Source organism: Vespa crabro, chromosome 3 (genome assembly GCF_910589235.1).
Source record: "Vespa crabro chromosome 3, iyVesCrab1.2, whole genome shotgun sequence".
NCBI classification, from domain to species: domain Eukaryota; kingdom Metazoa; phylum Arthropoda; class Insecta; order Hymenoptera; family Vespidae; genus Vespa; species Vespa crabro.
Genome location: NC_060957.1, coordinates 2,062,990 through 2,135,078, shown reverse-complemented (window position 1 = coordinate 2,135,078; position 72,089 = coordinate 2,062,990). Strand labels below are relative to the sequence as shown.

Sequence of the window (72,089 nt, the reverse complement as noted above, 5' to 3'; positions counted from 1 at the left end):
TGCTTCACATAAGAATCAGGTATTGTGACAAACGTTTCGTTATTTAACGAGAGAGAGAGAGAGAGAGAAGGAAGAATTTGCTTGCAATAATTAGACATAAGAAAAAGCAATGCTCATGGGAAAGTACGGTTAATTGCTTTCATATTTTAGAATCTATGTGTTCTCTCTCTTTCTCTCTCTCTCTCTCTCTCTTTTTAGTAGCTGTTAGTTCGTAGTACAAGCAATAATTTTTCATTCTCCTTCATTTTTAAAAGCTAGAAACTCTCATATAGGGCTTCTCTATGTGAATAGAAAACACGGCTACAGCATAACTTGAAGTTCTGTGGTTTAATAATTTGATGTTCTAGGAAAATTTAGTAATTAAATAATTGTTCGAATTATTTAGAAAATACGTTATATGCGAAGATGTAGAAGTTAATTTAATGATGTTTAGGTAATATCAAAGTTTAAGATTAGAATTTATAGATCGTTAAGATATATATATATATATATATATATATATATATATATATATATATATATATATATATATACTTTTTGCATTGATTTAATTAACTTTCAATATGAATTTATAATTGTTGTAATAGTTTGTTCTCCAAATAGGATTAATAGTTCGATTTTATAAGTAAATTCTGTCTTTTAATCATTCTTATTTTCTTAAGATTAAGAAAATGAAATGAAAGAAAATTAATTGAATAGTTTGTAAATAATTTTAATTCATATTATGTAGATAAAAAATTTCGTTTTTATTTATTTATTTTTTTTTTTTAATAAATTTATTTACTTCCTTATAAGAAATTTAAATTTGATTATCAGTAATGTATCACATAAGTAAAGTAATAATTTTATTTTGTAGAAAAAATTTCTTTTTTAATTATTCGCATTGTCTGAAGAGAAAAGCGAAAGGAATGTAATTAAATAATTTTAAGATATTCTTAATTAGTAAAATATGTACGAGAACTTACTACATATGTATATATATATATGTATGATGTGCATTAAAGATAGAAGATCACTTACGTCCAATTCTCTACGGGTAATATTTCTAGTTTTTTTCCAATCTCTTCTCTTTTCTTCTTTCTTTGTGTTCTGTTTCTCTCTGTCTCTCTCTCTCTCTCTCTCTCTCTCTCTCTCTTTCTCTCTTTCTCTCTCTTTCTTTCTTTTTTCCTTCTCTTTTCTTCATCCTCTTTTTATTATTCCTCTTCTTCTTCCTTTTTTCATTTTTTCTTTTTTTCTACCGCACTGCTCGCTCTTTTCTTTCTCGTCGTATCTACCTAGAGATATTTCTTTACTGTAGAAAAAATTTTTCACACAAAATAAAGGAAACCGATTACTCTCTCTGCCAGCCAGCCAGCTATCTAAGGCTTTCTCTGCTTCCACTTTTAAGAAGTGAGCTTTTCAGCAATTCTTGTAAATGTTCACGAGTAATGTAGATACATGTCAACACCACCAACAATATTACAAATTTTTCTTACTGGAAACAAATATTATTGCATGCATACAAAACAAAATTGTGTATTACTAAACGAGATACGTGCGTATGACAAAAGAAAAAAAAAGAAGAAAGAAAGAAAAAAAAGTTGGATGAACAAAGCCGAAATTTCTATTGATGCATTTGTTATTAGAATTAATCGTAATCATACAATTCTATAGAGAATTAAAAATCTTATTATCTTGAGATATCTATAGTTAATAATATTTGAGTAAACATCCATCGAGTTATCCATAGAGCTTTTTTTCTTTCTCTCCTTTTACGTATTATCGTGAATTTTAAGATGTGTGTAGCCGTGACGAAGAAGAGTCCCTCGTTAGGAAATTTACTATATTGGAAGCCCGTTATCGCGAAACAACTGGGAGAAAAAGTGCATATCAGCTTTGTGATAAGAAAAGTGTTATATTTTACGAGTTGGAGAAAGAGAAAGATAGAAAGATAAATAGAGAAAGGATACATTGCGGAGTACAGTCAAGAAAATTATACGAACAACGTCAAATAATATGGCTCATATACAAACGACCTATTCTCCGAGCGCACTCTCACCCTTGCCGAAGCAAAGCTGGAGGGAGGTAGTTTAGAGTCTGCTTCAGAGGTAAAAATATGGGCTAAAGCGCTCACAAGGGTTCTTCAGTCAACGTGTTCCGAATCAATACCTTGCAAAAAAGCATAATTCAATTCTTGGTAGTCAATCGCGTTGACGAATCAGAAAAGGCGCACGTATCATGTCAAAGAATAACATAGGTATCCTAAGGCCAGCTCAGCAAGGAACCTCGCTTAGAGCAAAATGGCAAAAGCCGGTTTGATCTCGACGTTTAGTACGCATAGAGACTGCGAAAGCACGGTATATCGATGCTTTTGGGTTGAAAAGTTTTCAGCAAGAGATGTCAGAAAAATTATCACAGGGATAACTGTCTTGTGGCGGCGAAGCGTTCATAGCGATGTCGCTTTTTGATTCTTCGATATCGACTCTTCTTATCATTGCAAAGCAGAATTCACCAAGTGTCGGATTGTTCACCCGCCAATAGGAAACGCGAGCTGGGTTTAGACCGTCATGAGACAGATTAGTTTTATCCTACTGATGACTAAATTCCTATTGAACTAGTCGTTGCGATAGTAATCCTGCTTAGTAAGAGAACCACAGGTTTAAACGTTGGTTCTCGCACTCGGTCAAGCAGCCGGTGGTGCGAAGCTACTATTCGTGGGATTATGCCTAAACGCCTCTAAGGCCGTATCCTTTCTAGTCAAAGAAGGCAACGATATCTCTAGGAGTCTCGTGAGTCGAAAGACTCAAAACAATGTGACACTACTAGATGATTCGTCCTCGGGCCGCTCATTGCATGAGCCCCGTTTGCCGTACAGGCAACGTTGAGCCAAGTTCGCCATACCAAGCAACGGTGCATTCTCTAACGATCAATCTTGAGTCTCACAGTTCGCTCGAGACTCGGAACCATCTATAAACGACTTAGGTACCTGGCGGGGTGTTGTACTACGATCTGTTGAGACTCAAGCCTTGGCTTGGAAATGCCGAATAGACGAGATCCCGTGGTATACGTATATGCAATATAAATATATATAATATTTCTATATATAAAAGATACGATGAAAATGCTCGTTTCGAAATATGAACGTAATGCGACTACGATACTTAGAAAACAAATCATAAAACAAATCATGTTGTGCCACAGATCAGAAAATGTTAGCAAACTACTCAACGGACAGTGTTACATAAGAATCAAGTCTCGTTTTTTACAGATTCGAGGCTTACGAAATCATTTCTTTACGTTATACGCCTCTCCTCCAATATACGAATGGTCTTTCTTTGCTTTTCCGTATTAATTACAAAAAAATGAAGTTCTTTTGAGTGATCAAAAATAATTCAATACCGCTTCTAGGTTACTCTTTTTCCGTTGGCGGGACGTCTCTGTCCTTGTACGCGATAAATACGCGTATCTTATTACTTTTACTCTTCTTTTGGTAGAGATCTTTTTTCTATCTCTGGCAAAGACGATGAAAAAGAATTCATTGAAACATCTTCGTAAAAGATAAATAAAGAGGGCTTAATAGAAAGAGAAAAAAAACGCTGGTAGTATATATATACGTATATTCGGAGATATTCGAGAAATAGCAATGGGACACGTCAGGAGCTATCCTATAGGATGATGCCGGAGGAAGCCAAAGGCAAGGAAAAAAGAAAGAGGGCAGGTACTACGGGAAATAGTAATAACGTACCGACGGCGAGAGGAGAGAGAAAGAGAGGAGGAAGTTGAACGGAAAAAGCGAGAGAGAGCAATCGAGAGAGGGAGAGAGAGAGAGAGAAAGACAGAACTAGAATAGAAGCAAGCAGGAGGAGCCAGCATAGAAATAGAAAGAACACTTCGAAACAAATATTCGAGCGTTGTTGTTACTGTTGCTGCTGCTGCTGCTGACTACAGAGCCGATCTACTCTACACGATATACATAGTGAGAATGAGTGAGCCAGTGTATGAGAGAGCGAAAGAAAAAGAGAGAAAGAGAGAAAGAGAGAGGATAAAGGAAGAGTAGCCCTTCGAGAAAAGTGTTTGCATCTCGACAACCTGAATTAGCTATGAAAAATGACGAGCATCATTCTTTCATGACTCCTTCTTAGAGAAACGCTAATTAAGTTCTTCCTTAATTTTTTGTCCCCTCCTCAACCCCACCCCGTCACCCGTCACATGTCCTATTGCAACCACAGCGAAATGTTAGTTAATTGATAATGGAACGCAAATGCAGCAGGACGATATCTCATCCATTTAGCATTATGAAATTTCGTTATAGTATTATTACACTCCAAAATGCGCGCCTGCAATTCGCACCTTCGCGAGAGGAAAATCGCGCAATGAAATTGGCAGATGATAACACTGGAGAAGAAGATATAAATAATAATTCTTTATAATAATAAATAAATAATAATAATTTTAATAAATTCGTAGCGATTTTTATATTAATTAAAGTGCGATTAATTCGAAAATAATATTTTATGAAACATTATCAGAAACCGCGAAAGGGGTTTATTAATGCGCTAATTGCTCGCGTGCAAGAACGCGTTGGAAGGTATTTATTGACATGCAAATAAGGCCACAACGCGGTTCTCACATTAAAGCCGTTGCTCTTTCCATGTGTGTACCATTTCTCACTCTCTCTCTTTCTCATACATACACACACACACGCATACATATACGCACACATACAAATACACACATACGCGCATATGAGCCCATGCACACATCCACACGCCTACCTAGGAATATACTCAGAAAATTAACTTACTCGCACGAGAGCTTGCCCGCACGATAGAAAGCAAAATGGCTTGTTGGTCGAGTTACCCTACCGTTTACAATAGGTTCTCATTACAAAAGAATCGCAGTATGTCGAAGAATAGCGCATGGGGGACATTCCACCCTTCTGACTTAATTGGCATCATTAAGAGTTTGCTTCGGCTAGAACGTTTCGGTATGAATTTCTTTGTCGATTTCGAAGTGTCACTACTTTGAAGGCTTGCCCAAAACTTTCGGAAGACTCGAAATTCGATAATAGCACAAAACGCAAGGGAGATCGTTGGAGAGAGATAGACAGAAGAAGTACACGTAAAGGAATACGAAATAAGAATAGAATTGAGTGAGAGAGAGAGAGAGAGAGGAAGATACAGATAGACGAAAAGCATAGAAAGCAGAAGGATGGTGACGGTGCCATTCGTTTCTGTCTTTCCATAAATTAGATTTCTACCCACTTGTATTTCAGTATAATCAATAACTAAAAGCCTCGAAGCCAAGTTAGTAAATGTCATTTCCTTCATTTTACGGTGGTATATTAGAGATATCTAGATAAATCATTTCTGCTCGTCGCACTATCCCGTCGGTTCCACGCTTTGTTGTTAACTCGCACATGCATGCGTACGCATAAACACATTTACCGTAGCATCGAACTATTACTGAAATGGTAAGTCTCTTGGGTGTTTGCAAAACCCACGTATACCTATATATATTTATATACGCATAAACAGATACTTGCGTGCGGAAATGTATGCATACGTACGTGTGCTCGTTCGTGTATGTACGTGTCATAGCACAGCCACTCTATTATCTCGAATATCAGAAAAGTTAAGTTTACACTTTGCTCTTTCACGTACATAAAGCGAATAAAATCGAGGCCTTTTGATGCAGAATCCCAGACACCTTCGTACATGGACGCATATATATACGTCGTTGTCCTTTGACGTTTAGGTCGATTCTTCGTCTCTCTTCATATCTGGCGGAGGAAAAAATATGAAAAAAAAAAATAAAAGAAAATAAGAAAATAAAAAAAAAATTTTTTCACGTATCATACACGCACGAATATGTATTGCGGTGGCCGTATCTCTTCAGCAATTTGCCACACGAATTATAATTCAAATTCGTTATATCCAGTAATAATTTTGAAAGGAGAAAGAGGGAGAAGAAAGGAGAGAAAAAAATAAAGAGAAAGAGAAAGAGAGAGAGGAAGAGGAGAAGGAAAGAAATAGGGAAAGAGAGATAAATAGATAAAGAAATAGATATAATAATAAAGAGAGAGAGAGAGAGAAAGAGAGAGACGAAGGGATGATAACGCGATCCACTGAATTCGTTTCTTCTACTCGGCCTGACGGTATTGCAGCGTCAATAAAAATGCATTTTCATCTCCCCTTATAGACCAAGAATAACTGAATATTAGCAGGGAATTAACAACGTGGCCTTTCGGTTAACAGGTTTAATTGGTTTTCTCATTGTATCTTTTATAAATTTTACGTAATTTGAAAAAGGATTTTGACCACAACATGCTGTATATAAAAAATCCTATTCTTCCGTGATTACATTTAAAAGTTCATGTCCCCTTTTTTCCTCTCTCTCTCTCTCTCTCTCTCTCTCTCTCTCTCTCTCTCTCTCTCTCTGTCTCTCTCTCTATCTATCTATCTATCTATCTATCTATCTCAAATTCATAATATCGACACAGTTTATCTACCATCCAGTAAATCCGGTAACAAGAACAAATTTATTTTGATCGAAGCACATTTACGGCAGACGATTAATACATATTTATAAAGCAGTTTTCATATGCGAAACTACTGATCTGATATAATTAATTATTATTAATTAATATATAATAATTATCATAATTAATTATATTTTCAATGATTGTTCTCTTCATATTATTAATGTTCTCAAATTAGTTATTGTATATTCGTTCGGTAATTCGTTACATGTTTCGCTCAATAGTTTTATTTTGCACTCATCGATATTTCGTCTTTTCAAATTTTACACTTTTATAAATTAAATAAATATTTATAAGTAAAAAAGAGAAATACACATACATATACATATATTGATTCATAAAATTTTGTTATTTAAAGTATTTTGATTTTTTTAAAGATATTATTCCGGTCGTTAGTTACTTATCGGTAATATCTCCATATAAAAGAATCAATACATTCAGATGACAATACAAACAATCTATGTATCCTTGCTTTTTCCTGAAGAAATGTGCCCGTGTATGAAAAAAAGAAACGCATTTTGTTGCTATTATAATAAGTGATACAAAAATGCTGATACCTGGTATTTTTGTGGTACTAAGAAAACGATTGAAGATAAATTAAAGGTCTTTAAAGATACAGTTGAAAAAACACTCCATAGATTTTATGATCATTTCTAATCGTAGTAATTATATAGATAATGTAGATCCAAATGTATTTATAGATTTTTTCCAAGAGTGAACAAAGAGACACAACAAACTCAAACAAAAAAATTCGAGAACATGAGCAGGAGAATTCAAGCAAACATTTAAGGCACGACCGCGACGACGAAATATCGTCGCGAAAGAGCTAATGTTACGATTCGATTGCTCGACACGCCTCGTCATACGAACCTCACCTTTTCGAATCGTGTCAAGCAGTGGTGGACGTTTGTCCGAAAATCTCTCCCGACTTAATTGTTCGAATCCAGGGAAAAGGAGGCATACTTCGTGGACAAAATAAACCACCAGATGCACCACTCCTTTACAGGCGTTGGCGACCACGAGCGAGAGATCGACGTGATATTCGATTGTGTAATAATATTTTACACCGTAAAGGCACTACTGCGAATAACTTTGAGATCGCTTTCTTTATATGTTCAAATTTGCATTGTTATGATTCATTTAAGGCGAGGTCGACCCAAGAAACTCTCAACAGAATCTCTCTTGCCAACAAACAACCCAATATTCGCTTTACGTCGCAGACCGAGCACCTAAGTCTCGAGCACAAATAGTGTCGTGTATTTAAACGATCCTCACCCAAGCGTAGTCCTGGAATTGTATCCGTCCACCGCAATGTATGTTCGAAATGTCGATGTTCATGTGTCCTGCAATTCACAAATTGACGCGCAAATAGTTGTATTCCTCATCGACCCATGAGCCAAGTAATCCACCATTCACGGTAATCGTACATATTTGTACGTTCTCAGGCGCACATAAATTGCTCTGGTTTAAATGCAACAACTCCAAGCGAGCAAGCACTCTGTCCACGATTATAGAGAACACGGAAGAGGACGACAGTATTAGGCACAAGCTTTGGTGCTCCACGGGCAACCCCTCTCTCTATTTCTCTCGTTCGATGTCAACCCCTTTCTATCGAAGTCTCTCCTATGATTTAATGATCTGACATACATATCTGTTACTCTCCCCTGGATACGTCAGATTATCGGATACCTGAAAGAGTGCCTCTCGTTTATGTTCGAAAAGCCAGTAATCGGGGATAGTGACGACCAGAGACTTACTCGATGTTTTTCACTGACTCACCTGAAAGTTGGTGCGTATTAGTTACCCGTTCTCTACAACTGCGAACACTTCAACGAGCACGATTACAATCATAGTAGGCCCAGAACCTACTATCGACAGTTGATAAGACAGACTTTTGAAAAACTTGTCGTCAATGCTAAGACCGTGCGATCAGCTTAAACTTATTCAGAGTCATCAAAATAAACGATAGACGAATGTAGAACATAAGCCATCGATTGATTGTAATTTAATAAAAGCGTTCCTCCCATCTCTGGTCGGAACTCTGATTTCCATGTATTAGCTCTAGAATTACCACAATTATCCAAGTAAATGTGGGTACGATCTAAGAAATCATAACTGATTTAATGAGCCATTCGCGGTTTCACTTTAGCTCGGCATACACTGAGACATGCATGGCTTAATCTTTGAGACAAGCATATGACTACTGGCAGGATCAACTAAGGAGCTGAAGAGCCTCTCTTCTGAAAGAAGAGACGAATTTCACCGATTCTTTTTGACATTTTGTCGCCGACACGTATGCCGAACGATGATACTTTGCTTTTATATATTTAAGCACAAAACCTTTCCTTTTTTTAAAAAATTCCATCTCTTGTAACATATATAAAGAGAGATTGGACCCGACTAAATTATGGTGTTGTGGCCTCAATATTATTCCGACGTTTGACTGAATTATTGTTGGAACATCGAGATTTTATACAGAAGGCGAATAATTGTGATTTAACAGAGGCACCCCCAAAAACGATTGTCTTTAGCGGTTCAAACGATTCGGTATATCATGATTGAGATTTAATGAGTTTTCAGCGCAGAGACTACAGATAGAGTTTTCTCGTCTCCGTGTGCGCTTAGAGGATACAAAAAAGTTTATTTCGTCGTTCGGAATCGAGAGAATTGATGCTCAGTAAGCAGACGTGATTTCACGTACACCCTTTCATCAAAATGGCAGACAAACCGACGAATTATTCAACGCTGAAATACGTATCATGTAAACGCCATTCGGTCAGAAACACTGACCCGTGGTAATGCTGTGTGGATGTATAATATTCTTTTAAGCACGATTCAACCAAGACGAAACGTTACGTTTCGTTATTTAATATATATAATTATACCATAATAGAAACCTTTTTGATAAATATATATATATATATATATATATATATATATATATATGCATGTCAATATATGATTTTATCTATCTAATGAAAAATATAATTGTCTTTTTTTCCAAATTAATACTTTATTTTGTATTAATTTCACATATAAATAAATAAATACAATAATACGTTATATAGATCCTTATCTATCTCCCTTTCTCCCTCTCTCTTTTTCGTCAGTAAACGCAAGTTGTATTACTAACGTTGCAGCGACCTCGTTCATACCTACAGATATAATACAATAGTGTGCAGAAAATGAAAAAGAAATGGAGAAGAAGAAGAAGAAGAAAGAAATATTTTTGATTGTTGGATTAGAAGCTTCGAATATCATTCTGTTAAGGTTAACACTTTTTCGCCTGTTTACGTTCATCGTGGAAACATAAAAACTTGAAATTTTGTCTGATATCTTTGAAAACGGAATCTATCAACGCAGAAAAAAGAAAGTAACAAAAAAATAAATTGCATACGATTTTATAATATGAAAAGCATCGGAAAATTAGTATAGAATATCAGAGAAACATGCGATTCGTGACATAAATAGTTAAAAAACGATATAAACCCAATAAAAGTAGTGCCACCTTACAGAAAATGTTACCAAAGAAATCAGCAGACTATTTTAAATAAGAATAAGGCCTCTTTTCAAGCAGATTCGTTGTTTTTGGAATTATTTCCTTACGTTTTACGCCTCTATATCCGTATACGGTTATCATCGAAGGAATCAATACTTATTCATATTGCATCCCCATGAATTTCATTTTCTTGTTAATGTCTTTAATCTGCATCGGTAGAATACGTTCTCAAAGGATTCGAACGAGATTTCTTCTTTCCATGTTCAGACGAATACAGGACCTGGATCTTGTGGCGTAAAACATTAAATAATGATTTCAAAAACGTCGATTCCATTTAAAGCGAGGATTGATTCTCATGTAGAGCAGTCTGCTGAATCATTTGGAAACATTTTCTGAACTATGGTACTACTTCTATAAGATTCATATCGTTTTATATTTATTTGTGTCGAAAAACGTAAGATTCTTAGATATTATACATTAATTCTCGGTTGCTGTTCGTATTGTATTCTCGCGTACACTTTATTTTCTTGTTTCTCTCTTTATTCTGCGTCGATAGAATCCGTTTTCAAAGGTATCGGATGAGATTTCAACCTTCCATGTTTCCACAATGGGTATATACGGGTGAAGCCTTAAAACGTAACGAAATGATATGAGAAGCTTCGAATCCATATAGAACGATGCTTGATTCTTATGTAAAGCAATCTGCTGAATTGTTTGGTAATATTTTCAGAACTTTGGCACTACTTCTATAAGATTTATATCATTTTTTACTTATTTGTGAAGAAAATTGCACATTTCTCTGATATTATACGTTAATTCTCCATTGCTGTTCGTATTTTATCTTCACATGCACTATATTTTCATGTTATTTTCTTTACTTTGCGTCAATAGAATTCATTTTCAAACGAATTGGACGAGATTTCTACTTTTCATGTTTCCACGATGCACATATGAGAACGAAGATGCTTAAAACGTAACGAAATATCAAAAGATTCGAATTCGTTCAGAATAATACTAAATTCTTTCTAAAGCAATCTACTGAATCATTTGGTAATATTTTTGTGGTACAACTTCTATAGGATTTATAACGTTTTCTAGTTACCCGTGTCAAAAATAGGCCGTTACTCTAATATTACGCGATAATTCTCCATTGATGTTCGTATTGTATCCATGCATGCACTTTATTTTCTTGTTACATTTTTTATTCTGCCTTGATAGAAACAGTTTTCAAAGGTATCAGACATGATTACCACTTTTCATGTTTTGACGATGGTCGTATACTAGCGAAGAAGCGTATAAGTAACGAAATAATTTTTAAAATCTCAGATCCGTTTAAAACGAATTAGGATTCTTATGTACTGCAGTCTAATGAAACGGTTGATAACATTATTTGAACTGTGGCAATACTTTTTTATGATTTATTGCATTTTTTACCTATTTCATCTTTCTATGTTCAGACGATGTTAGCATATGGACCGAGAGGCGTAAAATGTTAGAAAATGATTTCAAAAGCTCGAATTCGTTTCAAACAAAGCTTCTTATATTCTACTGTATCTGATGAATCGTATGGTAACATTTTTTGAACTGTAGCACAACTTCTATAGGATTTATATCATTTTTTACCTAACTGTGTTGAGAATCACAAGTTTATCTAATATTACGCGAAATTTCTCCGAAGCTATTTGTATTGCATTCTCGTATGTACTTTATTTTTTTGTTCCTTTCTTTATTCCGCATCGGTAGAATCCGTTTACAAAGAAATGTGAAGAGATTTTAACTTTTTATGTTTTCTCGGTGGACTTATACGGACGAAGAGGCGTATAATATAACGAAATTATATCAAAACCCTTGATTTCGTTTAAAACGAGGCTTCTTGATTCTTATATTATCGCCGTCTGCTGAATCGTCTGGTAACATTTTCTGAATGATGGCACAACTTCTATAGGATTTATATCGTTTTTATATATCACGTTTAACTAATATTACACGCCAATTCTCCGTTGTTGTTTGTATTATATCTACTCCTGTACTTTATTTTCTTATTACTATATTTATTCTATGTCGATAGAATCCGTTTTCGAAGGAATCGAATGAGATTTCTACTTTTCATGTTCCGACGATGTCGCTAAGTCAGTTCTTTACAATTAGCAGTTACGATACTTAAGACTTATAATCTTGTTATTCATTGTAAATTTCCATTACCGATTTTATACTAAATAAATCAATTCGTAAATGAGAAGAAAAGGGTGTCGAATACCAAGCATCGCTTCGCCCTATTATTCCTCAGCTATCGTTAACAATAGGGAACCAATTCAAGGATCAGTAGCAGAATCAGGAACTCACGAAAGAAATATAGACGCGAGGAACGATATACGGAGCCTCTCTCTTTATTTCATCGAATAAGTAAGTTAAAGTAAATCTTTCCTGGCGTAATTTGACTGCCCTATTGTGAAGAAAAAAAAGAAAAAAAGAACCTCGTTCCCGTGTAAGATTCTGAAAGGATTGACCGAAAAAAAGGCGCGTGATTAGGTTGGTGTAATTGGGAGGCTGCAGGCACTTCAGTTACTCTACAATCATTCAAGACCCAACTGTTGATGTCAGTTAACTTTGGAGTTATTTCGATTCTTATTTATTTATATCAAGAATCTTAATTTTCTCTGATATTACGTCAATTCTCCGTTGTTATTCGTATAATATTATTGTATCCACTCAAGCGTGTTATATTCTTGTTACCCTCTTTATTCTGCGTCAATAGAATTCATTTTCGGAGAAATCGTATGAGATTTTAACTTTCATGCTCAAACGATGAACGATTACGAGAGAATAAAAGTAAACTATAAAAAAATAACCATAAAGAATAAACCATAAAGAAATAATTTCAAAAAACCCGAATCCGTTAAAAACGAGACTTGATTCTTATGTAATGCAGCCTGCTGAATTGGTTGGTAACATTTTGTGAACAATGGAACGGTATATATCGGAATTATTTCGATTCGTACATACCTGTGTCAAGAATCTTATTTATCTCTGATATTACACCAATTCTCCATTCCTGTTCGTATTGTATCCTCGCAAACACCAACTATATTGTAACATGCAAGTGACGATATTAATTGTATTGTCAATGTAGTATTCGCGTATTGGAGAAAAGTGCGATTGAAAAAAATATGAGTATGTTACCAATCGATTAGGCAGACTGAATTGCATAAGAAAAAAGTCATGTTTGAAACGAATTAAAGGTTTTTAATATCCTTTCGATTCGTTTTATGCCTATTTTCGCATAAGCAGCCGTCGGCAACATACAAGAAGACATCTCGTGCAATTTCTATGAAACTGGTTTCTATCACCATAGATTAGCGAGATTAACAAGAATATAACTTCCATGCGAGGATACTATTCGAACAACGACGATGAATTGGCATAGTGTCGGAGAAATGTGCCATTCTGTACTTAAATATATAGGAATGAAAGTAACTCCGACAGAAGTTTTGACACAGTTATCAAAATGTTACCAATCGATTAAGCAGACTGAATTACACACGAAACAAGTCATGTTTGAAAAAGTCTCGAAATATTTGATATTCTTTCGTTACTTTAAACGTCTATTCACGTCTAAGCAACTGTCGAAAAAATCACGAAAAGTTGACATCTTGTCCGAAATTTGTTTTTATCAACTTGGCTTAACGAGAGTATAAAAAAATATTATGTGCAAAAGAGAATATTATTCGTACAACAACCGGGAATTTGCGTAATGTCGAAGAAACGTACCATTCTATAGAATTAGATGTACAAGAATGGAAATAATATCGAAACAAGTTGTGATACAGTTTTGAAAATATTATCAATCGGTTCGACAAATTAAATTACATAAAAAATACGTCATGATTAAAACGGATTCGAAGTTTTTGATATCTTTTCGTTACTTTTTACGTCTATTCTCGCTTAAGCTTTCGTTGGCAAAGTACGAAATGTTCGTCCGATTTCTCCAAAACCTGTTTCTATCGACGCTGTTTAGCGAAAATAATAAGAATGAAACCTGCAATCGAGAATACTAATCAAACTGCAACGAAAAAATTACATTGTGATGGAGAAATGTTCCTTTCTGCACTTAGATGAGTATGAAGGGATATAATTCGAACAGAAGTTGTGACACAGATATGAAAGCATTACCAATCGATTCAGCAGACTGAGTTACATAAGAAACAAGTAATTTTTTTAATGGATTCGATATTTTTTCATTATGTTTTACGTCTATAATTACGTGAGCGGTCGTCAGGAAATACGAAAAGTTGAAATATCTTCCGATTATTCCAAAATCTATTTTTATCGACGCGGCTAAACGAAAGTATAAAGAATATAACGTGCAAAAGAGGATACTATTCGAACTGCAACGAAGAATTTACGCATTGTGAGAGAAACGTGCCATTCTGTACTTAGATAAGTAAGAATGGATATAACTTAGACAGAAGTGACAGTTATGAAAATGTTACAAACAATTGTTGTTTGAAACAGCGTCAAGGTTTTTAATATTCTTTTCGTAAAGTTTTACGCATATTTCCGCGTAAACAGCCATCGATGAAATATGGTAATTAATGTTTCATCAAATTCTACTGAAACATGTTTCCCTCGACACGGATTAACGATAGTGATAAAATAATAACATGCATATAAAAATACTATACCAATTGTATTTGAAAATCTGTATATTGTAAAAGAAAAGTGCTATTTTTTACTTAGATGGTTAAGAAAAGGAAAAACTTCGATAGAAATTGTCATACAGTTATGAAAACGTTACAAATCGATTCAAACCGTAATTTGTGAATTTTCGTTGAGGTGTAAGACGACGCATTGTCTTGGTGAAATAAAATCTTTTTTTCTGCAAATGTAGCCGTTTATCTGTAATTTCTATCTTCAACTTGTCAAATAATGATGCGTAGTATACTCCTGTAATGATTTTACCTTTTTGAAGATAATCAATTAAGATATCTCCATGACCACCTCAAAAAACAGTTGCCATCACTTTCCCAGCCGAAAAAAAAAGTTTTTGCTTTTTTTGAAGCCGATTCCCTCTTCGTAATCTACTGACTTATTTTTGTTTCTGAGCTATAATGGTGTATCCAAGTTTCATCTACAGTAATTAATCGGCACCAAAATTCTGATTTATTGTGCTTAAATTGCGCCAATAGAACGTTGAATATGTTCATTTGAACACGTTTTTGGTCTAACGTGAGCGAACGCGGCACCTAACGCGCGGACAGCTTTCTCATGCCTAAATCTTGATTTAATATGTAACAAACACGTTCTTTTGACATATTCATATCGTCAGTGGTTGCAGTTTTTGAACGTCCCGAACGTTCATCGTCTCACAAGCTGGTACGGCCACGTTTAAATTCAGCTGCCCAAAATTTCACAGTGGTAAATAATAGTGCAGAGTCTCCGTACACAGCGTCCAACTCGTTTTCGATTTGCATATGCGTATTGCCTTTTAAAAATAAATATTTAATGACAGTTTGATACTCGATTTGTTCCATTTTCACAAAAACACTTACATCGACTCACTCAAACGATTGTCAAACAACAACTGCGCGTCCAAAATGGCTGAAATTTTAGTGAATACCTTTCACAAGATACGCAAACACATTTCCTAGCTTTTGTTGACGAGTCCTGTCTTCTTCATGTTGAGGTCGGAAAAGACCACCCTAATATATCCCTTTCTCTATTTAAATGGGAAAGAATCGAAATAATTCTAACAAAAGTTATGTCACAGTTATGAAAATGTTACCAAACGATTCGACAAACTGAATTACATAAAAAAAAGTCTTGTTTGAGATGAATTCGAGGAATTTTATATACTTTCGCAAGGTTTTAAGCATATTCAAACATAATAAGGCCCTTTGGAAATCATGAAAATTTCAAATATTGTCCGATTCCTCCGAAACCTGTTTCTCCTGAGACGGATTAACGACAGTAACAAAAAAATAACGTGCATGCAAAAATATTATTCGAACTGCAATAGAAAATTTGTGTATTATCGAAGAAAAGTGCTATTCTGTACTTAGATGAGTAAAAATGGATATAACTCCGACAGAAGTTGTGCCACAATTCTGAAAATGTTAACAAACTATACAACAGACAAAATTACATAAAAACAAGTTGTTTCAAACGTATTCGAAGTTTTTGTTAAGCAGGCGTATAATCTGACAAAAGAATATCAAAAACCACAAATACATTTAAACTAAATTTCCTTCTTCTGTTATACAGTTTGCCGAAACGATTAGTCATATTTCCAGAACTGTGGCACATCTTTTATCGGAGTTAATTTAATTCTTTGTCCAGAATCGCACGTCTCTCAAACATTACATCAATTCTCCAATACAGTTCGAATAGTATCCTCGCAAGATCGATATATTTTTGTTGTTTAAGCGCGTCGTAAAATCTGATTTCGGAGGAATCAGGCGATATTTCAACTTTTCATGTTCGTCTGACGGCCGCGTACAGGAGAATAGGCGTAAAACCTGACATAAGGATAACAGAAACCTCAAATCCCTATTAAATAAGACTTGTTTCTTTTGTACTACAATCTGCCGAATTGATTGATATAATTTCCAGATCTATGTTACAAATTCTAAAGGAGTTATTTCCATTGTTACAAATATAAATCTAGAATCGCATGTTTCTGCGTCATTACACAAATTCTCCATTACATTTCGAATAGTATCTTCACAAGCACGTAATATTCTTATTACTCTGGTTAATCCGCACCATGAGAAACGGGTTTCGGAGGAAATGGACGACATTTGAACTTTCCTGTTTTGTTGACGGAGGCTTATGCGAGAATTGGCATAAAACTTTACGGAAAAATAACAAAAACCTCGAATTCGCTTTAAACAAGATTTGTTCCTTATATTATTCAGAGTGCGTAATAGATTGGTAGCATTCCAGAACTACGTCATAACTTCTGCCGGAGTTATTTCCATTCTAATCTATTTAAATTCAAATCGGACGTTTCTCCGACATTACTTAAATTCTCTATTGAACTTCGAATAGTTCCCTCGTAAGCACGTTATATTCTTCTTACTCTCTTTAAGACACGTCGACAGATTCAGATTTCGTTAGAATCGAAAGAGAATTCAACATTTCGGGTTTTGTCAAGGAAGCTTACGAGTGGAATCTGCGTAAAACGTAACTAATGGATATAAAAAATCTTTAATCCGTTGCAAACCAAAGTTGTTTCTTATGTAATTCAATCAGTCGAATCGTTTGTTAACATTTCCAAGACTGTAGGACAACTTCTGTAGGAATTACTTCCATTCAAATCTATTTAAGTTTAAAATCGCATTTTCCCGTTGCTACGCCAATTCTCCGTTGAAGTTGGAATAGTAACCTCGCATGCACGTTATATATTTGTTGCACTCGTCAAGCCGCATCGATAGAATCATGTTACGGAAGAATCGGACGGGATTTCAACTTCGCGTGTTTCGTCGAAGGCCGTTTACGTGAGACTCGGGGTTGAACGTAACGAATGGATGTTAAAAGCTTTGAATCCGTTTTAACTTAGACCTATTTCTTATATAATTCGATTCACACAATCGATTGGTAAGCAATGGCACAACTTCTGATGAAATTTTTTCGAATATTACCTACCGAAGTCTAAAATCGCACCTTTTACCGACATTAAGCCAATTCTCGTTGCAGTTCGAATAGTATCCTCACAAACACGTTATACGAGTATTCTTCATACTCTCGTTAAGCCGCGTTGATAGAATCAAGATTCGGAGGAATCGTTAAAGATTTCAACTGTTCGTGTTCTGTCGACGGCAGTTTAAGCGAGAAACGGCGTTAAACGTAACGAATCCAAAGCCTCGAATCCGTTACAAACAAGACTTTTTTCTAATGTAATTCAGTCCGACCAATCGTTTGTTAACAGTTTCAGAACTGTAGTATGACTTCTGTCGAAATTATTTCCATTTTTACTATTTAAGTCCAGAATCACACATATCTCCGATATTATACAAATTTTCCATTGCAGATCGAATAGTATTCTCTCAAACATGTCATAAAATCAAAAATATTAAATGAAAAGATATTAAAAATCTCGAATCCATTTCAAAAAAGATCTGTTTGTTATTTAAATTAACCCGTCTAATCGATTGGTAACATTATCAAAACTGTGGCACAAATGCTATTCGCATACATGATTCATATTTAAATGTTCAAATGTTACCTATCGATTAAGAGGACTCAATTATATAAGGAATAAGTCTTGGTTGAAACGGATTCGTCATGTTGAAGATCTTTTCATTTCTCTTAATGTCTGTTTAACGTACGCTTCAAAACACGTGGAGATCATCAAAACGTGAAAAATTAAAATCTATTCCGATTCTTCCAAAACTGGTTACTATCGACTTAACGAAAGTAACAAAAATATAGCGTTATTGCGAGGATATTACTTGGATCGCAACGGAGAACTGGCGTCATTTCGCAGACAAGAGCAATTCTAAATGAAGCATTTAAGGATTGAAATAACTCCGTCCAAAGGTGTACCATAGCACTGAAAATATTATGTATCTTTTCAGCCAACCACAATACATAAAAATTAATTTATGGTGGAAACGGAATCACATACACAACCTTAACGAAACCTACATGCTACCTAAACCCGCGCGATTTTAGGAAAAGTCAAGGAAGATTGCAATAACTCCGTCAAAAATTGTGCTATGATTCTGAAAATATTATTAGTCTTCTCAGCATACTGCAAAACATAAGAATAAAGTCTGTGTGGTTACAGGTTATAAATGCCATCTAGACATAACCCAAAAATAACAATAACGCAACCAAGATTTACATTAATCTCGCCTTATAAATATCGCCTTAACTGCTTCAGAACTTGTGCTATTTTTCTGAATAGACTATCAATCGATCCAACGGACCTCATTGCATAAGAATATAGTCTTTGTTGTCACAGATTTCAGACGTAAGCCAAACATAATCCGAACGAAACCTAGACTCAACACGGACGCAACCCAAATTCGCACCATCCTTCAACGAGTCGTTAAAGATTGCAACAGATCCGTCAGAAAATCTGCCACATTTCTGAAAATATTATCAAACGCTTCAGCGAGGTAGCTATGCATAAGAATACATTCTTTGAGAACACGAATTCCAAAGACAATCAATAATTAATTTTTCATTAAAAAAAATGAAATAATTCAGATATATGAAAATATGACGTAAGAGTTATATGGGGTTATAGAAGATTAAAGAAAAGAGAGAACAATTACAAACTCGTATTTATGTATGATATTATTTAGCGTGAATTCATAAATCTTTGATTTTAATTTCACTGTTAAGATGGAAGAGAGCCAGTCGGATAGGAAAATCGATCAATCGAAGATCGATCGTGAACTCGATATACTACTACCCTGTTCTGATTTCTTAGTCTCTAATTTTCGTGAGGACACAACGATTCATCACATTGCCGTACCTGAACCTAAAAGAATTTAATCAATCACTTAAAAGAGTAATAAAACCAATCGGAAATGAAATAAACGATCTTTCTTAACGTTCTTCCTTTTTCAGTAATTAACTCTTTAAATCCTTGTCTATACATTTATAAACAAAAAATTATCATTCAATTTGAGACAACCCAGACAAACGTAGAAATCTTGTAACAATTTTATACACTAACTTCTTAATTATCTTCTTGGCTGGAATTTCGCAAAATATGATGAAACAAATCGCGATAGTTCGATCACGTAGTTGTAATGTGCAATTTTTCTATATTTCCTTCTTTTAATTAAAATTCAGGAATCTTAATCAATAAAAAAAATATTAAATCGATAAGAAAATTTTATATTTTAATTGATATTACATACAAAATATTATCTTTATTTAGACTATTCTTGAACACAATCATTTATATATCATACATACAGTGAATGTAGAAAGTATTCATACATTGATTTATTTAAAATGAGACTTCGTGAAATTGTAGTTTATTATGGCTGTTCTCTTACTTTAGTTTTTTAATGGTTTAACGCCATCAAGAAGAACAAGCGTAATTAATTTGTTAATTAATTGATTTTGACGAACAAGCTATTTTGTTAAGGTTTCCCCTGTAGGATTTCACTTCATATTATTACTATTACTACTACTATTACTATAATAATAATATATAATCTAATAATATAGTAATAAGAAGAATAATAAGAAGAAACAGAATAATATACTTATATTGAATATACTTATATATTTACACATCATGAAACATATGATGACGGTAATTTATGATAACAAAAGAAAGAAAAATGCACTATTTTACGTGGTGGTTTGACACGCGAACTCTCAACAAATCGTGTTCTTAATAATTTTAACAGATGACCGCCCATCGATAAATATGTCTAATACAAACGACATATGAAGAAAATTACGAGATGTTTCTTCTATTTTCTTCTGCTATCTTTTCTCTTTATCTTACTACCTTATGATCGTTGTGTATTTATTCCACACTGTTTCTTACTCACGAAGCTAATTGTCTTTACTATTATAAAATGTACTAATATAAAATGTATTAAATAATATTTAGATGTATATAAATAATGTTTAAGTACATTTTTATTATTATTATATTATATTATATTATATTATATTATTATTAGTAGCAGTAGTAGTAATAGTAATAATAGTAGTAGTAATAATCGAAATAGTATAGTTGATTAGTACTACAGGAAAGACCATATAAAAAAAGCGCTGTAAGTTCTACTTCATAGGTAGTGTGGAAATCATGTTTTAATTAGTGTGGAATTCATGTTTTAATTTGTATTAAAATAATATAATATATAAGTATATTCATCAATTATTTTTAAGAAAATATTCGACAAAAATTGCATACTATGCGCACACTAGTTGGTTGTCTTAAATCCGTGGCTTCTCTTTTTACAGCGTGAGTTAAAACTATATAAAAAATTACTATATAAAAATAATTTTCAAATAAAACAATAAACAAACAATATTTCAATCGTAAAATTTATAAATATTTATTAAATAAATATTTATTAAATAAATATTACTTAATATAAGAACAGAATGAGAAAAAACTGTAAGATACATTTTTACAATTAAAATAATAAAATTTTTTAAATCAGAAGATAATAAGGATAGAATTGATTCACTAAAACTTTATTACTGAATACTTAAAGAGAAAATTAAACAATGATTATAAACTTATCGATAGAAATAATTTACAAATATACAATATGAAATAAAAATACAATATAAAAAAGATTGATGAAATATTCAGCCTTTTACAAACGATTCCTGAATAACGAATCTAGATTCTGCTAATTGCTTATAAAATTTTACGTCTCTAGTATAAAAAATATGAAGGAAACTACACATTTTTCTAAAATTTAATATCAAAAACATTAAAATCCATTAGTATGAACGAATGCACACGTACTTCCTTATTTTTACCATCTGTTCAAAGCTTATTAAATTTCCTGAGTGAATTACTGCAGTTTCTCTACATTAGCATTGCAAAATACGTTTTCTTATGTTTAGAATGTATTAGAAAATTTGACCATCACTTTACGCAGAGAACAATCAAGCAATTTGTCTACTTCAAAGAAATAAAACACACATTCAAAACTGTAAATGAAAATCAATAATGGAATGAGAAGCTTCGTTTCTTTTATCGCAAATTTCAAAGAGCGTCATTATACGAAACTTACTTTTCACTAAAAATATCGAAAAATATTTAAAATAGCCAACAATAAATCCAGGTATAATTCTTGATCGATTTTGATAAAAAAAAAAGTTTCATTTTTTAAATGAAGATTTAAAAATGACTTTATAGAATTTTTGAAAAAAATCGTAAAAAATGTTTTTTTGACAACAGTTTATACATAAAAATAATGCTTTTTCAAAAATTTAAGGAAGTCATCTTCTCATTTAAGCATGCATCATTAAAATGAGACCTTATTCATTAAAATCGGCCAAGAATTATACCTGGGCTCATTGTTGGGATAAATCATAATAAAAACGAAATGATGAACAGCCTTATCAATATTTAATTTTCAGCAACTTTATTAAAGACTAATAAAAAATATTAGAATAATTAATTTAAAAATCATAATGATAAATTATTACTATGCACAGAAGATAGGAAAAAACAATTCATTTGTTAAATTGCTAAATTTAAACAAAAAAGATTAAGTGTGATTCTTTTCTTTTATTTTATAAGAATAGAAACCTATGGAAAATGTATTCTAATGCCAACTAGGTTTGTAATTTTGATAAATTATTCATTTTTAACACGTTGACTGCCGTGGGGGTCACCGGTGACCGGCACTCGACTTGACTACAGCGCCGTGAGGGCCACCGGTGACCGGCGACGCGACGAATAGTGAGAATACATAATTAGGGTAAACATCGATTCAATAAATTTTTTAAATAATATCATTGATTCCGTAGTGATTTAAAGAAATTAATACTGTACGAACATGTAATTATAATTTTATTAATACAAGGAAAATATACATATTATTTGTGCACATAACGATGAGTCACATTGAAACACGGTAGGCAAAGAAAAGGCGAACTAGGACAGTCGGCACAATATGTCGCCACTTTTTTAGTGCAATTCTTTGCTCTCATTCTTCCTAGCTGTTTTGAATTTTTTTCGTAGCATTCTTTGCAAAATCTCCTTATATTTCGCATACTTCTCGGTTCCCTTTTAAATTCATAACGACGTTTATTCTATACGCAATTTCTTGATGAAATGGAATCTTCATCATCAAAACACTTCACTAAATATATCGCTAACTTCATCCTAAAATCGGTGATTGAAATATTTTTTCGAGTTGCTTGTTTGTATAACACCATTAAATTTACAATACAAGTATTCAGCAAAAGCTCTATTGCCAATTTTCTGTACTACTTTATAGTTTTTCGCAATGGTGAACTATAAGCAGTCATTTAATCAGACAAATCAACTGAAGATTTTCCTAAATTATAATCTACTACCATTTCATACGAGCAAAATGGTCTACAGCGCCTTGGAGGCCACCAGTGATCCCCACCATGAAAATTGCATAAGGCACGTTTATACAACTCATCTTATCTGCTGTAAATAATATTTGAACATAATATGCATCGCATACTAAAAAATTTATATTGGCGCTTTGCGCAAGTTATGTAAAATTCGCGCGATAGTCAGCGTGTTAAAAGTATATCAATTTTATTACGTATTTAATCGTATGCAATTGCAGATGATTTAAGGAAAGATATGGAGGATGCAATTATAGATGATCCTCTATAATCTTATTAAATTCAATTGCATACAATATTAGAAAGAGAGTTCCTTTTAATGGAATATTAATTACAGAACATATAGAATATAGGAAAGGAAAGGTATGTTTAATTAAAATTTATGAAGTCTTTATAATGTTTCATTAAAGTTATACATTTTTACAGAACTCCAACTGCGAATTTATATACGTTAATGAATTTCTCTATGACAATGATGATACAAATGAGTTAAGAAATGATGGAAATTATAAAAATATTACTATATTGACTATGGATCACGAAATATAAAACTATTAAGATTATAAAATTATAACATCTTTATAATACTTTATCTTTAAATAAAATTCTTTTGATATATACATTATATACTTCGTAGTTTTTATTTCGCATTTCATGTTGCTTTATATTTCATATATAATACCTTATTATCAATTTTATAAAGAAAAATGGTATTGGATCTTGGACCACAATTAGATACAGTTTTGTATGATATAAGTACCAAGAAAAATTATTGTACTTTATGTAGTTGTGATAAATACAAAATGATATATACCTTGTGGGCATATATCTATACAGATGCTATTGAGATCATTGATATTGAAATGACTCAAGAATTTTGTAATATTCAATGTAACATTGTATATCAATATGAAATGAATAATAGAATTGAAATTTTACATAAAAAGATTGAAGATACTTCAGAAGTTGTAAGAACAAGTAATGTTGTCATGAATAATCCTTTGGAACTTTATTTACCTGACTGTACAAATAGAAATGTCGACATTTTTGAAAAGTAATTTAAAGAAAGAAACAATTCTTGTTGTATATCTAAATATTGAAACAATATTAACAGATTTACAAATAGTAGTAGTAATAAATAATTGTTTAAAATCTCTTCCACAACATCAGTCAAATGATCAAGCAATTTCTTCTTTTTCATTTAAAACTATTCAAAGTGATAATGATAAATATGATAATATTGTATGGTATGAAATTAAATGAAATACATAAATATTTTAATATACTTTGATCCAGATCAAATTTCAATTGTAACTGATGTGTCATATATACTAATTGTGAAGGCATGTATATAAGTATAAAGATATGTAATATGTGTGCATTTTTTACGTGTCCATATATTAATTATGTTTTTGTAAGTAATTAGCAAATATTTGTGACAACCAGGGCTAAATTAAGATTCAAATTATTTCTCTTTTCATTAGACAGTGTTACCTAATTCAAAACTAAATATTGTCAAACCGAGATAGAAATTGATTATGAAGTTTATATCTAAATCGTTAATCTCATTGGCTAGAAAATATTTTCTATGAATATAATTGGACACAATTTGCTAGTTGAGAAAGTCACGAATAAGCGCCATCTTGTTGTGCTTCAGAGTACTTGCATTATGTTTTTGGAACAGGGATCGTCATTTCACAAATTTGCGGTTGTGTATTAGGATAACAAAGAAGTAGGTGATTTATTAGGCGAATAAATAGAAAATTTATAGAGTTTTTGCGATTCTGCGCAAGAAATGCTTTTAAGAAAAGACATAGAACGTCCCCGAAATAATTCACGTATCTTTTGTCATTGCATACGAAGACAAAATAATGCGAGGTACGTATGTATGACGTACGATCAATAAATTAAGAAATTCGTATCAAAGTTTATTTTAAAGATGCTTTTCTTTTCCTGTAAGATATTAAATAGAAAAACTCTGAATGTAAATTCGTAACTCTAAGAAAAAGTTGTGAGCGTTATTTCCAATATTAGTAGTATCTAAATGATTATCTATACAACGAGTGTCCATAAATTGACATTAATCGTCAGAGCCCATATTTTACGATCCTGTTTTAAAAATTCAAAGACCGGGAATAAATGAAATTCGTAATACGTTATGACTTTGTAGTAATTTGAGTTGATATTTTTTGCTTAATTATTATATTAATGAATTATGAGTATGTGTGTACGTGAGGTAATTACATAAAAAGAAAATATTAAAATCAGACTGTTTATTTTTTAATTTTTGCGTAGCAGATGTGCATCTGTTTGATAGATATTTAAAAGATAGTAATTATTGGTGTATGAAGAACACCTATGAATATAATTTTCTAATTATTTCCTTATAATATTTAAATTAATAAACAAGTTATGATTTTATATATCTTATAATCTTTTTGAAAGTTGTATTCATAAGTATGAATTATGTCTAATCTAGGTATATCTTATATATTTGTATTCTTAGGTAAACAAGTATAAATGAATATGTCTCATGGCTGCAAAAAAGCTACACAACAGGGAAAATGGAAATATAGGAAGAGTACAACAGTGGTTGCAAGATCAATCATTCTGTACTTTGAGCACATGTAAATCTCCTTTAACTTTGCAATTTAAGAAATTGCAGAATCAGCAAGGAGGTAAAATTTATGATAAAGATATCCATCGAACATATAAATATTTTTTAAGGTAACTTTTTATTATTTGTTATAGATATAGAAAAGATAAATACTTCCAATAAGATAATATTCTTTGACTAATCTTTAATCTATGCATTTGTAAAATGTTATTTATACTTTACAGATATTTGCACAATAACTTGGATTTCTTACAAGAGAAATGGCTACCAATAGTATTTCTTTACGATATTGCTATTAAACCTCCAATAAGAAGTTTCTCTTACTTCAATAATGGATCAAATTTCAGTGAAAGGTTTTCTTTTAAGTAATAGTGGTACACCATTTTTTATTTGAATCTATAAGCTTACATAGCAGTTTTTATTCTTATAGTTGCTTTTTCGTGTATGAAACAACTTTCTCTTTATGAAACAACTTTTTGTTTATAAAACAGTAGTTGCATATTTGATATAAAAGTTTGATTGATATCTTTTTGTCTCTGCAGAGTACATAAAATATGGTCATTATCAAGTTGTACAACTAAACGATATCTGAAGGTGGGAAAACGCTATGTCTTGATAAATACAAATCTTATGTCATTAGAAATGGCTGATTCTAGTGTAGAAGCTGACTCAGTCAATCATATTGAAACTATAACTTCAGAAAATTTGGATATAGATTTTGAGGAATCACAACTATCAGAGTATACTTCGACTGTTAATGCAACCCATTCAGCTCATATTACAAAAACAGATCATGAAGGCTATGTACCTACTACTGATTTCAAGCATGATAATACTTTAACTACTTACAATGATTCGCGTCGTAAGACAAAAGATTTAAATAAAATAACATTAATGGATTATCTTGTAAATGATAGTAGTGCTACAAGTTCTTCAATGAATAGCCAACATGAATATTTATCAGGTTCATCAATAGAAAATGGTAAAAAAGTAATATTACATAACGATGAGATTGCAGAGTATGAAAATGAAGTTCTTGGGGATCCATTTTATGAATCAGATTGTGGAAGTGAGGGAAATGAAACATCAGAATCTGTTCCAAAAGAAAATGATGAATCTAAAGAGAAAGTATTAGAGAAGCTAGAAGATGAAGAAATGCATGATAATTGTTCCCAAGCAGAAAGTACATGTGCAGAGAAAACGCAGCACAAATTGACTGATTTCACGCGTTCATCAGTATGCAGTAATTCTAATATAAGCAACCATTACTTTATAGATGCATCTTCTCTGAACGATGAAGTGGAAATTTTAAATATAAATGTTAAAGAAGATGTACAAACTGATAAAAATACAGGATCTTATATGTCTATTTCTGCTGATTTTGCACACAATTTATCAAGTACTACTGCAGATCAATTCTATAAGTTTACATGTCCACTTAAAGTAACAAATTTACAGAATGAATGTAGTAAAATTGCAAAATTTGAACCAGAAATGAAAGTAACAAAATACTTTCAACCATTTTCTGATATACCTAAGATAACGGAAGTTAACTCTACATTAATCAGCAAAGATGATGTGAATAAAGGTACAAACAAAGAGTCATTAGCTGTAGAAATTAAAGAAGCAGATAGCGGTGAAAGCACACATGCTTCACCTTGTCCTGATAATAGCTCAAATATCAATAATTCTCAAGATAAAATAAATGTAAACAGTGATGAGAACTTACTTTTGGATATTACAATTGATGAGTCAAAGAATCCTAAAGAAAGTACTACAAATTTTACTGAAAATACACAGCAACCTCTATTAATAAGAAGAAATACATTTGAGCTTGATTCAAATGATAAGCTTTCTGTCTTAAGGCAAGAACATGAACGTAGACAAGGCAATCTTGTTTTTCAAAGTGCCATACCACAATATTCAGGACATCGTGTAGATAGTGATATGATTTCTAATGTGACAACAGATTCAACGGCTGTACCTATCAATGATGTATTAAATAATTTTACTTCTGATATTCAAATAGCAGCTACAAATATGCAGTATCGTACAGGATATTTATCTTTCGACAGTTATGAACATAAAATTGATAAAAAGATATTAGAAAATAATTATCTTCTGCAAAATAGTATAACTAATTCTGATATAATATATCCTGCAGCAGATATAACGAATGATAAAGTTGCATCATACAGCAGTTATGCAGAGGATGATAGTGCACATAAGTGTAGCAGTAGCTTACCTGTTACTGTAGGTTGTAATATAGAAAATGTTAAACCTGTAGATGTCATCAGAAAAACTAAAAGAAATGAAACAGCTCCCATTATTTCTGGTGGTGTCAGCACATCAGATTTTACCAAACCTATGGATAGTCCTATCGTACAACGTAAAACAGAATCCACACCCATTGTATCAGGTGGTTCTGTAATTATGAATGATACTAAAGATAGACCAACAAGAATGTCTTCTTCCATGACTGCATGGATTGTAGATATGAGTGATTGTACAAAAAATGAATCAGGATCAAGCGCAAAAGATAACTCTGTAACAAATATGTCACAAAGCTTTTCTACTTCTGAATGTGTTAAGAATTCTATAAGATCTAACAATCATGAAAAGTATAGCAGTTTAGGTTTTTTTGTCAATTTAAATAATGTAGAATCTAAGGAAGAAACACTGGTTAAAGAAAATGTGGAAAATAAAAAAGAGCCACATAAAACTGATAAAGCATATTGTGAATTCTATATTGATATATCTAATAAAAATGATCTTCCAAAGAATAAAAAGATTGTAAAAGAAGATACGAATCATAAAAATGTTGAGGAAGGTGATAAGAAGAACATATTCTCTATGTTCATTGATTTAGGTGATCCACAAAAGACGACTGAAAATGCTCAGAAAACAACGCATAAGCGAAATTTATCATCATTTTCTGATAAACGCATGGAAGCGAAAATTGACGAAGTTGCAACAAATGAAAACTCTAGTACTCTTCAAGAGGATCAAGATTTAAATTCAATAAAATCTATAAAAGAAAAACCAAGACGAGGTGTTTTTATGTTTATTGAATCTGATTCTCCTATAGTGAGAAGACGAACGTTGTCCTCTTCGCGATCAGTTTTGAAACGTCATTCGTGGAATATCGATAAAACGCAAAGTAATAATGATAATGGACAACCTATTACTAAGGAATTAATAATAAAAAAAGAACACAAACGCGCGCATAGCTTATCAGTAGATCAAAGGGATTTGAAGAAGATCCAAACAAAACAAAGTTCTTCTAGTCATTCTCTTAGTGATGCTGCAGGAGGTGAATCCACAAACCATAAGAATTCAAACTCTTTGCAGGAATTGGAAAATAATTCTAATAATAATATGGATACATCCACAGAAGAATGTTTGGCATATGATATAAAGGATACACCACCAAACTCTCACATAGAAATCATTGATAAGGAACTACGTGCGAGTATCAAACATCAACAATACAAGGAATTAGGTAGAGAACAGCAGTTGGGAGATGATACAAAAATATATGAGGACGAATATTCAGATATGTCTGGATGGGGAAAGACGTGTACAGAAAGTACTAATGGACAAACACGTAAAAGTGAAACATTTGACATTAGCAGTGACAGTGGACCATCTCCAAATAGTGATAATCGTGATTATGAATTATCAGACTTATTAAGCAGAGATGTGGAAACAACCAATCATTCAACCAATCATAAACATCCAATCATTCCTTCGACTGGCAATAAAATATTAGAAACTCATAAATCTTTAAATGAAACAATTAAGAAAATAGAATGTGAGTTAGAAGGCCCAGAGTATGAAAAATTAGATACAACTTATAACAGTCATACATCTATATCGAAAACAGATGAAAATCTTGTTAGCCATGATGTAAAGGAGTTACAATTGAATAAGAAAAAGCCAAATTCTAAATTTGTAAGACTTTCGGATTTAACCGAAACATCAGGACATTCTCATACATCTGAATATTTAATTGCCAAGGAAAATAGAGCTACATACCGTATGAGTAGTAGTATTCCAGAAACGTCTTGGATTGAAAGTAAATTAGTTATGTCAAGAACAAATGATTCAGTAAGAACTCTCTCACGAGTATTTTCTTCTGTTATGAGTACTTCGCTACCGTCGAAACAAAAGTCACCGCTTGAAGATTTAACTGGTGATGGTGAGGCAGAAGGTATCATTTCTGAGAGTGACATAAGTAGCATGCAAAGCAGCATGGGACGTTCTGGAGCTGGTATGTAAATTATTATATACTTATATATTGATTTTCTAAACTATTATTAAAATATTATTTTATAGAAGGAAGTACAGAAGAAACAGAAACATCAAGTTTGGCTGGAGGAAAACCATATAATCGATTGGGTGAAGATTTATTAAGAATGTTTTTGGAAGAGATTAATCCAGATGTTACAATTGATGTAGCTGGAAGACGAATTAGAGCACATAAATGTATATTAAGTTCTCGTTGTCAATATTTTGCGGCGATTCTTAGTGGTGGATGGATTGAAAGTGCAGGAAATGTGATTTCTTTACAAGGGTATATTAACATTATAATATCATATGTATATATAATATATGTGATGAAATTTAATATCACAATTAAAATTAAGTTGAGAATATTTTACAGATATTCTTATAATGCAGTTCATTTTGCACTACGTCATATATATAGCGGAGAAAGCAATATACCAGATTCTATAAGCATTGTCGAATTAGCTACATTAGCTGATATGCTGTGTCTAGAGGGTCTTAAGGAAGTTATAGGTTATACCCTTAAAGTTAAATATTGTCATCTTTTTCATAAAGTAAATATTGCGTTTTTATCATGTTTCTAATTTAATATAAATATATACTAATATCGTTATTATAAAATCATTAGCCTTGCCAAGTATGTGCTGTTGGAGTATTGGAGTGTATGCCATTAGCTGCAGCTTATGGACTGGATGAAATATATCGTAAATCTCTAAGGTGGATAACACGACATTTTGTACGAATATGGCCATGCAAAGCATTTGCAACTCTTCCAAGAGAATTGATGGAAAAGTGTTATTTACAGCATATAGTACATATGGTATGTGTAAAAGTACAATATTATATATATATTTAATATTTGTATGTATGATAATTATTCTTTTCAATATAAATAATATATTTTAATAATGTCGTTACTTTGTAATCTTATTATTCCACTGTTTAGTCTACAGATAATGTACTTCAAACTATGATAGATTGTGATAAATTGTTAGCAACTTTGCCGAATGTACGATGGGCAGAACCGGTATACAGAATGGTTTCAAACTTGTTGGAAACGTCGCTAAAATTTTTAGCAGACAATTTTGCAGCTATATTAAATAATGAAAATTTTCAATCACTTGGTCGTGATTTAACATGGAATATAAGTCGTTTGGAGGATAACTTTTTATCAGCTGCAGAACATTTGCCACCTGAACAAGCATGTAAAAGTTATTCAAAGTTACATAAAATGTTGTTATCCACGCAAACAGATAACTTTCAGACAAAAATGAAATGGGGTCCGTTATTTATTGATTTTTTAAAGAAAATTCAAGCTCGTGTTGAAAAATGTTTGGTTCGTGAGGCAGCGAAGGCTGCAAGATCGACAACATGGTTAAAAATGGATTTGGAGCTTCGCCGTAGAATACAAGAATTAGCATGTCTTGTTATTTTACCGCACGAAACATCGAGATGTCAATCAAGGCATTCGAACTTTATAAAGGTACTCGTTACTCGTCGTTAAATTTTATAAAAGTACTCGTTAAAGGAATCAAACTAATTTTATTTTTATTATTAAAGGAATCGAAAACATCGTCAGCTTGCTCAGCAAGTCGCAATTTAGATCTAAAACGTGTGAAAATGGCTATATCGGAACATAATGATAAAACAATGAAGCAAATGTCAACGACACAAACGCGAAAAATTCTAAATAAACCTAAAAGCGATCCTGTTGAACGAAAAATGCAAGAAGATAATAAACCAAGCACCAGTGATGCACCAAGTCGACCTAAATCATGGCCCAATAAAATAGAGGTAAATTTTAACATTTTTAATATGTTATATTATTTTCTTAATACGAATAAAAATTTTGTAGGTAAAATCTAGATATTTAGAACCAAGAACCAAATTTGTACCAAAAGAAAATGTGTCAGTAAGTCAAGATAAAGTGGTAATACAACGACGAAAAATCACAATCTCATCATCAGACTCATCGCGTACATCTAGTCCTGCGACAAAACGAGTGACAGAGAAAAAGCCTATAGCAAGAGTAAAGCTGCCTGTAAAAAAGGACGTGAAAGCTCTTTCGTCTGATAGTTTGACAGAATCGAACATGACCAGACCAAACAAGAAGAAAAATGTGATCAGTAAAAGTTGTGGTATCACTCGTCCTGAATCACCATCCTTTAAACAGAAAAGCACGGAAATTGGATTGTCTGTAGATTCATTAGCAGAATCCAAGAACAAGACATCGGTTGTAAAGAAAAATGTTAACAAAATGGATACATCAATGTCTACAGATAGTCTTATGACAGAAATAACTGCAAATCCTAAATCTAATGCGTTACAGAAATTATCACCAACATTAGGAAAAAGTATAAACAGAGCACAAATTTATGACAGAACGAAGAAAAATATATTGCCGATTCAGCAGAAGAATCCATTAACGGTAACACGTAGGCCACCAAGATCATTAGAGAACTCAACCGCGGCCAGTAGAAGCAGAGCGGCAGCTATAAGTGCTTATCACGGTTCACCTAACCTACGTAGAAATCTTTTAGACGCTGCGAAGACACCAGATATTTCAAGTAAATCAGTAAATAATGTTGCTTGTCGGACAACAAACGCACGACAAGTTTTACAATCAACCACTATGGTTAATTCTATTGTTAAAAGGGAAAAGAAAGATAATAGTGCTAATCAACAAGGATCCGATAACTCTAGCAGAAAATCTTCCCCCAAATCTGGTACTAACAGACCAAATAAGCCGGCCCTCGCTAATAAAAAGTCATCTTCCAAGGTCAACGATGAAAAGATCAAAACAAAGTGCCATACAGAAGAGACTCCCAAACAACTTACAGTGGGTTCTAGATCAGGCACGTTTCTTAAAGATGAGCCTACAATACTTAAAAAAACAGACATTAAGTCATCTCAGATAAGTACTTAAATGTGCATATGAAATGTAATCTTTTCCCAAGATACATACCTATTAATGAACATGCATAGAAAGTTATATAACGCAGCTACGAACGTGATAAATGAAATGAATCATGCTCAATGTAAGATAGATTGCAATTTAGATTATATTATGGCACAATCTAAATGCACACTGGAGATATGTACATGCGTGCACACGCATGCACATGTATAAACGTTCTTATAGCATGTGATTTTTTTGTTATATCAAATATCGCTACATACAATCAGACGTTATATCTATACATACACACAAACGCGCGCGCGTGTGTGTGTGTGTGTATGTATACGTATATGTATATTTTAATCGCATTCCTTATTGAAATACTTTTATCATTGGAAGTTATACTATTCATTAATTCATAATTTATTTGTATTTTATATATAGAATAATTTATGTTTTGATTAGGACTGTACACATAACATTAAATTGTTGTTAGATGTACAATCGAATTTTTATGATAAAATCTTAAGTTAATATTTTAGGTTAATTAAAAAATAAAGAATGGAAAAGATTGTGAATTTATAAAAGATTTTTTTCAGAGATAATTCAATCATCAATTAGTTGTTTTGTAATGGACTGCTAATAATAAGCAGATCTTATAGTCTTATAATAAATTTGAATATTTCGATTTTTTTCTTTTTAGCATCTATTATATAAACTAATATCTTCAAAGATCGGATGAAGCTTAACAAAAAATCATATATTACTTCACGTAGATATGTATTTTAAATGTTTGCAACTACATTTTCTGTCTATATCAAACATACATATAATATGATCACTTATAATATACTTTTAGGTAGTTGCAAAGATTCCCTTTCCAAATAGAGCCATGTTTATCTTTTATTTTTTCTAGCCTATTTTATTTCTACAATTCACATCTGCAATAGGACAAATTATGATCGAATTTTACTTATTAGATATTGCCATAGTATATATGTATATTTAATTCATTGATGTAGATTTATAATCTGTATAACATTTAGGATATAGGGAATGTTGTATTGCTATATACATTTAATATATATAACAGTAAGAAAATGTCATATATGTAAACAAATTTTTATTTACTATTTTTAGATTTCGTATTAATTAATTTCGTCAATCGATGAAGATATACTATAGCAAAATAAGAAAGTATACATTTTGATTTAATATTATATGTGATATTTTGGGATCTAAATTATGTTTTAAAACATATTATATCAATTATTTTCTTATACGCTAAACGATCAGAATAGAAAAAATATACAAATATTATAATTCTGTTCTGATCATTTAGAAATCTATTTAAAAAAGTTATTTACATACATTTGTTCTATTGTAGATTTAAGTTGATTCAAATTAAATATTGTCTTGAATTGATATATTGCAAAATAATTTAATTTTTATCTTCATCGACATCTACAAAACATAAACTTCTTGCTTCGCCTTAGTGTACTGTACGTTAATATATTTATTTATTAAATTCTAATCTATATTTTGCAATGTACATTTTTATGCAATGTTTATATCTAGTCATTTGTATATTAATTACTTTTATGTAATGTTAATAAACATTTAAAAGTGTTAAAATATTCCAATTAACTTAATTAATTACCTAATTTAAAAGTAGGAAAATATTTAAATTACAAAAATCATTTAATACAATAAATTATTTTAATAAAAATATATTTAAAATATGTTACTTATAATATAAAATTATAATACGAATTAAAATACAAAACTTCATTATACTTTATGATACTTTAGAAAACATAATAGTTGATAAACTATACATCTAATAACGTTCCTCTTGGTCTTGTCCGTTTAATATTTGTTTCAGTTGGTAGCATCGCTTTTCTTTTATTCATTCCCTTTCTTTCAAGTTGTTTTTCTATGATTCGTGCATTATTTGCATATGAATCGGCAACTTCTCTCTAGAAATAAAATTTAATTCAGAAATTCCTATTGTGCAGAAATATATCAAGCATTAGCTTATTAAACTTACAGCTTCGATTTCATCTTCTTCTTCATCTATCGTAGATACAGTTACAGAACTAAATTTACCCATATTCTTGGTATGCTTCGTTACCATTATTTTTTTAGGTTTTTCAATTGCTACTTGATTATATATATCAGTCATTGGACCTTCACCAGAACTTTTTATTACAGCACCTTTTACAATAAATACAATATTCATGCTAAGATCATGTTTATAATACAGGAAAAGACCACATCTGTAAAAATATAATTGTTATGACAATTGTAGAGTAACATTTTATATACGTTAATTATAATAATAATCAAATACACACTTTTTACACTTTTGTCGATACTGTTTTTCTATTCCTTCTGAACGTTTCAAATAAACAACTTCATCTTGTTCGCAAGTCATTTTATGAGCATGTTTACTACCATCGATGACCCGCGCTCCATCTCTTTTTCTTAGTGGTAATTTTTCAATAGCACAATCTGTAATATAATAACTGTTTTCTAATTGTTCCTTTTATGGAAATACGTGATAACAAATTTCTGTAACAATCTAACCTAAAATCAATGTCATTTGACCACATAAACAATAATAAATATGTAATGGCTTTTCTTCACCATATTCTTCTTGATCTTTGGTATCAGAACATATAATACTTCTTGAAACTACCTTTGGCATTTTGTCTCACATTAAGTTTTTTATCCAAAAATATAATTTCAAATAACCTTCGCAACTTTACAGCTATGTAAATAACGATATTTATTTCTATACCGTATATATTATTATATAGTATCAAAGACAAGGAAACTTTTCATTAAAGAAAAAATTACATTACTGTTATTTTGAGGTTATACACTTATATTGCTATTATTAATTTATACCCACATGTTCGAATTATATTGCTATTGATTGTCACACTAAAGAGTATAACAATTTTGAGGTATTATAGAATTTAGAAACTCTGATATGGAAAAGGACAAATAATGTGTAATTGATTTGGTATCAACTTTATAGTGTGGACAAATGAACCAATGGCAAACCTTTTTATTAATTTTAGTTCTTTTTACAGTTGTCATTATAATTTGTTTTTTGTTAGTTGGTAATACATAGAATGAAATTGATAAATACTACATTCTTGTTTCAGATTATTTATAATTTGTTTCTATTGTTTGTAAATTTTGTGCAATGAATTTAAGTTTCGTTGTGTAAATTAAATGTATTTCATGGATTATATACACTCTTATGTAAAGAATACTACGTTATCGATATAACCTCGTCTTCGTCGGTAATAATTTTTAGCATTAATTCTCATTACCTATTAACTTCAGTTATAAGTCATTGATGTCGCAAGGTAATAATGCATTCAAATATCGTTCGATGATAAGAAGGGTTTGATATATATATATATATATATATATATATAAACAAGCAAATATAATTCGATCATTGTATTATTGCGATAATTATCTAAAAAAAGGACAAATCAATGCGAAGACATTAAAATTAATCAAGTTGACTGACAAAGTTCGTTAATATTAATCTGATATTATGTAATCATCTATTTTGTCATTCCGGATTGAAATTTGAGTACTTTACGTTTATTTTTTAAGGTCAAGATGTCATATCAAATTGATCGTGATAAGAAGAGAAAGAAACGAAATTGTTAATAGAATTAAAAAGATAAAACAAAGGTAGGTATCTGTACGTAAATAATATTTTATTATTGCACATATAATTTTCCGCATTATATTAACGAGAAATGATTATTAATTTTGTTTACGGAATAAGAATACATAATTTGATACTTAAGATAAAATAAATATAAACATATATACATACATACATACATACATACTCGTGACTGTTTGTAAACTAAAGAACGCATTTACATATGGTCGCTGTTTTATCTGTTAAATCAATTTTTTACCTTGAAATTGTAAATACGAGATTATAAAGACTTGGTCGCAAGAGTTTGATCGATCAAGTAGAGTTATCGCAATGGTATGGTTTTATGCCCTTGAAAGTGTGAAATAAAATATTCGTGAACTTTCTGCGGATATTCAACTAGTGAAAAGAATCCGACGTTATAAAAACTCAACGAACTCTTAGAATTTTATTCTATTATTTCTTTTATATATGTTTTTCTAACATTATTGTTACGAGCAACGAATCTAAATAAAACTCAAGTACCTAATTCATAGTAAAAGATTTTCATGCGAAAGATTGTTGTATTTATGAAGGATACATTCGATGTATGTGTATGCGCTTGCGCGCTTGCAAAAACACTTGTCTGTAAATTCTCAAAATTCTTTCTGGCTGGAAAGCGACTAGAAAATCGAATAATTAAAGATGAATTGATAGGTAGAAAGCAAATACTTTTATGAATGCAATTGACGGGATCTTAATATATTACAATGATCGACGAAATGACGTCACACCAGCTTTAGGACCATTGTAGTAGGATGCCATTGAACGGGTTAAATAGAATCTCTTTAGATCGATCAAGTATACATACATACTGACTGGACGATGATATATCAAGATTTAAATAATGAATTTATTTCTTTCTTCTTCTTTAAAAAAATGGACGATTATTTCTGATGTATTACAAAAATAAATCGAAGACATTAAAAAATTCGTAGTTAATAAACTTAATCGGCAAGATATATTTAGGTAGGTGAGAGTCATTGTAAAAAAAAGACGAGAGAGAGAGAGAGAGAGAGAGAGAGAGAGAGAGAGAGAGAGAGTGAGAGATCGAACATAGGAAAGTCCTTGACATGGCAGACTGTGCATATCGAATTTTATTCTTTCATGGTATTTACGTTTATACGTTTACGTCATAACATGACTCCGAGATGACCTTATTGTTAGGGACACGCATCACCGATCAGACGAAGTTTTTATTCTTTCTCGCACTCTTATCGTTTCTCGATATCGACGAAGAAATCATTAAAAGTAGCATATACATATATCTTACGTCTAAGGAAATATTTGCGTATTGAAAATATAATACATGAATAAAAGATAAAAATAATCGAATAATTAAAAAGTAAGTGTATAAAAGTATTATGGGATAGAATAGGTATGAGATAAGACAGTAATTTGAAAATAACCGCCTCACGCGCCATATTGTAATACGAGTTAGTTTGTGTTGGCAACGCTGGGAGCAATAAGAGCAAATAGGGGGTCGGAATGCGCGGCGGTGGATGCGCAGTGATATCAGGCGCGCGTGTTACCTTGACAGGAGCCGTCCGTCGCGGCGCAGGACGAGTTCTCTTCGAGAGTCTCCTATTCTCTTCGTTATAAAAGGCTACGTCGGTGGTACGTACGGTAACCTCGTCCGCGCGTGCTCGTTCGTTCGCCTGTCCATCGTCCTCGTCGTCAATTCTTTTTTTTTTTAACCCTTCTCGTCGTTTCTCATCCTAATGCTATACCTTTTTTGAATATATTGCGAGCGTTATCGCGATCTCGATATAATCTGCTTGTGATCATTATTATTATCATCATCATCATCATCATCATCATCATCATCATTATCGTCTTCGACATCGTCGTTGTCATCTTCAGTCATTATCATCGGTCGTGATTGGTCGTGGTGCGTGCGTGACACAGCGACAGAGTACGCAGGAGGAAAAACAGGAGGAGGAAGAAGTGGAGAAGGAGGAGGTGGAGGAGGAGGAGGAAAAGGAGCACAAGCAGGAGCAGGAGGAGAGGAGAAGGAAGATCTGCCGAAGAAGTTGTAGGAGTAGGATGAAGGGAAGAAGAACGAGGTGTAACTTTTCATTTTTATTTATTTTGTTCTTTTTCTCTTTTCTTTTTCTTTTTACGTATACGTGCACAAATTAGGGATCACGCATGCACGCGAGAAAGTGGCAGCATTTTCACGCGTCGACGGTAACACGTGTACGTGCGAAAGAGACAAGCGTATTATTCTATTGATACTAACTTTACTTATTTCGATGTCTAATCTAATGTGCCTCTAAAACATGAATTTGAATCACCTTGAAAGACATTTTTTTTAAGAAACATTCTATACATTTTGAGATGTAAACTATCGAGAGAGAGAGAGAGAGAGAGGGAGAGAGGGAGAGAGAGAGAGAGAGAGAGAGATAAGGCTATCATCTGTTCAAAATTATGTTCGTCGACATTTTCATCCGATTGACCGGCTGGCTATCTCTCGAGCCTTCTTGCAACAGGTAATGTTCTAAAACTGCATATATTTCATTACATTATATTTATATCCATTCTTTATTATTCTTATAATCGAATAGCGATTAAATAAAATCAAAATATATACGTTTTTATCTTTTTTTTCCTTTTTTTTTTCTTTTATCCATTTCTTCCTCATTTCGTTTTTCATCTTACGTGATAATTCGATTGATATCCCGTAAATTTCTATAAAATTTAAAATTATCATCACTTTTTTAATTGAAAATATAACACGATCGTTTACGATTAAGACAATCATATGGATTTTCGGCGGTTTCTTTCTACTAGTCGATACTACTTGCTCGGCAATGGGGGTTACTAACCTGAAAACATCGCTTTTCGTGAGGTATTCGTAGTGAGGTTAGAAAGAGATCACGAAATATACACGTATTCCTTCTTCCTCGTTATCAAGCATCGACCCGATTAATCCCTTCGTGCATAATTGTCGTTATACCATTGGCCATTTAAGAGCGATTCTTATGGAAATTGTAGTAGGTGGTCTACAAAGGCTGTCGATTACATCGCTTAGGACGAATAAGTTTTTTGTTCTCTCTCTCTCTCTCGCTCTCTCTCTCTCTCTCTCTTTCTTTCTCTCTCTCTGTCTCTCTCGTTTTCTCTCGTTCTCTCACTCTCTTTCTCTTTCTTTTTCTCTTTGTCTACTTACGATATTCTCACGTAGGTATATCAATTTTTTTCGATAGTATTTATATAAACGCTAAATAACACGAAATAACCACAAAAATTGATAATATGCTGATGTTTTATGAAAGAGTGTTTATATAATTGAATATGCGAATATGGTAATCACGAAACTCGCGACATTACCATTGTGGCAACGTGTAATAATATCGATCGATCGTAACACTTGTTATTCAATTTAGAATGTGGATTGAATATTTTTAAAGGATTAGTTAATATATCGAAAAATAATTACATATCGAGTATTATCGAGTAATTGTAATAGGGAATATTCCGTATAAAAAATGAAGTGAATTCCCGCGGGAATTTATTGGTACGTTCTCTCTCTCTCCCTCTCTCTCACTCTCTCTATCTATCTATCTATCTAACTATCTAACTATCTATTTAACTCTTTCTCGTATCTTTCGAACTTTACGAATATCGGCTTGGTAATGTCGAGATTATCTTTCATAAAATTGAACGAAATTAACCATTCGAACAATTTTTTTTTGGAAAGATATTAATGAGATTAAAAAATTGATAGATTTATCGTATCTTACTTTCCGTTTATCATTTTTTTTGGGATAGGAGATTTTTTATCATCTGCGTCGTATCATAGATGAACGTGCACGTTGAACGCGTATATTTGCAATTAAAAGGACGATTTATCGTTCTTTCGATTATAGAAAAGCAGGAAGGTTGTAATTAGTCGCAATAAGGTATGCCTTGCCCATCTACCCTCATTCACTTCCCTATTTCCTTTTCCTGGGATGAAATTACGTATCTCCGCATCGTTCTTCTTGTCTATTTTGTCTATTGGTTTTCTCGCGATCAACCCGTCCGTATGTTTCCTTTTTCGCCTTTTGGTGTTCTTTCGATGAATACGTAGAGATTTTTTTACGTAATAAAGATATACAATGTGTTTCAGAACACATAGAAACATAATTTTTGGCGCATTAGAATAAAGAAAAATAAAGTTAGTTCATACAAACGTAGCCCAATATATGACCAACATTTTACTTTCAACCGTTATTGTATAATATTATATTTCTTTTTTTTTTACTTGTTTACTTGTTTTTTACAATAATTCCTCGAATTGACTACATTCGACTAAACGTCTGAGCAAAATATCGTCTTATCTTTAACATTCTTACTCGTTCAAAGTTGTCTGGTATAATACGAATTTATTCGGGAACTTGTTTAATAATACGTTGTCGGAGTATCTCAACGTTATCTCTATTCCTGGTGTGTTGTAAACTAAATTGGTTTAGGTGACTCCCACAGATAAGAAAATCTATTGGATGTAAGTTCGACGAGCGAGGTAGTCAATTAACTGCATGTAATATACGAGCCGATTTTTATTTATTTATTTTAAAAACATTTTTGGTAATCTTCTTAAATGAGGGATTGTATCTGAAAAATAGGCTGTATTTTCGAAAACCAGATCCTATCGGATTGATATGTTTGTATAAATTTTTTTTTCTTTCTCTTTCTTTTTTTTTCTTATTTTAATGTATTGAATACAGCAATCGAAATTATACCCATATTTGTTCTGAAATATCCTATATAAAAGTAGTAGAAACGCGAGACAAGTCCGACGCGATGACGGCGTCATCGGCCTTTTCGACGTGTGTGTCTATGTATGCGTATGTAAATGGACGCGTGCGTGTAAGTAAAACGCCAACTTAAAGTGAAATCGATTAATGCCGTTTTCCTCTTTGTTTGCGCAACTTCGGTCCTTTTATCTTTTACCAGGGTGAAATAACAAAAAGGGTGTTATTCCACGCGATCGATCGATCGTGGATCGATGAATTTTTATCGTATACGTTTATGAAACACCGAGTTTAAACAGCTCACTATGAAGATATTAAACGATTTTTTTTCTTTCTTTTTCTCTTTTTTTTTAACACAGTCTTTCGTTTTAATAGACTCGCTTAGATATTAATCGGTTCTTTTTTTTTTTTTTAATATCAACGAATTACGTCTGTGATTTCTTTTACATTTTTGTGTGTTCGTAATATCGCAATTTTTTTAAATATTAAGAATGCTGAAAGTAACGATTTCTTTTTTTTTTTTTCAATTATCATTTAACCCGTAATATCAATTTTATAATATGCACGAGATATAGACATCACGATGTCGGTTATTTTTTAATATCATTAATAAAATCTCTATAATAATATTTATGTGAATCGATAAGAAATGTCATCTCGTAGACATATGTTTCGTTACAGCAGTTTATACAAAGCTTTTCTACGAAGAAGAAGAAAGATACATATGTATACGATAAAAAGTTCTTTCCTCCACCTCCCAGAAAAAGTATGTCCGATATCTACATTGTTGTGTATACGTTCTCGTGTGAATACGTAAATACGTTTGGTGGCAACGTGATCATCCGAGGAGATTCATTTTTAACACTCGATTTACATTCTATGACCTTTCTCGATGGAGTAAACAAAATTCACATTTTTCCCGAAAGCTTTTGGCATTATTATCTATTTTAGCGCCAACAAAAGCTTTGAATTTTTACAAATACGTTTTGTAAATATATTTAGAATTTAAGGGAAATGTTTCGACAACTTTATAATGTAATAATAAGTTAACAGAAAAATATGAAATATATATATATTATAACATTAATCATGCTTTTTATGATCTTATATTGGATTAATAAAAAAAGAAAAATATAAGTAAATGATAAACGAAAATAAAAATATTTGAAGAGATTATTTGCAAATCGGCCATCGCGATTACAATATTATCTTGAATAATCTTGAAATACATGGATCGTGTCGTCGAAAGACTTCCGTGGTTTTCTATCTTGAAATGCGATCTGACATGATCGAACGCTGTTCGCGCTGAATAATTTAAACGTTCCTATTTTTATTATTATCCATAGCGAGATATGCTAGATATATTCAGTGTGTTATAATCCTTTTAACAAAGAACAATCTAAACGAGATCTTAATTGACTTGTTATATTTTTAATCTTTTATTTTATTTTTATCAATTTCTTTTTTTCTTCCTTTATTCCTTTATTTCTCATGATATTGATGCTGTCATTGTTACGAATGTTTCAACACTTGGTCACTGCTATGTTTCACATAAAACATTACAACATGGATGTCGATGACCGAATCTCAACCTACTTGCCTTCCTCATTTAACCGTGTTTCTTTGATGTTCTACAAAATCTAGGTCCGAATTGCCCTGGTTTCCTTTTTACTTTAAGGAAGCATTGTTTCGTCAGCGGGAAGACGGTACAAAGACAAAATTAAGTAGGTTATCACGTGGTTATAATGCGTTATTGGACTGAGTAAAAAACAGAAAAAATTTTCATGCACGAACTTTTAATAGAAAGATGGACAAATTTTCCTTCATTTTCTGCATCAATTTATGGTATATTAATTATGCAATAATTCTATTAATTCTCTCTCTCTCTCTCACTCTCTCTCTCTCTCATTCTCTCTCTCTCTCTCTCTCTCTCTCTCTCTCTTTCTGTCTCTTTTTATTTCTTTTTCTCTCTTAGTATCATTCGGTCTCTTTTAGTTGGTGTTACGTATATCCGCCTCGTTTCTATGGGACAATAAATTGTGCGTCGAAAATCAATAACTACCGTACTGTGAGACCACGCTTGATGCATGTCCGATTTATTTTTCCACCTGTCGGTCTTCTGCCTCCATAGAATGATTACAAAAAGTACGATAACATCTATCGGTTTAATCGATCCATTTGGTTTATCCGTCGTTTCTTTCTTTTTCTTGTTTTTTATTTATTTTTTTTTATTTTTTAAATTCTTATCATTTTCTCGTCTTTGTTTTCGAAAAGTTTTATATAACTTCACGCGTTACCAATCGTCTATCACGATTTATTCGAAAAATTCATCGTCAAGGGCATGAGCGCGATAAAATCAACCGTCTTGTGTGTAGTCGTGTGTGTTCGCGAAACTCTAACATAGATCCCTCGAAGCATTGTTTTATGATGACTGATATCGATATGTCTTGATTGCGATCACAGTTTTCCTCTAGTATAGAATGATATTATGACGGTATTATAATGGCATGTATAAACACGTATTCATATATTTCTATGGATTAAATAATTACTTTTTTGTTTTCTTTTTATTTTTGTTTCCTCTTTTTTTTATTTTGATCGAAAAATGCATTTTGAGTTTTGTAAAGATACTTATATGTTAATTAACATTCTATAAATATTTCCTATTAATATCATTGATTTTTATAATTATTATAAATTTTATTTAAATTAACCAGTTCTCTGATAAAGTAGACATTTTGTCTTTTTTGTTCTTTTTCGGTCTTTTTTTTAAAAATCAACTATACCTATATACATTAACTGTAAATATACGCTATATTCCATTAAGATGGCTGTCTTGTGCTATAATGTTCATGGACTCGACATCTATATGTACCTGCTGGTGACTCGTCTATTTTTGTTAACTCACCCCGATATCGATTGTTTTAGAATGTTAGAATGTCACCAAAGTTTATCTTTTAACGCGATTCAACCCCCTCTCGTCAAACTTGTGTAACTTCCGTTAAAAGTTCGTCCTTTTCTTAGCCTCAATTTTTTTTTTCTTATACTTTACCATCGTCTATCTTGCCTTCTTTTATCTATCAGTTGCGACGAAATTCTTTGGTTCATTGATTCGAAACGAGTAATATAATAATGTTTATTCATCCATGTCGACAGTAGCAGCGAACGAAAGTATTATTTTACTTTCTCTACATTGCCTGCACTGTTTAACCCTATCCAATGACTTTGAATATATGTTCTTTTTCTTTAATCATGTCTAATAGTAGATAGTAGTTCATAAAGTTCGACCATGACCAGTTCGACTTACACTTGTATTTTCGATGACACGCATATTCAATGCTTTTCATATGTCAATGCTGAGTATTAATCGATCTATGCAACTGTTATTGAAATTGTCAATAATACGTGTCAGGTAACATATTCATGTCAATTGACACATTGACCGATTAAGATAGAATCCGTTGTATATGCATAACAATAGGATAGAAATGTTTCGTTATCTATTACGTGTATATATATATATATATATATATATATATATATATATATTTATATATTTTATGTTTAACGTTTTCTCAAATTATAGTTGTATATATATATATATATATATATATATATATATATATATATATATAAATACTTAAAACTACAAGTGTGTGCGTGTGCGCATGTGTGTATATGTGTGTGTGCGTGTGTATAAATTGTTTATATGTTACTCATGGGTGTTATTCATGTTTTAATTAAGGTCAACATTGTCACCGATAACCGACGCGGTAGTAAACTTATTAACTATTCCACGAGATTAGACATGAATCGAACTTAATCAAAATTTCAAGGTCAAGAAAGCTTTAGAAAGAAAACAGAAAAGAAATGTGCTAGCTACGTGGTAAAATTTTGCAAAGGTCATGCATCCTACATATGTATTTATTATAGTACGTATATCGCGAATGATTGATACGTGGCAAGAAAAATTCACGCTTCCATGATATAGCAGAAAAAAGAAAGAAAGAAAAGAGAGATCGATCCAATCGATTTGTGAATACACATTTCATGGTTTATCTGTCTTTCTAAATGTCAATACTTTTACCAGTTATATTGATTTATCTTTTCCTAAAGTCTACTTTTCTGTTCTTTTTTCTTTTTTTTCTTCTCGAAAATGTTTTCTATTATTTATATATCTTTGATACTTGCATACCGAGTGAACAGTCTGTGTGGTAATAAATTAGAAATTGATCATTTAATAGTTTATTTTGTTAATAAATTTCAAAATCTTTATTTCCTATTAAATAATTTATTAGAAATATCCACGAATTGACTTTAGTAATTAATTACTAGAATCGAAAAATAAATCAAGGCGGCCGAGTCACACGGTTCATGATGCATATATAAAATATATACATGGATTAATTGTATACATATATGTATATATATATATATATATATATATATATATATATATATATATAATATTTTTATCATTATTATATCTCATTATAATTATAATCATTATAATTAATTACTAACATCGAAAAATAAATAAATAATACGGTTCATCGTGTAGATATATCAACACATCATACATATTTGTGTAAAAGAAAAAGAAAAAGAAGAAAAGAGAAAACAGAAATTCTGAAAATCTTATCTGTTCTCTTGTCTCACGAGACTTTGGAATTTTGTAGCTTCGCACGCTCGTTAAATGTCAGGCCGTCTATTACCACTGAGATCTCCATTACTTTCAAGCAATACACTTTTCAACTTTAATAACACTAGCTACTCGGTTTGATAAATATGGTTACATTGGATCTTGATGAAGCCGAGATCAAATATCTCGACGAAAATGAACATTTCAAATTAAGCATATACTCGAAACATATTTGAAAATGAAGAGAAGAAATGAAGGAAAATTAATAAGAAGAGAGAGAGAGAGAGAGAGAGAGAGAGAGGGAGAGAGAAAAAAGAAAGAGAAAGAGTTCATTCGTTTATTCATTTGCGAAAGCGTCATCCTCGAAAGTCACGTACTGTGGTATGTTTATATTCACAGGTTGAACATGAGTGAGACTAGTCAATGAGTCAGTGGAACGAGCATTGGGGTTATACAGTAACCCTTATTTTCTAACCTTCATTATTTTTCATGTCTTTCTCGTAGGTATATATCTCGTAGGTAGTACAATCATATACATAACTATATATATATGTATGTGCGTTTGTATGAATGTTAATGATTCAATGAGAAACGAGAACGCACAACATGACTAATATATTCGTTCTTTATTTCATCAGCTTGCAACTTTTATATTACTTTTTTCTCTTAATACATTTTTTATTATTTTTAGATACACATAGATACATACATACATACATACATACATACATACATACATACATACATACATACATACATACATACATACATACATACCTATATATATATATATAAATGTATATAAATCTTTTGTTTTATGTAATCTATTAGAAGAGTCCACACACACACACACGTAGAGTACGAAAAGATATTGTAGTCGTGCGAGTATGTTTCTTGTTGAGAATCTATTTTAAGAAATAATTAATAGGTAATCACGGTGTGCGATAACGAGAAGGGATGGTCTTGGAACGAAACCGAAACATACCAGAGAAATCTGGGTGTGGCGGAATAAAGGGTGCGTTTTGTCTTTTCCATAGATATCTATGTATACACATACAGAGATATACGTACGTATGCATACACACACAGAGAGATACATTGTCTTTTTACATGTATTTTACGTGTATGTATTTGGATAGAAACGTGCTTACATAGGCGCTTACCTACAAAGGGCCGCACACGTTCATCATTTTCTTCTCTTTGGAATAAATTGACTTCCAGGTATAAGAAACTATTCCGATCCACTTTACGAAGTGCATCAATTTCTACCCCTCGATTCGAATACATCGGAAGTGTTTTCGGGAATATATGATAAATAGGACGCGCATATTGCAAAGTAATATTCTTCTTTTCTTTTTTTTTTTCAAAATTAGATTAAACAGTAAAATCACTGATTATGAGAGTTCTTGTAATTTTAATTAATCACGATTTCGATAAAATCATTGTAAGATAAAATCAAGCGTTTAAGTGAAACGAAAAAATTTGTTTCGTTATACTATAAATATATTTTTCCCTTCAAGGATAGAGTAAACAATAAGATCATTAATTAAAGTAACCAGATTCTTTTTAATCTTGAATAATAATGATTCAGATTATAAGATAAAATCTATTGTTTAAGTAAAATGACAAAAATGTTTCGTACACCAAAGGGATATTTTTTCGTTTCTTTTTTCTTTTTTTCTTTCTCAATATACACACAAAAGAAGAAAACGAAGTTGAATGAAACTTTAGATAAATGATCATACTAGAAGAGAATCCGTTGAAAGTTGAAGGAGAATTTTGGCATTGAGAATTTTTTCCGAAGATGCCATGATAAATCACTTTCCATCGATTTCTTCGACGATAAATCGAAGAAACGACATATCCAAAAATGATTAATGTAAGCTAGAAACGAGTCACGTTACACGGTTGGTCGTGTGCTGTTCATCGAGTCAATAAAGTCGTATCCCACGCTCGACTCCCTTCTTTCAAACGAATTTGAACGCTCCTCTTTCTTTTTTGTTTTCTTTCTTTTTGTTTATCTTTTTTTTGTTTTTTTTTTGTTGTCCTTCACGATGAGTCAGACTGTTTTATCGTCATACTTTATGTCATACTTTAGACCGACGTTTTTTTCGATTATGTAAAAAAAAAAGAAAAGATAAAATGAAAAAAAAATTTGATATTGTAGCAAATCACAAACGATGGATTGAATTTTTACGTAAATTTAAAGATATTTATCTCGATCTGAGATCTATATATATAAGAAGATTAAGTATTATTATCATTGAATTAGGAATTAGAAGCATTAAATCAATTGATGTGGTTTGTGAATCTCAATGTACATCATTAGCTTTATTTAATGACTCATGTTGATTCAACGTAACATACTATTCAGTTAAGATCTATTTAACAATACATTCAATCTATTATTCAATTCTTTCCTCATATTGTATATCTCACTAAAAAATTTTCCACTACCTAACGAGATTTGATTGGTCAATTTGAACACATACAGTAAGATGTATACGAGGATATCTTAAAACAATTTATACACGTTGTGATTCTGTACAATTTATTAATTATTTTAATTATATAAATATATACGTCCTTGTTGATTTTATTTATTTCTTTTCTTTTTTTTTTTTTTTTTTTTAATATTATTATTCTTTCTACGATAATTAAGAATAAATTTTTTATTAGAGATTAAATATAAAAGCATTACATGTTTTGTGTTTAAACGATACGTTATTTCGAGTCCTTGAAATGTCTCGATAGAGTGTCCAGATATATAGTTTTCTAGTGATACCCAATATTTGATGGAGGAAGTATTTGATGGAAAAGAAAGAGATAGAGTTAGACAGTGAGAAAGAGAACGGGAGAGAACGAAAAATGGTCCGACTTTACGACTAGCATTTTCTCTCAACTGCAATGCAGATGTTATAAAATTTACGCATCCGGTATAAAATCTTCGCCGCTAGCAGTCTTAACATACGAACTTCCTCTTGACGAAACAAGTTTAACTAACAAAATGACCTAGGACGACATTTCGAATTTCATGAAACTTTATCGGCGAAATAAAAATTTATATATATATATATATATATATATATATATATATATATATATATAAATGTCGAGACACATTAATTTTATTTTCAAAGATGAAAGGTTTTTATTACAAATTCATCCAGTTTGAGACTCTTACAAAAATCTTGAATGACAAGTGACATCATTTGGATGATCTTTTAATTGTCTTTACAACGGTGCTATATTTAAAATTTGAAATCAATAGTTTTCGAAGAAATGTGTTTCTAAATTTCTTATTGAAAACTTGATTCTTAATTTATTCAAAACATGTATTGTCGACTTTCACGCAATAAGAAAATCTTTCCTCGATATTACATCGAACATTTTGCATCACATCCGGTGTAATTTGTCGAGATTCTTCAAGTTTTCCTATTGAAACCAATTGGGTGGCATATATCTTTGATTTTAGATGTTCTCATAGAAAAAAATCATAGGGCGTAAATGATCGAAAAAATGTTGGTTCTATAACTGTCGTATTGGACCTGCATATAGTCTGGAGTAGTTCCATTGTGTTGAAAAAATATCTCTTCTGGCATATTCAGGTCGTTTTGAATGATTTATACGATCAATGAATAAATCTAGCTCCTAAGTAAATTGAACTACGACTCTCCGATAAAATTATTTGATAAAAAGAATGGACCAATAATTTTACAATCAAGATACCAGCCTATACATTTACCGAAATACACCAGAAGTATTGTAGAATATTTGACGTAATACTGTGGAAAAATTGTATTACTGCATGGATGTTGGCGATTCATGTTTTTATAATATTTAATAAAATAAAATTTCTTCGAAATCTGCAATTCTTTGCAATCTGAAATTACAAATGCATCATTTTCTCGGGAATTTTTAACTCAAAATTAACAAAAAAAAAAAAAAAAAAAAAAAAAAAAACACCATTTTACGGAGAATTAAAAGATCTTTCATATGACATGCCACTTGATCTCTGTTGTCACTTAAGATCTTTAAGGAGCTTGTCACCCGAATCCACTGGAGCTAGTTTAAAGTGGATGAATATATAAGAACCTGTCTCCTCAAAAACAAAATTGACCTGTCTAAATGTTTTTCGAAAAAATTATTAGGCTTCATAATATTTTTGGTATACACTTTTCGTTGGGACACTTTTTGTGTATGTGTTCGTATATATATTTCATGCAATTCGAGTTTATCAACACGTTGTCCATTGATAGAACACATGAGAGAGTAATAAATCAAGTTAGATGACTAGTATACTGTTATAATAACTAATTTTCCTATCGAACACGTGCGGGCACGATTTCCATCGAGTTACTCGGAAATTGGCGGTTCGATCGATAACGAGGGAACTATGGTTGAACATTGAGAGAATGAAAAAGAAATATACTACGTATCACGATAATATAGCAATGTCTATAATATAGACGAGGACATGATCGTGGGGCTAGTTTCCTCCTTTGTATGAACTCTGTGCAATTCTAGTGAACTAGACCCACTAACCGCGACACACGTTTCTCAATCGATCTATAACTATATCATAAGCATCTCCTGCGTGTGCGTGCGTTCATAGTTCGTTGCGTGTAATTTCAAGTATATTCGTGAGTATGATAAGACCATATATATTCGTGAAGCACTATGATTAATTTTATGATCAAAAGTGGATAATTGTAAGTACATAAACACGTAGATGCCTGCATGTCTACAACGATGGAAAATATAAATAACAACAAGAGAAGTGCTTTTTGTAATAACGATCGAATAAAATGAAAGTACCGACGTATATAATATCGAAATTAATATCTTATTCTTTGTAAAATAATTTGAGTCAAATTGGATAATGAAAAAATTTTTTGATTGTAATCGTTAATTCTAAAAAAAAAAAATTATAATGTTTAATTAATAAAACGTATAATTTCGAAATAAACGCCTTATTATATATAAAGTAATTCAAGTCAAGTAAATAATGAGAACAATTTTCGATCTATGATACAAGTTCAAAAATTTTGAAAGTAAATTATCATCTTAAATTAATTTTTAATTTTATTTCATAAAATAAAAGTAACTTTTAAGTCACGCACCTATATTTCTTTATTGTTTTCAGTTTTATTTCATTTTATTGATACAAATTTAATTGTTACTTTATATTTGAAGTTTTAAATGTTTTTTTAAGTATAGATTATATTTAGCATAATCAAATTATACTAGTATAAGTAATACTACAATTTTCACATTATATAATATTTTTGTTGAGACGAGAAAAAAGTTATGTTATATGTTAAACGCACGTGATAGCGTAATTACAAGATACGAATGTTTAATGTAGTTTAATTCGCAATGAGACACGTATGCGACGATTAAATTCTTCATTAAATTACATAAAAAAGAAAAAATTATAATAGAATTTCTTAAATTATTACCATTGGAATATTTGTTGAATAGCTAGTTTAATATTTGTCTTTTTTAAACATTTCTAACAAAAATAAGTTTTAACATGTAACGACGATCGCAGCGTAATTTCTTTTTTCTTTTTTTATTTTTCAGATTTCAAAACTAATCATTTCGGGTGCGCGAGGTAGAGGTTTTAACCGAATGGAGGAAAATTTCGCTACAACAAGTTGGAGAATTGATCGATTTTGGTGAGCGGGATATGGTCTCAGGTGCGACGGCGGGGCGATGACGCTCTATCACCGTCCACCGTCATCACCAGGAGTCCCCCAGGACTCACCCAGCTTCCTAAACCTAATCCCACACCCGATCCCGATCCCAATAATCTCGACAACGAGGACGTATCGTCTTTCCCGTCGATCGGCAAGGACGACGTGGTGGACGAAAACGACGACGACGACGACGACGACGAGGACAAGGACAAGGACAAGGACAAAGACAACGACGACAACGACGACGACGACGACAACGACGACGACACCGACGACGAGAAGCGTCGCGAAAACGGACGCTACGTGTTCGTTCGCGAAAAGGTATGAGAGATCGTCCTCATCGTTATCGAGAACATCACGGACAGGCCATGCCCCTAGAGGAGGTCCAAGGATTGTTACTTCCACCCTCAAGAACAGGCGAGTTTTTGTTTAACTTATTCTATTTTATCATATCATTCCTTTTATTGTTATAAAATATCGGACGTTTAATATAATAGGTTAGAAAAAGAATGACATTACAGTTTTCAATCCATTTATTATCTTTCGTTATAAATACATTTTTTTTTACGGTTGAAATTCTCACACGACTAAAACATGACAAATAATTCTTTTATTTCATGTTTATTTGTCATTGGAAAGATCTGGTTAATCTATAAGAGTGTTATAAAAATGGTATTCTACTCGTTAAACTTACCTTCGTATTTTAACGAGGTTCTATATTAGTTGAATAGATTCAATTTGGATAGAATTTTCTGGATTGATCATTTTATTTTAATCTTTTATATTAATATTGAAATTTTCTTTTGTTCTGAGTTTTTCTCAGTTGTAATATCTTCGTGATTGCCCCGAGGTATAGCTTTAATTACCTGTGTACATAAATGCACATGTGCCTCATTATAGTACTACATACCTACTTGAATGCTGTATAAGCATACTACAATTGTCGAATAGGTAAACACTAACAACAAGATGTTGTAGCTCTTGTCAAACTGGGTCATTCAAAGTTGTCTTCAATGGATCCTGCACACTATGTGATACAGAGAGCTTCAGAAAACAAGTACCAACCCAGTGGCGATTTATATGCGTTTCGTGACTTCTACTTTGCTCTATCCAGTCATCTTTTTTCGAGACGCTTCAAGTTTTCAGGGGAATAAACTTTGTTTTTCCTTTTTTCTTTTTTTTTTTTTTATACATTTGTTGACGTTTGTCCAAATCCCTAGTGGAACAGTGAATAGTTTATTTAATACGTTCACTGTCCAGTGACCCATATGTAGGTCAAGATAATCCTTCACTTGTACATGGAACAGGATTATTCACAAAAGTGGATAATCTCTATACAGAATGTCCAGCTCCTCATGACTTTACATTTGAAATTAAACCATTTACATGTCATGAGAACTTTTATTTAAACAATTCATGACTTCAATATGAATCAGAGTTTCGAATTCTTTTTCATGATAATACTATTTTTAATATGGTATCAGATAAATCTACGTCTAAAACCTACGAATAATATTATTATTAGATAAAATATATTATTATTATAATTAGATAATTATTAATTGTGTTTTATTTATCTTTCTTCCCTTTTTTTATTATTAAGTTCGTCGGTCTTCGACAAAAATGCAAAAGGTGAGAATTCTTTTAGACAAAAATTATTTAATTTGCAATTGGAAATATCTAAGAGGTGCGAATTCTTTTGGATTTCTTAGTAATTTGATTTTTAATATAGGAAAAATTGTGGATTCTCTATTCACAGATTCTTCTTTCCCTTAACGTGTATCTTCTATATAAAACACGAGATATAAGACACGTTCGTCGCAGATTGCAACATCATGAATAATTCTCTCTCTCTCTCTCTCTCTCTCTCTCTCTCTCTCTCTCTCTCTTTCTCTCTCTCTCTCTCTATTTGTCTTTGATGCTCGAAAGTCGATCGTTAAATCGATCAATCTTACATTTCTGCATCGAATTATATTCTTTCTTCGAGCCAATGAATTTCTGTCGCTCTCTTATCTCTCTCTCTCTCTCTCTCTCTCTCTCCCTCTTTTCACTTCCCCCCTTTTTCTCGTTCTCTGTCAGTGAACGACGAATACAAATCATCCTCTACCTCCTGTCTCTCCATCTTTCGTCGTACGGTTAAACGGATTCAATTTTAGCTGGGTTTACCCAGGAAAAGAGAGGGTGAGGGGTGAGAAAATGACACCGAGGTTAATTACTACTTAGCGACATCGTCGAGAAGTGCCGATGATTCTGCCTTCTCTAGACGAAACCAACACCTTTTCTAACTAATTTTGTCCACTTTATTTAATCTTCACGTAATCAAACTGCGTATAACTATAAGAAATATATTCAACTTAAATTATCTGAAATATATAGATAATAATATTACAAATGTAAATTTGCATTTTTCTTTTTGTTCTTTTCTTTTTTTCTTATCTTTTTTCCATTCTTTTCTTTTTTCTTATCTTTTTTCCATTCTTTAATTTTTTCTTTTCTCTTATATTTTATATATTTTTTTTTATTTACACTTGAATGTTTTATAGAAACAAGATTAGAAATAAGATTTTAAATATATCAGAACGATTTTCCCTTTGTTTTACATTCCACAAAAAGTTCGTTTATATTTATTCGGTCAACCGATAAGATTTTGTCGTTTCGTGATAAAAACTGTACTAATTGTAAATAGAATGAACTTTCGATAAGCCAGTACATATTTAACACACGTTTCGTAATCGATATCCTTTCGGATTTTCTCGTTTGAATAAATGATAGGCAGCCTTTAATCACGTTGTGAGGCTCAATTTAATTCGAATTAGTAGGGGATAAAGAGATTAGAATTAGACACACAACTCGAATGATCTATGATATTGCGAGGATCGCTTTGCAAATATTAAATATTTTTGTATTTTTTTCTTTTCTTTCTTTTTCTTTCTTCTTCTTTCTTTTTCATGGAAACATTATCTCTTTTAAAGAAATTTATATTCTAAAACTTATCAAAGCATATTGTGTTTTATGATAGGTAACCGGGGACCTTTGAATGTGACGATTGTACAGGTGGGAAGAGGGAATGGGGGAGGTACTGGAGATAGTGGAAATGATTTATTGAGGTTGGAGCCACCATCGGATTTAAGGCCCGCACCATCGCCACTTTCCGATACCAGTGCCACCTTACAGTCCGACATTAATGACACCTTTACTGGAGGTAAGAGATATCTCGTCTTAACTCTTTGTCTTTTATTTCTTTTTTTTCTATCTCTTATACAATTTAGGTGAAAGAAGAGTGAGAATAACATATCCTTTTAATTAAAATCCTGATAACACAGATCCGATTAATGAAATGGCTGTTCGAATAATAATTTGTGTAGAAATGTCAAATGATACTTAAAAATTATCTGAATTTAACGAATTTTTTCTATTGAGAGAAAAATACCGATATTATACCGTTACTTTTCGATTGTATCTTCATACCGTTATAAAAATCAAAAATACTTATATAGTTATAATTCTTTTTTACGATCATAATTAATATAATTATTATTTGTTAGAGATCAAGCATATTCTTAATGACTGTTCAACATCTGAGACTTAAATTATTATGACAGAGGTATTAGTATTGTTTTGCAATATACGTAAGTTTTGAAAATTGATTTAATCGTATCTATGGAATTCTTGATAAAAAGTTTCATTCTATGATCAAAAAGTCTTGGATTTATTTTAATCCGTTTTGCAATATTAATGCATTTTTATAAAACATTTGTTCAAGGAGCCTCTCAGTATGCCACGAGAACGATTTATAGAGAATATTTTAGAATGTTGAAATAAGGAGAAAGAAATTTTTCAGAATTATATTCGCTAGTTTTAGCAGTATCACCTAGATAAGTTGATGTCGAAAGATCAATCTCATTTTTAAAATATGTATTATCACAATTAAAATATTATTTATCCGATGATATTTTTAACGATATATTAATACTTAATAGTATGAAAAATGAAAATTTATTGTTTTAAATTATAGAGATAAAAAAACATGCTCTGGTCTTGATGAAATAAATATTCAAAGAAATATCGTTATTAAGTCTCTACGTTGAAGTTAATTTTAAATGAAAACGAGGTGATCAAACAAACAATTCAAATTATTATTATTATTATTACTATTATTATTATTATTATTGTTATAAAATTGTAATATTATTTGTTGGAAGAAATTATGAGAACTCTTATTTTATATCATATTATTATATTCTTTTACAATAATTTAGTTATATGAAATGGGGAGTAGAATTCGACAGTTAAAGCATCGACTGATAACCTCGGAAAAGGAGAAGATCGAGACTAACGTCTTAAGATATTTACCGTGAACGAATCACCACCAAGCCTTCCATTAATTGCAATTTTCTTCGAGGGGCTTCTGTGTGTTCTTTAAATATTGACGATGAAGCATCAGCTTATGCGAGGATCATAGATGGTAGGGATGCTCAATGACGTCATATTTTGTTGGCGGAAGCATTTCGGGAAATGGTTCCTCTGTTATAGGTAGATTATCGAAGGTGTTCCGACGAGAAAGAATTCCGAAGACGATACTACTGTAGAAATATTGGATTGACAAGAAAGTAATTTCGATTTGATGATGATATAATGAAAGCCATAATTGAATCGAATTGTCATATAACTGTGCGAGAGATTGCAAAAAGGTTGAATGTATCACACATAATAATTATCACATAAAGTGTCTAAAAGAAAATCACATAAGATGTTTTGGACTCGTTAAGATGCAATCAAAGAAAAAAGACCAAAATTGGCAAATCGCAAAGAAATTTTGTTCCATCACGACAATGCGAGGCCTCGTACATCTTCAGTAACACGTACGAAATTATAGGAGTTTGGTTGGGAAGTGATGTTACATCCTGCATATAGTCTTGATCTTGCACAATCGGATTATTATTTATTTCGAAGTTTACAAAACCTGTTTAAATGATAAAAATTTCAGTAATAATGATGATCTCAAATTGCACTTGGTTGAGTTTTTTGCTGATAAGAACCAGAAGTTCTATGAGCGCGGAATTGCGAAGTTACCAGGAAAATGATAAAAAGTCATCGAACAGAATGGAAGATATTTGACTAATTAAAGTTTATTTTTTGTATAGAAAAAATTGACTTTTATTTCATACTAAAAAACCGAAATTACTTTGTTGATGAACAATTTAATTGTAAAAAGAAAGGAAAAAATCTTTTTCTCTTGAAAGCTTTAATCTTTTGTTAAATTGTTATGTTCATTAAAATATTTAATATTTACGAAACTCTTCACACATTATTTATTATAAATTTGTTATGCAAAAATAGAAATTAATTTTGAATACTTTGTTTCTCGAATCGATTTTACACCAATTGATATACATACTTACATCTACCTTTCATAATTATTGATAGATAAAAGAATAAAGGAGAATTCGTTTTGTTATAATCTTTACATTAGATTTTATAATTATTAAAAAATATAATTCTGTCACGAAAGAAATCTTAAAAATATAGTTTTATATAAAATATTCAAAATTAAGTGAATCATCGGTGAATGTTATAACATTCATAGTACTAAAAGGAAATTACGAATTAATATTAAACAAATCTATTATACGATTTTACTATTGTTCTAATACGTAATAATATTAAATGGGCTAACAATAAGTGAAATTGAGAAGTTAATTTTAGGAAATTTTTCTAACCAATTTTACAATAGAATTCATAAAGTGTTTATATCATTATTACCATCTCGATTGTTTTTATATATAACAATATAATACACGTCACAGTATTCAACGTGCAAACGATAAGAGAAAACGAGATGCTAATTTGAGAAAAATTTTTTTGTACAATTTTACAATAGAATTCATAAAAGTGTTCATAGAATTATTATCGTCTTTATTATTTTAATGTATAATGTTATAACAGATTTGTTACGCTACATTATAATGATTTTTAGTTATGGCGATTTTTATTTATATTAATTAGGTATAGTCAAAATGAACTCTAAAAAATGTATTGAATAATCATTAACAATAAACACGGTACTCGTCGTTTTTGGTAGTCTACACAATATTGATTATAGTTATAAAGAAATATTTCAGAAAATTTGTTTTAATATAATTGACCATGGCCTTGTTGAGATTAATCTGTGAGTCGATGTATCGTCAAAATGAATTTTGAAAATTGTATTGAGTAATCATTAGCAATAAGCACAATACTCGGTTGTCGTCTTCGATAACGTAATATCGGATAATTCAATATTTATAAATGGCATACTCTATTCGAAGGAGAGTATCGTCAAATTAATCGAAACCTCTCGAGTCGTTCGATTGCTTCGAATTAGATCGGAATTAGAAAAGAGTAACTGACGACGATAATAAAAAGAAAGAAGGAATACGATCGAGTTTTTATATGGAAACCTAAAACGAGTGTCATCCTACAAAAGTGTTAACGCTAAGTCGTATAAATAAAAATTAATTCGATTGTTTTTTTCTCCTTTAACGTTGTTGTACCGTGTTTAGAAAACAAACAATACAATTAATAAGATTAACCGAGAGAGAGAGAGAGAGAGAGAGAGAGAGAGAGAGAGAGAGAGAGAGAGAGAGAGAAAAGAAAAATATATACTATCTATCTTATCGTTAAATGATTCCCCAGGAGAAAATAAAAGTTTTATGATTACAATTAGGAATATAATTAAGATTTTTAGTGAAATCATTTGTTGAGCTCTCTTTTTTCTCTATTTGTTCGTGCAACGTTTTTATTATTGTCATCATCGACTTATGTACATACGTCAGGGTAATTACATAAGAGATTATTTTCACGAGTCTGAAATAAGCAGTGCATGGTCAACACTAACTTAACGATAATTGGATTGCGATCGTTGTGGTCATCGAAGTTGTGAGCCGAGTTGTCAAGCACTGTTTCTACTTTATCATTTAGTTGCTTAGTGCATAGTGATCTTCGTGATGTGTAATACAGAATGAAAATTGTTTTCTTCTTCTTCTTCTTCTTTTGCTTTCTTCTTTTTCCTTCAATTATTTCCATTTGTTTTTTTCTTATTTCTCTTACGAATACGATGGATGTCGTTGATAACGATATTATAGAAGGAAATAGAATAGGAAACGATAACGAAAGAAGAGGAAAACGAACGATCGGTGACATAACGTGACTTTATGTGATGTCATTTAGGACAAGGAAATAAATAGAAAATACAAAGTGGAGGATTGTAAAAGTCTTTTGGGATATTTCTTACGTAGTATGCAATCTAACGTTACGAACAAAACAGTCTTTGTGATCTCTTACGAAAATGACGGAAACAACAATAGTACTGGTCGACGTTCGAATTTCTACAGAAATTTCAGCATACGAAAGAAGACGGGATCGAGAGAAAATATAAGTATCATCCATTACCAGATTATATCACGTGGATTTATTGTTTCACTTTTGTCTTTAAGAATAGAATATTTTTGTCCATTTTCTTTCGTTTTTTTTTCTTTTTTCTATTTTCTTTGTTCTTTTTCTCTTTTTCGACAAATTGATATATTTATAAAAAAATTCTTTTAATATAATTAAAATACATCTTTTTAAAATATTAAAAAATAAAAAAAAATATATATATATATATGATAACAAAATATATTTCTTTTATAAGCTACAATGCCTTCGCCGTTAATTTCTGTTCGGCATACTTTATTACACTAGCAAAACGCTTTCAAAAAAAAAAAATAAATTTTCGATCGAATGGAATTCTTCTGATGAAAACATTATATGTCGTTTAATAATATAAGTTTAGTTTTGATCAAGGAAGGGGTTGTTTTTTTAATGTATTATTTAATGTAACTTCAAAGAAAATAATTACGAAAAGTTAACGTAAAAATAGTCAATTCCATTTTATTAAAAATCAATACTAACATCGACAAGAACTGTGTACATCTAAACAAGATAATCTTGTATTACAAATCGTCAAGTAATTCGATTAAAAATTCATTGAGATATAATCTGAGTTCAATTAGAATAACATAATATAGTTAGGATAATATATGTTGATAATTTAAAGTTTAACAATCGCACAAAAGATCGTTCCTTAAAGTTTAATTGAGGATAAAATAGAAGATAGTTTTTCTTATAAAAACCAACTGCAATTTCTTCTGAATTGAATCTCACCGACATTAACAGATCGTTAGCATTGCAAATTGGTGTTCTTTATAAATTTGTCGTTCGAATGAATGGGGAAGGAAATGTATTCTTGATAAGAAAGATGCGAGATAACTAAAAAAAAAGAAGAAGAAGAAAAAGGAAAGAAGTAAAGAAAAGAGGAGACAGGAAAAGGAAAGAAGAAGGGTCATAGTATTACATAGATGGAATTTCAAGGCCAAGCTGAAGGTTATTTGAGGGAAAACACAAAGTAATAAACAACTTCATTTTCAAACACTCATATCTTTTATCTCTTTTTGGCTCTTCGTTTGGCGTAGCACTTATTTCCCTTTCTCTCTCTTTCTTCCTCTCTATCTCTCTCTCTCTCTCTTTCTCTCTCTCTCTCTTTCTTTATCTTTATCTACCTCTATCGTGTTCAGTCTATTGGTCTCTTATATTGATTGCAAGAAAATCTATGTGGCAATTCAATAAAAGTATCAGAATATGTTGAACGAAAGGAACTAGAATAAAAATTGAATTAATCACGGGAAATCGATAAATGTATACGTTAGTAGGTAGGTACATACGTATGCATTAACGCACGCAATTGTCATTATCTGTTCAGACCAGTTATTTATAGTTTTCGATGAATGAAAAAGTATCGTAATGTAGGTGTAACTTAACGTGATGACATATTTTAGATGTAAATATAGACATTAGAATCCCAACTTGAATACTGTTCAAAAATAGAATAGCATGTACGAACGAATGAATTCGGTTAAGCTTTTCGTTTGTAAAATAAAAATATTATTTTATTTATAAATATTATTTATTTTATAAATAATAATATTTTTCTTACAAGTTATGTGTGTGTGTGTATGTGTGCGTAAATAATTATTTATAAAATTATTCAATCTTATATTTTATTATTTTATCTCGTTATATAATTGAATAATTATCATTTAACAAAAATTATATTATTCATATATATATATATATAATTTCGTTTTTAAGGCTGTTTTTAAAGCTGTTCATTACCCTGATTTTTTAATGGTTTACGCCATCAATGAGAAAAGGCCTAATTATTGACCAATTTTAATGAACAAGATCTTATTTTAAAGACGAAGATTTAATCTCGGGCGCCCTTTTGGCAGAGTTTTGAAAAAGCTTTTAGTTTGTGCATAAATTATTCTTGAAAAATATCATTTTTTAATACTATTTTTTTCAAAGAAAATAAAGCTTTTTCAAAAATTTGACGAAAGAGCGCTGTAGATTAAACGTATGTCTTTAAAATGAGACCTTGTTCATGAAAATTGGTCGAGAATTACTTTTATTCTTCTTGATGGCGTAAATGCTGTATTCAACATTTTTTTTGCAAAAAAAAAGATTAGTACTGTGGCGCTCCTCTAAATTTACGGCAAAAGAGATAAACCTCGTACTGATTTTTATATACACGCTTGAATAGTGTATATTTTATGTCCGTGAAGTAGTGATTATCTATTTGATTGTGCGCGTAAATAACTGATGCTCAGATTTTTTGAAAATTTCCAAACGCAAAAAAATGGGTTTTATGATACTCATACGGAGAAGCTACGGTAACTCACTCGATTATTTTAATGAGTTTTGGCCAGATAATTCTATGGTAAACACAAAAAAATATATGTTCAATTATTTATGTCAAGAGATCTGAGTTTTTAAAATATCGTTAAATTTTAGAAAAATTTGTAATTTCTTTTAATTTGTAGATTAAAAAAAGAAAAATTTTATAAATAATGTATAGTACATTGGGAAGTCTCCAGATCAGTAACTCAGGAGTTCTAGGTTCGAGACTAAAACATGATTTTCCGATGGTTTTTTTTTTTTTTTTTTATTGTATCGATGTAAAAGAAAATAATGAACTAATTTATTCTTTTTTTCCTTATTTGATAATTTAGTAAGATGTTACTAAATCCAATCTTTTATATTTATTTTTCTCCACTGATGAATTTCGCGGTGATCTGTGTTACATAGGAATTTGTCGATTATTTCTTAACATTAATAGTTAGTGAACATATATATCATATATTATTTTTGATAAATTTCAAAACATAAGTTCGTTTCCACATCATCTACGAAATTTTTCTCCCAGCGCTATTTTGTTATGTTTTCCTCTGTAAGAATTCACTTCAAATTATTACTATTACTACTACTATTACTATAATAATAATATTTAATGTAATAATATAATAACAAAAACAATAATAATAAGAAGAAACAGAAGAATATACTTATATCGTATACATCATGGCACATATGATGACGGTAATTTATGATAACAAAAGAAGAAAAAATGTATCATTTTACGTGGTGGTTTGATACGTGAATTCTCCAAAAATTATGTCCTTGATAATTTCAATACATGAACGTCTATCTAATACAAAAGACATATGAAAAAAGTACGAAATGTCTCTTTTGTTTTCGTCCACTATGGTTTCTTTTTGCTTATTACCTTATGATCGTAATGCATTTGTTTCGACACTGTTTCTTACTCATGATCAGTCGAAACTAATTGTCTTTACTATTATAATATAAAATGTATTAAATAATATCTAGATGTATATAAATAATATTTAAGTACACTTTTTTATTATTCTATTCTATTCTATTCTATTATATTCTATTATTATTATTATTATTATTATTATTTTCAGTAATAGTAATAGTAGCATATTATTATTAGTAGTAATAATCGAAGTCATATAGAGTGGATTAATCCTACAGGGACAAGCAAAGTAAGAAAAAAGTGCTGGGTGTTTCACTTCATAAATAGTGTGAAAATGAATTCGTGTTTTGATATATGTTTCAATTATATTTATTATTTTCTATACATTTATCGTAAAATAAATACGTATCGACGTCATATCTAGCACGAATCATTGCGAGACGCATGCTACCATCAAAGAATGATATATATATGAGAGATTAAAAGTGTGAGTGTATAGTATACTAATACTACTTATTCTACGAAACTAATTGTTATGTATGCATAGGAGGGGAATATCAACAAGCTTATACACTGATATGATAGACGCATGATGGGGACAGCGTTTCCCGCTTGTATTAGTTACACATGCTTTGAACAAAATGTAGTGAACATGATTACATTCAAGTAATTTGTCATCATCGCCGTTTGCAATTGTTATTTGCAATTAACCCATTTGCATCCGTGAGCTGCGACTGTCCTTTATCACCGAGTATATACTTTAAGTATATCCGCGAGCCCGCGATTGCTTTTAATTACCAGTTACCGAATATTCTTCAGATGTCACAGATCACGTCTGATCTCTTCAGTTCATTATATTCTAAACAAGTTTTGTTTTTGTTGTGTAAAAATCTTTTAAACTGTCATTATGAGTAAGTGTTTTCAATCTATATTTAAATATAATTTATCAATGATTCGATAACGCGATATACTGGCAGGCATTTTCCTATACGGATACCTGCAACTCTAGCAAAAGGAAAAAAAACATCAAAGCGATGCGTTGTATGCTTATCTAAGTCTTTGCGAAGAGAAACGATTTATAAATGCTATGTTTGCGATGTACCATTATGTGTTGATCACTTTAAGGAATTCCACGAAAAATAAATTTTTTATTTTATCTATAAATTAATTTTAATTTTTTCTATTTTAATAAAAAAATATAAAATTCGTTGTTTGCGATGTACCATTATATGTTGATCACTTTAAGGAATTCTACGAAAAATAAATTTTTTATTTTGTCTATAAATTAATTTTAATTTTTTCTATTTTAATAAAAAAATATAAAATTCGTTGTTTGCGATGTACCATTATGTGTTGATCACTTTAAGGAATTCCATGAAAAATGAATTTTTTATTTTATTTATAAAATAATTTTAATTTTTTCTATTTTAATAAAAAAAAATATAAAATTCGTTGTTTGCGATGTATCAACTGTTTTAAAAAGTATAATTCTGTTGTCATGTACTGCACTTACGACCGACTACGCGCGGTGATACGGGCCGATCATCAATTGAACATTGCTGATTTTTGAATACGGTACATTAAATAGACGCATGATGAAAATGGGTTAAAACGTGCTACGTTTATAATATTGAGGTGAAATTATTTTATAACCTTTTTTATGTTTAAAAACGTGAAGAAGAATGAGTGTTATGATGAGAATTTAGAGATGAGTAATAGTGAAGATATATTTATATTGAAGTATCAAAAGATTATTTAAGTATATTAATATCCATAAAAAAATATTGATTATGTTTCTGATATTTCAAGTAATGATAGCGAAATTATATGAGTATAATAGCACTGGTAAATATACAAGCATACTGGTCACTTAGGGACAAGAGTAGGATCCCTTTTTTTAGTAAAATATTTACAAAGGAAAGATTCAACCAGATATTTTGGATATTATATTTGAAAAGACCTGATCCTGCAAGAAATGATATTAGAACTTGTATTCAACAAGCAAATAATTTTTTAAAATATGTAAATTTAAAATTTTCCAAACATTTTAACCTGGAGAAAATATGTGCGTTGATGAATCAATAGTAAAATTTAAAAGAAAAATAAGTTTTATTACATACAATAAATCTAATATAAGTTTTATTACATCCCAATAAATCTACCAAGTAGGGTATTAGAATATACGTTTTATGGAAGTATCACTTCCGAAAATTTTTCAAGACCAGATTTAATGATCAGCACCAGAATTGTTCTACGTTTTATCAACAATTATTATATTATGTACCTACCGTAAAAGGATAGGTATTACACTAGTGTATTCTTAATTGAAAAATTAACGCTAGAACAATCGACGATTGACGTATATCTACTTCCACCGGAAGGGTCAAAATGATTTGTTTTTTAAATTTTATGAACGAAAATTGAATATAAATTGAATAATAATAGTAAGATTATAACATTAATAATTTTAGTAATAATTAAACATAAAATTCAAAGATATTTTTTACAAGTTACAATTATTTTAGCAGAGCATGTACCATAGACTCGTTTATTACATCTACCACAAATATTCTTCATTTTATTATTAGTATAATATTTGATACTATCTACGTATATGACAACAAATTTGGTGTTGTTATAAAATATCACAATTTTAGGCAAACATTTACCATCTTTTTTAGTTTTAAAAGACTTATGTTCCGAATTCAATGACAATGACTTTTTTATTTGATTTACTCTTGTATATAGTAAGAGAGCAATTTTATGTTTTATAAAGAATTGTCGTAAAGCGAGGTATATTATACTTTTTTGATTTTGCAAATTTAGGTAATTCTTTCTTATTTTGTTTAATGGTACCAACTAAAGAAGTTCTTTTAGTTGTCAGTTTTTGTTGCTAATGACAAACTTATAAAGAAATTACCTATTGTCACTGTTTTCTTGCAACCAATATGTGATTCCACAAATTTTAATACGACAAATTCACTCAAAGATACTGATAATCTTATTTCATCTTTTCCTAAGTAGGGAAATGCATTTACAACCTATTTACTTTTTACATTCGACGTCAATTAGAATTATATACCAAACTTATTTGGCTTGTTTGGCATATACTGCGTAAATTGACATCTGGCTTTGATCGAAAATAATTATTCATCAATTGTAATGGCAGTTCCTGGTTTATAATACATTTGGCTATTTTCAACAAATTTATTCCATACTTCTGAAAGTAATGTAAATTTATCTGTTTGCAATCGTTAGCTTCTTTCAGTTTTCTTCAGAATTTCGGCGAATTTATTCCTGCTCATTGTTTTGGAGAAAAATTCAGGTCCCTATCTTTTGGACCATAAATATGAAAGTCTTAGGTTCTTTGTTTTGTATGCCCCACGGGCATATAAAATTGCTATAAATTCATTCAACTCTGATAACAATAGAATCCAGTCATTATACAAAATATGGCGGGTTTCTGCTTTGGTGCAAGTTTTTATATGTCTCATAACTGCAAAGTGCAAAGTATCAAAGAAAATGCTGTTCTCACACTATCTTTCATGATATGTCGTTTTGCATATGCCGTTGGTGTTGACACTTTTTTGAAAATGTTATACAAAAGAAAAAAAAAAGGAAAAGAAAGTAAAAAAAGAAAAAAAAAAATCACACGTTTATCTACGTTCCGTGGGTGTTCTAATGACTCATCTTGATATATATATATATATAGGTATACTACATAAAATTTTACAATAAAAGGGCAAGAAAAAAGAAAACTGCTTTACAGAATTAATTATTTACATATTTTAGAAAAAATCATACAAAATGTTAGAAAACAAAATGTACTGAAAATGAGTAATGATTATAAATAAGAAATGCCAAACAAGTCATTTTTCCTTGATTGTTTTAGCATTAAGAAAAATGAAGTGCCACTTGACTATAAGAACAAACAGAAAAGTTATTCCAAGAACTTTGAAGAAACCAAAATTTCATAAAAAAAGGACTGTCACATAAAAAAAGAGAAATACAATGTTCTCAGCTTGGAGACATAAGAAAATAATTTCATTATTGAGCAACTCGTATAATGCAGAAATGATGACCAATTAAAGATTTATACAAAGAGGTATAAGAAGAAATAATCGAAAAGCTAAGTGTAGTTGGATACACAAAGTCGATTGATTTTGGTGGATGGTGTTGAACGGCTGATCAATATGCTTCCAGTTATTGCTTTTCGAGGAAAACACTAAAGTGGTGGAATGTTTTGGTGCTGAATTTGATGAATTTAAAATGTATATTTTATTTACAAGAGGAAAATGCATATTTATATAATAAATAAAATCAAATACGTACATTTACAAGTACGTGTAATTTTTTCCACTCAATATAAGACTTCTTTTTCTCAGATGTTTCTATGCAAAAATGTGTTGGAGTTTCTGATAGGCAGTAATAGAGAAACGCGCAGATAACAAGAGGATGTGTGTGTGTGTGTGTGTGTGTGTGTTTAATAAATATTATTCTGTTTGTCCCTCAATCTCATTTAAATCTCTTAAGAATTTTAAGTTAAGATGACAAAGAAAAATGGTCGCCTTTTAATTTCAATTCATATTGAAAATTTTTATTAAAGATAATTTATTTATTTGAATTTCACGATTTTTCAGGTGTCGATCCTAGGCTATTGTTGGGTGGCACTGGAATCGGAGGTGATCGTAACACGTGGGAGGGTCGTTATCATGTAAAGGAACATCGCCGTGCTGGAAAAGCAACCTTCCAGGGTCAAGTTTACAACTTTTTGGAACGTCCCACCGGCTGGAAGTGCTTCCTGTATCACTTCTCTGTGTAAGTACTATACCTAATATCTTTAATAATTCTCCTATGTACCCGTCTTTCATGGAAAATTTATCACAATGCTGGCCATATAAGTCGCCATTATTATTAATACACATTTTACGAGAACGCCTGATGCTAAAGGAAAAAGCAAAAAATTATGAAGAAAGTGTAACATGATTGTTCTGGGACATGACATATATATTGGGTTAATCATTTAAAACAGAAAACATAAATATCTTGATTTCTTTTGATGATAGACGAAGATTCTTTTTTTTTTTTTTTTTGGGAGAAATAAATATGCTCGATTCAAAAGTGCCTGATACAATAGGAAGGGAGAGTTTAAAGAATTAAATTCGAAGATCATATTTTTCGAAATACAAGAAATATCATCGATGTTATTATTTACGAAGGAACTTGATATTTTTTTCCTTATAGAAAATTGATAAAGTATTTTTTCAAGGCAAATTTAAAACATTTTATATTTGTTCTATTACGATTATTGCATGTTAAAGTATCTATTGTATTTCAAAGTTTAATCGATACAACAGATACTATTTACAGGAATTTGTTGTTATCATAAACAATAATCGAGATACTCATATTAAGTTTGAACATTATCACCCGATATAATTATGAATGACATTATCTAAAGTGATATGTCATGTTACGAGTTAAAAAAAAAATATTATTCGATTACTCGAATGACAGAATTATTTTTTCTTATTAACTTTGTTTTTGCGACGTCTTCGCCGGTTGGTTTCTTTGAATAACAATAAATGTGGCCGATGTATTTGATCGATATAATCGTTGGAAATTGAGATTTCTATAAATACAATCTAAGCCTCGACTCCAATCTACGGAAAAGGAATTTCGTCGTATCTTATGAATTATTGCGACGACTACGAAGGTCTGCTGCTGCTGCCTCGGGAAACTGCCTTCGCTCGTGTTTAATGCAACGTTGCTTCATCATCTTCTTCAATTATCGATTAACGTGAGGAATCATTTATCCGCGATACGTGGCGATCACGATTTTCGATAGTATCATGTTAGAATCATACATTGTAATTTCCATCGAACTCATCTCTCTTAAAATTCCATTTTATAATAAAGTTTTTTTTTTTCTATCTTTCAAAATCGTCTCATCGATCATCAATTTATTACTGTCACTTGTTATACATATACACGCGCATAAACACACACACACACACACACACACACACACACACACATGTATATGTATATACATTCGACAGTAATAAAATCGATGGTAATGTTTGAAAATGTATTCGTTCATTATCGTTGAATTTACTTGATCTTTGAGTAGTAATTTAAATCTCTTTAGAGAGATTAAATTGTTTTTACAATACAACGAGTTTGTTTTCGTTTGGCGCGTAAATATTTATATATGCGTATCTTCGTATTAGTTATATTCTTAAATTACGTATCATCCGTCCTTTGATATTTTAAAAACGTCATGCGAAATATCTAGAATTGTCTTTCTCTTGCTTCTTATCAGAGTCAATTTAACTTTCCAATTTAACTTTGTCCCGTTTTATCGCGTTCTTTAGAGACAATAGTTGATAGATTATATGAATAACCAACCAAGTGGGTACAGGGAAATACAGAATTCTTGTTCTTTACCGAAAGGATATATTTTGTAATAAAGTTAAAGTACCTTAGAGTTTAAAGGAACATATGTACAAAGCGAAAAGTTGAAGTATACTTTTCGAATCGATTATATCATGTATACACGTGGATGTCCGCGTGTTATGTCGTAGAACCTCATTGTCGCGAAGTGCTTTTTCCGACTACGTGACTGAAATTTCTACAGATAGATGGCGGTCTATATACAGGTAACTACCACTTGGTCTGATCAATATCCAACTTGTACCACTTATCGAGCGTACGTACAGGAATCTGCTATTATTGAATGCATGTGTGACCCGATTAAAGCCGCGCATTTTAAAGAAATCATCAATTTAATCTTTTCGATCTAACTACGTATCTGTATAGATTAAATTTATCAAAATTTGTTAAAACGAAATGAAATAAAATAATAATAATAATAAAAGAAAAATAAAAAAAAAAAGGAAAATAAATAAGTCTAACAAGTATCAGGTCAATTGAATTTAAAAATTTATAAATGTTGTGTGTACGTTTTTTTCGAAGTTATTGAAATATATTATTCGAAGGATGATTGGTTTTATTTTAAATAAATATAGAATAAAATGATGGTTCGGCGAGAAATGGGGAGGGGGAGGCGGACACTTAACCCGAAGGCAAAAGCTGACATTATGGAAACGTTCATTCGTCGGCTGGGTCGCAAATAAATTTAACATTACTAGCGCTCATAACCTTCCGCGGTTAGTTTTATGTAGATATACATACATACATACATATATATATATATATATATATACATATATATATACATATATATATATACATATATATATACATATATATATATATGTACATATATATGTGTATACATACATATGTATGTATATATGCATGTATGTATAATGTACACAGGTATATTGTATATGGGTCATGAGCAAAAAGAATTTACTGTTTTATTCATATCGAGGGGCGCATATTGGTTCTTGTTCGGTATGGATATTTTAGCCGCAACACGTGCCGTTCCTTTTCGGACCAAATCGACGTTATCCATCTAGGCTCTCATCTTCATTACTTGTATTATTGTTTCTCAGTAGCGTCTGGCATAGAGTTATGTTGTTGTTTTCAAACCAACAGTGGTTTACTATCGAAAGATTGAAGTAGAATAAGAAGAAGAAGAAAAAAGAAGAAAGAAAATGATGAATATCGAAACACGTATTCTTTCTCTCTCTTTTTTTTTCTCTTTATTTCTCTCTCTCTTTCTCTCCCTATCTCTCTATCTATCTATCTATCTATCTCTTTCTCCTTTTTTTCTATTTTTTCTATCTCAATGAAATTACATACTCGATCCTAAGAACTATGTAATTCTCGTAACACAAAGTTCAATTCTTAGAAAGATGAACGTTATATACAGGAGTTCTATATAATATATACAGGAGGAGAATAATTTTACGAATTTCTCGAAGGAACGTATAGGGTCCGGATCACCCTTTTCCCCTCACCCTTCCTTTTTAATGTAAAATTTCGAGGAAATCCTTTGATTATCCGCCGATCAAACTGTTTCTCACGCGAAGCGTTTGCCCGCGGAACTCTGCTTCCGGTTGGGAGAATTCCTATAGCCTATTTTGTTGATACACATACACATGTACACAGACACGCGTATACGCTCGCGAGCGTGCGCGTTGATATGTATCAACACGTAACTTAACACACGTGAAAAATATGTATGCACGTAACACGTGCCCGTATATGTTTTCTTCATTTGTAAGGGCACGGCATGATCTAATTTAAATAATTTAAATAACTTTGCACGCCATCCAACAGCCCCGATAGAACAACTCTCAACTTCTTTGACAACTAGATAAGGATCGGAACGAGAGTTGGCGGAGATGATGAGTTACTATCAACGATCACATGTTTTTAAAGTTCAAGGAGAGAAAGAGGGAGAGAGAGAGAGAGAGAGAATATATGAAAACAATGAAAAGAAAGAGAGTATCGATTGAAACGTTTTATATAAAGAAAAAATATACAATACATATAAACAAACATTGTATATAGCAATAATAATAAACAATAGTAAATAATAACGTTATCATTGAAAAGTATAGAAATAATGAACGTTTTAGAAAGATGTAATAAAGTCAACGATGGATAGGACGAGAAAAAGTATATGTATGGAAATATGGATAGATGCATGGATGGATGGTTGGATGAATGGATGGTTAGTTGGATGGTTGGATAGAGTAGGCACTTTGTAACGACTGATATCGATTTTCTCACTTTTTTAATGCCACATATGAATATGAACTGTACTTCAGTGTTTCTTCCTTTGCCTTCCTTACTCCGTGCACATAATTTTTTTCTTTTTCTTCTTTTTTTTTTTTTTTCCTTTTTCTTTATATATGTATTGTACTCTATCTAGGTTCTGTAACCTACTTCTTTTTAAAGCGACGCGCAGGGCTAAAGAGTGAAAGAAAAAGAAAGAAAGAGAGAGAGAGAGAGAACCCTCGCGTAAAACTGCTATGTTGTCCCTTGAATAAGTCGCGAGAATTTATTCAGCGGAAAAAAGAAAGTCAGAGAGAGAGAGAGAGAGAGAGAGAGAGAGAGAGAGAGAGAGAGAGAGAGAGAGAAAGAAAGAGAGAGGAAAAGAGACGATAGTTGTACTTTTCCTCACGTCAAACCTCGTTTAGTTCGACGACCGACGATTCGCTATAAATGAATTTCATTTTATATCAAGGAAAATGCTTTCGTTTTCTTATCGATAGTTTGCTTTTCTTTCTTTTTTTTCTGCTCTATCTTGCATTAGTATACATGACGAGAGAGACAGAGAGAGAGGGAGAGAGAGAGAGAGATTCAGAAAAACATAAGCTTTAAAAAACGTTTTCACCTGAGTCAAAGCATATACATTTGTAAGTGTCCATACAATGTATTATAGTGTAATGTTTGTCCATGTGCTAATCTCTTCTTGTGCGAGTGTTTGTCAAAGAAGAAGTGAAAACTGCCAGCACGCAAATCCCCTTTCTTCTTTCTTTTTTTATCCTTCTTTCTTTTTTTTTTTCTTTTTTTCCTTTTATTTATTCCCTCATACGTTCCAAATTCAAATGCAAATAAACGCGTAATTCATATAATTAATTCGCGAGAGACAGATTTAATTAAGTAATTAATCCACAACACTTTGAATTTTACTTACTTTCCCCCGTCTTTCTCCCCCTCTTCTTCCATTCTTTCTTTTCTCATCCCCTTATTTCTATTTTCTCTTGTCGTTTTTATGTACATTTCCACCCCGATACCGACGGAATAATGAAATAATAAAATGGTAACTTGGATCCTTTCATT

At 31.2% G+C, this 72,089-nt stretch overlaps 3 protein-coding genes across 5 annotated transcripts; 2 read left to right on the top strand and 1 right to left on the bottom strand.

Annotated features, from left to right (window-relative positions):
• The first annotated feature begins 24,733 nt into the window (after positions 1-24,733).
• On the top strand, positions 24,734-34,509 carry LOC124422670. 3 transcript variants are annotated; one of them, XM_046959457.1, is made up of 10 exons: positions 24,734-24,944; positions 25,573-25,793; positions 25,908-26,036; positions 26,226-29,956; positions 30,022-30,259; positions 30,350-30,527; positions 30,602-30,793; positions 30,920-31,456; positions 31,534-31,767; positions 31,829-34,509. In XM_046959457.1, the coding sequence occupies exons 2-10, from the start codon at positions 25,600-25,602 to the stop codon at positions 32,897-32,899; spliced, it is 6,504 nt and encodes a 2,167-aa protein (XP_046815413.1). In that variant the 5' UTR covers positions 24,734-24,944; positions 25,573-25,599; the 3' UTR covers positions 32,900-34,509. The 3 variants fall into 3 exon arrangements, with proteins under 3 accessions (XP_046815413.1, XP_046815412.1, XP_046815414.1); XM_046959456.1 differs by having other exon boundaries at positions 25,908-26,048; XM_046959458.1 differs by lacking the exons at positions 24,734-24,944; positions 25,573-25,793 and having other exon boundaries at positions 25,912-26,057.
• Positions 34,510-34,586: 77 nt separating this feature from the next.
• Positions 34,587-35,930, bottom strand: LOC124422671 (STING ER exit protein). Its single transcript, XM_046959459.1, has 4 exons — positions 35,462-35,930; positions 35,230-35,386; positions 34,923-35,151; positions 34,587-34,851 (listed from the first exon to the last, which is right to left on the bottom strand). Exons 1-4 carry the CDS (start codon positions 35,580-35,582, stop codon positions 34,705-34,707), a joined length of 654 nt encoding a protein of 217 aa, XP_046815415.1. The 5' UTR covers positions 35,583-35,930; the 3' UTR covers positions 34,587-34,704.
• Positions 35,931-38,119: 2,189 nt separating this feature from the next.
• Positions 38,120-67,146, top strand: LOC124422730 (potassium voltage-gated channel subfamily KQT member 1-like). Its single transcript, XM_046959576.1, has 4 exons — positions 38,120-38,674; positions 51,573-52,105; positions 54,708-54,890; positions 66,965-67,146. The coding sequence occupies exons 2-4, from the start codon at positions 52,012-52,014 to the stop codon at positions 67,144-67,146; spliced, it is 459 nt and encodes a 152-aa protein (XP_046815532.1). The 5' UTR covers positions 38,120-38,674; positions 51,573-52,011.
• Positions 67,147-72,089: the final 4,943 nt, after the last annotated feature.

Coding starts and splice junctions, on each gene's coding strand:
- LOC124422671 (XM_046959459.1), bottom strand. CDS start 35,582: ATGCCAAAGGTAGTTTCAAGAAGTATTATATGTTCTGATACCAAAGAT. Junction 35,152..35,229: donor TATCGACAAAAGTGTAAAAA/GTGTGTATTTGA, acceptor ATATTTTTACAG/ATGTGGTCTTTTCCTGTATT. Junction 34,852..34,922: donor AAGAAGATGAAATCGAAGCT/GTAAGTTTAATA, acceptor TTTTATTTCTAG/AGAGAAGTTGCCGATTCATA.
- LOC124422670 (XM_046959456.1), top strand. CDS start 25,600: ATGGCTGCAAAAAAGCTACACAACAGGGAAAATGGAAATATAGGAAGA. Junction 26,049..26,225: donor AGTGAAAGGTTTTCTTTTAA/GTAATAGTGGTA, acceptor TTGTCTCTGCAG/AGTACATAAAATATGGTCAT. Junction 29,957..30,021: donor CATGGGACGTTCTGGAGCTG/GTATGTAAATTA, acceptor ATTATTTTATAG/AAGGAAGTACAGAAGAAACA.
- LOC124422730 (XM_046959576.1), top strand. CDS start 52,012: ATGAGAGATCGTCCTCATCGTTATCGAGAACATCACGGACAGGCCATG. Junction 52,106..54,707: donor ACTTCCACCCTCAAGAACAG/GCGAGTTTTTGT, acceptor GTTTTATGATAG/GTAACCGGGGACCTTTGAAT. Junction 54,891..66,964: donor TAATGACACCTTTACTGGAG/GTAAGAGATATC, acceptor ACGATTTTTCAG/GTGTCGATCCTAGGCTATTG.